The sequence below is a fragment of the Manis pentadactyla genome, chromosome 13 (genome assembly GCF_030020395.1).
Source record: "Manis pentadactyla isolate mManPen7 chromosome 13, mManPen7.hap1, whole genome shotgun sequence".
Taxonomy (NCBI): domain Eukaryota; kingdom Metazoa; phylum Chordata; class Mammalia; order Pholidota; family Manidae; genus Manis; species Manis pentadactyla.
Window position 1 is genome coordinate 9975565 of NC_080031.1, and position 72089 is coordinate 10047653.

Sequence of the window (72089 nt, forward strand, 5' to 3'; positions counted from 1 at the left end):
CCTCATGTTCCTGGAGAGGAGGTCTGGTAGGGGCAGAAGACACGAAAGCATGAATGCGCAGGCTGATCGGTGACAGACGTAATACTATTACATTCATCATTACCAGTCTTTGTTTAAATATAAAGATGGTGTTGAAAGTGAGAATTCTAATTTCTTCCAAGGGCTAGTAAAGCAAATCTCTGCCTTCAGCTCTCGAGATATCATACATCTTTATGAATATGGATACAAAGTAAAAGGAAGCATTGACATGGTTCAAGACTGGATGTGCTAAGGGAACAAAGATCACAATAGTGCGCAGATGGGCATAATGCAGTTTAATGTTCACCACCAACTCTACAACAATAAATGCCCTAAAAAAAGCCAAACTGAAAGTCTGATCCTCTTGATTCCTTTTTCAGAGCATGTCCACAGTGACTCACAGATGTGCTCAAATACCCTAAGCATCCATCAAAAGTCAATTTGGGCACCCTCACCTCTGCTGAGAACAATGGATTGTAATAAAATTCAATGAGCATTAAGATTTGGGTTGTATTGCTATCATTCTAATTGGATATATTCCTTAATTTGAGCATTTTCTTATCTGACAATATTCATTTGACTGAAAAGAAAGCAACAGTGACCAATCTGGATATTATGCTGAGGTTTTAAATTATTTAGAGGTTTGTAGCTAAGGTGCATTATGTAGCTGGTATATTTTAGTGAGATTATATCCTATATAAAAATGTAGATTACTCTTTGCTAACTATTGGAATTTCTGAATCCTGAAGTATTTCAAAAGGAGATAGTCATGATTAGTGGAAAGTTCTGTAGCAAAAACAAAAGGATGTAAAAAGGAACTAGTGTAAAAATTATTAGAATAGGACAAAAAATTATTCACACAACCATACGTCCTAGATTTAGATCATGCATCTTAACTTATGTGATAATTAGAGTCGGAATAGCATTATCACAATATATTGATGCAATTGATAGATTTTGTTATTGTTGTTTTACAGTATCAAGTTTCAATAGAGATTCTGTTATTTTTTATTCAGTTATTTGAGTCTTTGGGTCCTTTGGGGTTTCTTTTGGGGGCAAAGCCAGTTTTCATCACCTTTTTCCCAGACTATTTGCTTCTAGTGAGGGGTCATCTGGTCCTGAAGATAGTTTATAATTGTGCTGAAGTCAAAGAAATCATACATGGCCACTGGGTGGCTCCCAAGCCCTGGATTAAATATCTCTCTGCATAAGCATCTCTCCCGGCTTGTGAACAGGTTCACTTAGGCTCAATGACCAGAGAGGGCTGATAGGCTAACTGCTATAGGGAATGGCGATCATGGCAAAAAACAAGATTTTTGTGCCAGGCATCTTTAGTTATAAATCTAGTTCTTGCTCACTATTTGTGTTCGTGCTCTGCTTCTGTTTACTTATCTGTAAAATAAGGATGGTATTACATTCTAAGAATTGTTGGGTAAGTTTAAGGGGAAATGAAGCATAAGGCAGATAATCTGGTGTCTGCCATTTTGCAGGTACCCAGTAAATGTGATTTACTCCTCTGCTCTGGGCGAGAGTAAAATCACTCTTTCTGTGTACTGACTTAATGTTACTATGAGCATAGCCAGTGCAAATAGCTAACAGTTTTGGGAAGAGTTTATAAAATACCCCTGGGTACTCATGGTGGCCTCCTCTTAATTTTACTGGGGTCCAGAAATAAAACATGGGATGGAGGAGATTGGGAACCACACCTACATATCTTCGTCTTCCTCCTGCACTCTATGAGAAAGCACCCACCTCTCTAAACCATTCAAATCACAGTAAAATATGATTCATGCTAATGCATGACATCAATGATATGCAGGGGGAAACACAAGACATTTCTGTTAGTTCTAGAGCAAAATAAAGATTATCTTCTATAAGATAAAAAATGAAAGCAAAGAAAAACTATGAGAACTATCCTATAACAATAACACCATTTTAGAATGAGATTTCATTACTTTAAACATTCAAACTCGTCAGCATTTATAGACCCACATCCAGAAAGGGTTGTAGGCACCAAAAACACACATGGAACCAAGAATGACAATTCAAATAACAGTTTAGGGTTGCACCTGAATAGAAATGGACACAGCTTTCCTAGAAAATTAAGCTCAAATTCAAACATTTGTCTAGGAAACAGACAACAAGCACACTAAAAAAGAACATCGATTATAGGTCTAACCACCAAAGTTCCAGTTCTGTTTTTGGTGTTGTTGACTATGGACAAGTAACTTAAAATCTTTGAAACCAAGCTTCTCATCTTTCAAGAAGAAAGCATTTCCTATAACAGTAGCCTTAGCCTTAACTAGTCAGTTAAAGTTTTCATTCTGATTAGGACACTTGTGAGAGGAAAGGCGGAATTAATAATTACAGTAGGACAGTAAGGGTAAAATAGAAAAGCTCCCGACACACCACTGAATAACCTCCTTAGTATGTTGCCTCTCATTGTATTTTGAGATATTTCACCAAAATTGTGCTCCTTGAAAATGTGGGATGTTCTTATAATTATTCTGGGCAGATGGTGGATACCCACTAAATATTTCTTTTTGATTAGCTGACATAATATTCACCTTACAGAATTACCATAAAGATCAAAGATGATGATGTTTGTGAAAGATTTTGATAGATAATAGTGCTATATACTCATTCATTATTATATTTGCTACTCAAAGGTTTTGATACATAATATGATGCTATATAATCATTCATTATCATTTTATTTGTTACAGAGAGTCCCATGCTAAAAATTTGAGAAGGTGTTACCTGTATGAAGACGATAGTCAGTTCCTTAAACCTGAATGAGGTCACTAGAAGAGACAGGGCAAAGAATAGGACTGGAGGCCAAAACCTTGAGAAACACTACATTGTAGGAAAAGGGGAAAGAAAGGCAGCCATACATGATGAAATTTATCCATTCTTCAAAGAATTTTGAATGCCTTTTACATGTCTTTGTATTATAAAGATTATTCTTTTTTTCCATGCCAAAGCAATATATTTCTACCATGTCAGGGAATACATCCATCTAATTTCTTAATCCTAAGCAACTATGTGGTTCTTGGAACATGATAGATGCTGAATTAATAATGAATAAAAAAGAATAGCGATGCATTCCTGATGCTGTTGGATAGCATGCACGAAGGAAAGGCCTCTAGTCATTACATAAAATGAGAAGGAAGCCTTTAATTGTGATTTATTCCAACAATCCCTACTCCCTAGGACTTCCAGGTGAGGTAAAAAGCCAAATTTGAGAATAGATGGGGGAATGCTCTGAGCACTTCCATGGACAAAAGAGTCATAATGGCTCAAGTGAGGAAAATAAATAGTTTTCCCTCCTTTATCCTCAGTTTCTTCCATAAGAATTGTGACTTCTCCATCCCAAACCTCTCTCTTCCCTAGCCCCATGGGGCTGGACTTGGGTCCTCTAACTGCAAACTCAAATAGTCTTTTTCACTCAGAGTCCCACAGAGAGAGGATGCTACACATGTGATGGCTGGCCCATGACCACGGTGATTTCCTCAGAGTCAGCAGAAGTAACAAGACCTCCTTTTGTAGAGTTTCAAATGGTCTCATAGTCCCATGGGAGGCCATCCATGACATCACAAGACTCAGGGAGCAGGAACCCTCTGAGCACAGGGGGCAAGGAAGTGCTGGGAATTGAGAGCCTTTGGGGGGTGAAGAGTGTGCAATAAGCAAGACAATCGTTAAAGGAGCTGGGAACTGAAGAGCTTGCGGATCCCTTGGCCACCCCAGTTTTCTCTTCTGGGTAGTCTTCCCATGGGGACCTATTGTTGTCTATAGACAAGGGATTCAGCCTGCTTCTCTGGCATTTTTTCCAGTTTCCATCTGTTCCCTTATCTATTATGGAAGAAATTGTGACATAATGAAAAGAGGACCCACCTTGGACCCAGAAGCCTCTGGTATCAAGGACAAGTCTGTTTCTCATTAGCTGTAAGTCCCCTGGCAAGTCAGTGGTCCTCTCTGAACCTTATATTTGTCATTTACAAAAGTATTTCACAGGGTGATTGTGAGGATTAAATGAGATAATGCTTATACATTTCCTGACACATGCTACTCACTTCTATGATTTTTACTGAATTTGGATGGAACACAGATTTCTCTTCATTGTGAGAATCTTTCTTCTTTTTTTTTTTCTTACTCCTTCTCTGCTCAATTTTAAGGTGAATATTTTTTTTTCTTTGACTGGTTGGTTGGTTTTAGTGTTGTTTGTTTAACTAGCAGTAATTATAGGGAAAGAGATGGTGAGTAACAAAAACAAAACAAAGCAAATTAATATTCTAGAGTTAGAAAAAAATAATGAGAGACTTGGAATCCTTCTAATAATAATAGCTGGTTCTCTATGGAATCCAAATGATATGAGATTTCCAAATTTTTGGGATTCAGATATCAGGCCAAACAAGAAAGAGAAAGTGGAACTAACATTTCAAGAGTGCCTAATTCTGACAAATGTCTTAAAAAATAGTATTTCATTTAGTTCTTACAACATGCATACAGGGTAGGTATTATTAGTCCACTTCACAAATGATGACATGATCATGAGAGAAGGTAAGTAGTTTTCCCAAGATTACATAATCATTAAGTAGAGAAAGTAGAAATTGAGCCCCAGAAACTGAATCTAAAGCTCACTGACCTATGGGAGAACCAAGCTGATGCTAATGCAGTTGACCCTTGAATGTGGGGGTTTGTGAGCACTGACACCCAATATAGCAAATAATTTACATCTAAGTTTTGATTCCCCCAAAACTTGCTTACTAATAGCCTACTTTTGATGCCTTGCTTATGTGTTAACACAGATTTTGTATGTTATATGTATTACATACTTTATTCTTGCAACAAAGGGAAAAGAAAATGTTTTTGTCAAATTGTCACAAATCTCCAAAAAGTTTTCCAACACATTTATTGAAAAAAATCTGCATATGAATGGATCCACACAATTCAAACCCATGTTGTTCAAGGGTCAGCTGTATATCAAAACCTGGTTCCTAGATTCTTTACAAATCTGGACCCTCTGGGTGAGCAAGGGATGCCCCTCAGCAGTCCTCAGAGATTTAGAGCCTTGGGCTTCCTCCTTCTGATTTCCTTTCTCATTTATTTATCTACTTTTGATTTGCCCAAAGTATATTTGCTTGTAGTGGATGGCACTTGGTTACTTCCAAGCAATTATTAGCAACTTCTAAGGAATTTCTGACAAACAACTAAGTGGTTTTTGTGATGAATAATAAGCCATTTTTCTTGTCTGAAATTAAAGCTGTTTGTCTTACCATGTAAAATGCCTATCACTGGTTTCTAATAAGAACTCAATAACAGAGGGTCCCCAATTTATGATGGTTACATTTAAGATGATTGGCTTTACGTTGGTGCAAAAGTGATATTGCATTCACTAGAAACCATACTTCAAATTTTGAACTTTGATCTTACCCTAGGCTAGGAATGCAAGATACAATCTTCTCTCATGATGCGGGGCTGGGCAGTGAGTCACAGTTCACAGTCAGCCACATGATCACTAGGGCAAACAACTGATACAGTTAAAGGCATCTGTGCACATAGAACCATTCTGTTTCTAACTTTCAGTACAGTATTCAAGAAATTACATGAAATGTTCAACACTTTATCATAAAATAGGCTTTGTGTTAGATGATTTCACCCAACTGTAGGCTAATGTAAATGTTCTGAGCACATTTAAAGTAGGCTGCCAAAGCTATGATGTTCAGTAGGTTAGGTGTATTAATGCATTTTCAACTTAGAATAATCCTACTCAATTTACAGTGGGTTTATCAGGGCACAGCATACAGGGAAGAAGATCTGTATATAGAGGAAGATCTATATACATAGTAGGTAGATATGTGTTGTTTTTCCATCTGTCCTTTTTTGTTCGTCCATCCATGGTACATTTCTGGTGAGCTGAGTTTTCATGTGAACTTTCCAAACAAAATTTCTAAGTAACCAGTGATCATGTGAAAATGATAGCTAGTGATTGTAATTGTTTTCACTAACAAGTGAGAATAAATGCTTATAAGACTTGTGTACATTTCTGAGCATTTATTAATTTGATATTTTTGGGATCCCTCTTACACATCTACACTGCATAGCAATCACCAGGCCTAAGGGTATATACAACCACCAGTGTTAATCGTATGCATCTTGGGTATTTCTCTATTGGTTTATAAGTTTTAAGAACACATAAAGGGCTCAAGCATGATAAGGACAATAGGAAATTTTAGATGAATTGCTATGGAGACATCAGAAGACAGAGAACAAACAGAACAGGGACTTAAATGAAAATCCATGCTGATAAAGATAGTGAGAGAGCAGCAGGAAATGAGAAGATGAGAAAAAAACTTATTGAAAGTCTGTTCTGAACCAGTGTTACATATTTCTATGTGGTACACAAATAGCTCTTATTTCAGGAAGGGAAATGACTCTCAGAAGAACTGGATGAAAATTAGCAGTATTCTGTGATCAACATACCCTGGCATAATTTAGGGCATATGTGTTACACTGGTGGGTGGTGAAATGAATTGGATGCTATTTTCATAATGCACAGATCTCTCTTTCCATTTTATGCAAATATGCTTTTATATTCCAAAGAGGATATTTTCCTTAAAAGTTTACTCTTTTCATTGATCATAATTAGTTGTTACGTAGGGTAAGCGTTGTGTGGCAGAGAGCCTAAGTAACTGTAATGAATCATTGAGAAAATTTCTCATGTAAAAGTCTGCTGATACAGTGGTTCTACTCACGAAAGCCTCAGGGACTTGGGGTCCTTCTATGTTGTTGCTTCTCCATTCTTATGGTCATTGCCTTAGACCCCTTGTTCCAAAATGGCTCAGCATATATCTGCATTCCCACCAGAGAGGAGGGAGAGGGCAAGAGGAGGTGGAGGCCACACACTTTCTTTGGAAGGGCAGAATGTGGTGTTGCACACATCATTTCTTGTATCCCATTGGCCAGAACTTAGTCATAAGGTCCACACACCTAGCTTTAAGGGAGGCTGGGAAATGTCCTTATTCTGAAAAGCCGTAGACTTGGCTAAACTTGGGAGGTGATATTGGGGAATACTTAGCAACATTAGGTCGCAAGGACAGATTTTTGGGTGGAGACATTTAACCTGAAGTAGCCTCTCTTCATTCTCTATTATACCATGTATCTTGTTTCCTTTAAGCACTTTCACTACCAGATATTTTCTTGTGTACTGATATGCTTATTTGTTTATTGAGTATTTCTTGACCCTGCAATGTAAGCTTCCGTATTGATATGTCTTGTTATTGCTGTAATGCAATGTCTAGAACACTGGCTCGCATATGGTAGAAGCCAAAGAAATAAATGCTGACTAAAATAAGAATTACATATTTCTTTTTCAAGAGTTTGACCACTGGATTCATTAAATAGTTGAAATGAAGAGTGAAAATATTCATTGTATTTAAACAAAATATGAACAAACAGATAAATGAAATGCTTCCATATTTTTAATAGCTAGAAACGTCTGTTCAATGGTGTATGTTGTGCCAGTCGGTGATTTTTCGTATCGTTGTCCTTCCAATAACCAGCATCATGTGTGTGTGTTTCCTGATACAGTTCCTTCCAACCAAGCTGCTGGGTCTGGTCTGCGGCCGACTCTGCTTCTCACCCGGGCAGTTTGGCTGGGTCAGATGAGGGGCTCAGCCCGCCCTTCCAGCCTCTCCCTGTTGTTGCCCAGGTGCTTCAGCCAGCAGACAGACGGTGCATCCGGGAGAGACAGTGACAGATGTGATTCCTACCAAGAGAAAAGGATCCTTCCCTCTTACGATTGGTTTGGTACAAGTAAAGAACATGGTTCTGGGGCCTAATACTGATGAAATAGAATTTGTGCTTTACTGTGTGTGTGTGTGTGCATGTGCGTACATGAGTGTGTGTATACTTCACATCCATTAAGATACAGTGGATCTTTAAAAAACAATCCAGGGAGGTAGGTATGGCATTACCCCCATGTTACAGATGGCAGAACAAACTCTGAGAGAGTAAACTTGCCACAACGATTACACTGCAGACACCAATATCAAGCTGAGACTTCCATACATATCATACCTTCCTTACCCTATACAGATTCTCAACAGCAAGAGGACTTTTTCTTTAAGCCTTGGATTTAATAGGTTATTTTGAAACGGAAAAGGTAAAGGAAACCGGATCATTTCTGGGGCCCTTTAGCCAGGGAAATGAGCACAGATTCTCTCAGTTTCTTACCCGCCAACACTTGATTTTAGGATCCTGATGAAAAACCCACAAGTGACCCGTGGCTGGGAGACTTGGTCCCTGTCTGGGTTGCTCTGACTCCTCGTCTTCCCCGGCTCAGGGCTGTAGGGAGGGTACAGTCTTGGGACAAATGACTCAAACTAGAGATGAGAGTTCCTGGTATAAGGCCCGTGAAGTTCAGGGCCCAGCGCAGTGTTATTAGTAGGGCCTGATGCACTGTAAGTCCTTGGTAATTAAGTCTATTAAGGAATTATGTCGTTTTTGATATCATTGTGGATGTTGCTCTAAAGGCATTTTCGCTTGAAAAAAGAAAAAATCTCCTCCCTTTGCCTATCCTCTGATTCTTCCTTAGACGATACCAGGCAAAGGAAAACAGCAGATGTTCCAGGGTTGAAGAATTTTCTTTTTTGGTCCAGAGAAAAGCGAAAGTTAGAAAACTTGTTCAAGAATTTGCCATCGATCCCTTAGTCGCGGAGTCGCTACTTTATAACCGATCCCTAGAAGGAGGCGGGTCTTCCTGGAAATTTTGACGGCACTGTTTTCTCTGCGCTGCGACCGTGAGCCCCGGGGACTGCAAGGGCAGGTAGGTGCCCCGGCCGCCGTGCTGGGGCTGCAGGTCACCCCTGGCTCCTGGGGACTAAGAGCCGCCCCTTCTAACTCCCTAGCCCCGGCTCCATATCCGTGGGGCTGGTTTTGACTGCATATTCCCTAGGGGTGGGGATTTCAGTCCCAGCGTGTGATCCCCTGCGGGACGGGGCGGGGTCCCTGCTGCAGGCTTAGCAGTTTAAGGGCATCTGGCGGGGTCTAGGAAGGGGATTTAAGCCATCCTAATAATCTCAAGGTCTTTTTTCCTGCTTTTCTTTTACTTCAGCTCCTTCTCTCCCGCTCATATGGATAGTTGATGGTTTCTCACTTTTTTGTCATTTTATGCTATGGAAATGGCGCTTCGAGGCATCCCACACCCCCAGCCCCCATCTGAATGCAGCCCCTACGCCCTTATAAAAAGATATTCAAGGGACCGACTCTGATCCCTTACATTAATACGACATTAATACGTGGACCATAAAAATCTAGGACTGAAAATTTGAAGATTAAATCAGCCTCCGTTTCTGTCCAAGCCCCACTCCGCACTCAGGTGGGCTCCTAGTCTGGATCCTGGGCTTTACTCTTCCCTCCAACAGGCTACTGGGGTGTGGTCCTGTGCCCCTGCCCCCGCCGCGTGCCCCTTTCCCCCTGCTTGTCGCTAGTCTCCACGGCGCCCGAAATTCCTGAGGGTCCACCTAGCAGGCAGACCCCTAGCTCAGCGAGCCGCCCCCTATTCTCCCAGCTGCCTCAGACTCAGGACTTCGACTTCGACGATCGTCAGCTGCTGTGCCCGTCTTTGCCTACCTGTTGCTCTGTGCATTCCAGAGATGCCATCCTGATGAAGGAGAACTAATTTTGACCCAGCATAGTTTGTACCAGGGTGAAGGAAAGGGTGCAGAATAGCACATTTCCCTCAGTGAGGGATTTGTTCTGGGATTCGAGTCAGGAACTAAGGCTCTCTCTAGGAGACCCCCCTGGGACTCTGTCTCTGCGACTGCAAGTTCCCCTTGGGGAGTAGGCAGAGCCTTTAGGGTGTGGGCTACCTGACACATTTGTCCAGCTGTTGCACTCTGTATTGTAGTGGTTCCTCCCCTGCCATAAACTCCCTGCTGGTGCTATCAGGCATTCTTCCCTCCCCCAGCCCAGCCTGTGCTGCCAGAGCCCTTACCCTAGTCAAGCGTCTGCATGCGAAACCCTTTCCCTGAGCGAGTCTCTCCCCACAGCTGCTCCTGTCCTCTGTGTCTCTATTAAATGTGAGCCATTTTTCCACATTCGGTTTTTATCCAGTTCTTCAAAACACAAACAAACATGGAATGCAAAGCTTGATTTACAGGCCTTCATCTGTGGGGACAGGGCACGTTATGTAGGAAACACCACTGCTATCAGGTGGATGAACACCATGGACATTGCCCTGGACTGGAGTAGGGTATGATGTTTTAAGTGGTGACTGGGATGAGAGGGGAAGGCCCAGAAATAGTCCTGCCAAAAGTTTGAGAATCCCTGAAGGGGATATTGTTCGAGGCAGGAGAATTCCCTTTCTCGAGAGCCCACATGTTTTTCTGGTCTGTAGGTTCGTGAGTGAAGGTTGTGGTTCCCAGTGACTCATCTGCCCCTGGGATTCTAGGTAAGCAAATCAGTTTCACTTTTCTTTCAGCATTCTCTGTGCACCAGGCAATTCTGTTTTAGCTCAAGGTGTATATTCAGTGAAAACTCCCCTGCCTGGTGTTGGAGATTCCGGTTCAGGTCACCCTTTGATAGAACAGAGAGAAGTAAGGTCCCCGGTGAGTCAGTTCAGGTGGTCAAAGGTGGCTTCCAGCCAGTGTTATTAGGGCCAGTGACTTGGGTCAGATCCGCCTGATGATTCATTCTCTGGATAAAAGAATCATATGGAAGTCATAATCTAGGTGCATGAACTTATCTCTTTGTTACCATATCACATGAAATGGTTGTCTAAGATCATAATAAAATTTGGAAGATATTTAGATTGGCCTGATTTAAAATAGAGGCCATGGTGCATATATGATACATATTAGAATCTCTTGAGCAGAGGAAGCAAACAGTGGTTTAAATTATGAAATAAAGTCCAAAATAAAGTCACAAGGTCAGTGATCTCAGTTGCAGGGATCCATTTGAATCAGGCAGCTTCTTACTTGCAGGTCTCTGAATAGCATGATCTAAAGCAACAGCCAAGGCCTCTTTCACAACAGAAACAACAATAAACGGACCAATACTAATGTCTGTCATTGTTGATTACATGCCTTCCATGGGTAGACACTATTCTAGGGACTTTACATACATTAAACCATACATGTGTATGTCATGTATAGGTATTCTGGTGCTCATTTTAGACAGAAGACTGAGGTTCAGAGGGACTAATTCCACTGACTCAATTTACCTAAGGAGGAGTATATTATACTTTGCAAAAAGTGGAGCCAGTTTTTGAACAGCCTCGGTGTGTTTTGAGAGATTTCCTGTTTAGGGGGCACTTAGTGAATCTTACGGCTTCTCTGCCTGGGTCTGGCACTTAGCAGGAGCCTAACTACTGGCACCATTGTCTCTTCCTTTTCTGCTGCCTCTTCCTAGCTCCATCATTCATTCTTTGTATTCTTATGCCAGAGGGAAGCACATAAGTTACTACCATTTGAATAAATGATCCCCAACATGTCACTCTGCTCACGATGTGTCTTTCCCGCAGTGGCCCTGCCTCACCATGGTGCGCTCCAGTGGCCTTCTAACGTGCCAAGAGGAGCCAGGTGAGCCTGATTTGTGACTCCCACTCGCCTCTGTATCATTGGCTCCTAGCGCAGTGTCTGGTCTGCTGGAGGCATTCATTCTATTAAAGTTTGTTGAACTCAAACTCCGGTCTATTTCCAGTACCACTGAAGAGCATCTCTGTGACCGTATCCATTTGGGAATTTGTGGCTGGTGTGTCTGCCACCTTAAACTATGAGAATGAAGAGAGCGTTCCTTTGGAGGCCTTCTTTGTGTTCCCCATGGATGAAGACTCAGCCATCTACAGCTTTGAGGCATTGGTGGATGGGAAGAAAATTGTGGCAGAATTGCAGGACAAAATGAAGGTATAGAGATGAGTGTGTTATCACCTCCTTTCTTATTTCCTTAATGCATACACTTTAGGGTCTCTAGAAAATGCAACTTCACAAAAAATGCTCATGTTGAACGCTCTCTCTTCCATTCCTCTGTAATCATTATTTGTCTAAAGTCATCAGGAGGGTAAAAAATCAATCAGAGGCAGTCAAAGGATAGCTGTGAATTTGGCAGGACCAGCCACAGCTCCTCCCCATCAGCCTTTGTTTGCTGTACCACTTCTCTCTTCATCTAACATGTCACCTTTGACACCACCTTCCTTTCCTCATTCTCCTTAGGCCCATGCCAAGTATGAGGATGCCATCAGCCAGGGCCACCAAGCCTTCCTGCTGGAGGAGGACAAGTGGTCCGGGGATGTCTTCTGTTGCAATGTGGGGAACCTCTTGCCTGGGTCGAAGGTGGCCCTCACCCTGAAGTATGTGCAGGAGCTGCCCCTGGAAGCAGACGGGGCCCTGCGCTACGTGCTCCCAGCAATCCTGAATCCTCGATACCACCTCTCTGGTGAGTCACCTGTCCCTTCAAATTCTAGTGGTGGGTGACTTAATTGGCAAAAGCCCCTCAAGGTTGTAGGGGTGCCAAAAATTGTGGGAAGGGAAAAACAGAATGAAGGAAGCTCTTTGCAGGATCTCCTGAGGACAGTTGCCTTGATATGAAGACTCCTGCAGTCCCTTTGGAGGACCTGCCCTACACACTCAGTCTGGTTGCCACCGTCAGTTCCCAGCACGGCATCGAGAGGATCCAGTCTAACTCTCCCTTGGGGCCTGTTGAGTACCTTGGAGATAATAAGACTGCTGCTCAGGTGATTCACAAGAGCACTAACTATTGTCAGCATCCCTCTTCTTTGGGTCCTGACCTTGTTCCCCACTCAATCTTTCCTAAATGTTCCTTCCTTTGCCCCATCCACCAGAGGGAATTGCACTGTGTTCCTTCTCTATCCCTGTTTAATCTCCAGAGCCTGCTGTGCAGTCTTGCCCCCGCTGCTGACTATGCCCAGTGTGGAAGGAGTCTGTAGTCCTCAGCTCTGACCTTGGCCCCTGGCAGCAAGCAGTGACCATTCTTTTGCTTGTTCCCAACTCAGGTTTCCTTGGCTGGTGGGCACAAATTTGATCGAGATGTGGAACTCCTGATTTACTACAGTGAGGTGCATATGCCCAGTGTAGCTGTGGAGATGGGGAAGCCTAAAACCAAGCCAGGTATTTTCTTTTTCCCTTTGAAAGGGAAACTCCTCGAATTACCCTCACTTTTCTTCCCTTCTATCCAGTAATGGGGAAAGCATTAAAGGAGCTTACATTTTGGCATGCAAAAATGGTTAGGTTCAGTGAATATCACGTGGTTATGTCTTGTGGGCAAAGTTACGTGGGTAAGAAGGTAATTGGACAATGGACATAATGATTCACGAGAGGAAACGCAGCTAGTTCACAAACATGGTAACAATCAGTCTCTACAAATGCAAAATATAAAAAAATAAAAATAATGATGTCACCTTTTCACTTTTCAAAATACCAAAGATTTCCAAATCTGATAATGCCTCATGTGTTACAAGGTGTGGCAGGTTTGGCACTCTGTAGACTGCTTGTAGCAAAATAATTTGGTATCAAACTTTTAAGAAGAAATTGGGCCATATGTGTTAAAATAAGTTTTCATTTTATTAATTCCAATTTTGAGAGTTTTACCTAAGAAAATAAATTTAAATGTAAATAAAAATATGCACTGAAATATCCTCTGCCATTTTGGTAATATCAAGGATTAGTAAACAGTCAAAATGTCTTACAGAAGCTAAATTCACAATACTAGGTATAGTTGATGAGTTGTTACGCAGAACCAAAATCATGCGTATTGATAGATTGAAATAATATGGAAAAAGCCTTTCAAAAAATGTTAAGTGAAAGAAACTAAGTTACACAGACAAATTACCATGAGAAAATAACCTATGCATTAGGAAAACCTTTTAAAAACAAAGGACGTATTTAAGTACTAATTGTTATTAGATTAAAACTAAGTGTGCTTTCTTAATTTCCTTTTTAATCTTATACATGCCTTTGATTGATTGATTCATTTCACATGTAATCTCATCTGGAGTTTTTTTTTTTTGGTTGTGGTAAAATTTATATATATAACATAAATTTTCCTATTACAACTATTTTTAAGCATACAGTTCTGTTGCCCTAAGTCTCATTCACGTTTTTATGTAGCCATCAGCACCATCCATGTCCAGAGCTTTTTCGTCTTGCTCTAGCATCATACTTCTAAGACTTAGTTTAGTTTCTTAATAAGTTTAGCTTCTTAATTTCTCCAGTTTCTTTTATTTTCTAAATTTTCCTTAATACACGTGTACTCTTTCTTGGGATGTAACTGGTTGTAACCCATGTCAGTCTGCTGCTCTCTTGGGGCCTTCCTGGGCGGCCATGCCCCCTGGATTGCATCACTGGAAAGATACAGCCACTCCTGAAGCATTTCCCACGTTGGTGGAGTGGAAGCATCCTTCGGGACAGTCAGAGTAAATGCTGTGCCTTGGGTTAGGCAGTTCTCTGTGGCTGGTCCTCAGGAGGCCATCCTTCCCTTCCATTGTTAACGTTTGGCGACGTAGCTTCAAACTGGAGCTCACACATTGAAACGCCTTAGTTTGCTGTCCTGTTCGGCCGTTTTTCCTCAGTGCAAGGTGTCCATGCTAGCTGTTAGAGGGGCTCCCAGCCTCAGCCAGGTTTGCTCCAGGTCCTCTTCCATGCAGCAACATGCCCTGTCTTTATGCCTTAGTTGTCTGGTTTTGGTGAATCCCCCCTCGGGTGCCCATGAAATATGCCCACAAGCATAGCCTGGTCTTCGGTCAGGATTATTATAATTCACCAGAGAAAGTTTTATAAGGTTGGATTGTAAAAGGTTGAGGAGTGGGATTTCAGTCTCTTTCTTTCCAGGAAGTTTCCCTGGCCAGATGCAGGCCACAGGGAGACATCAGGGGAAGCCTTTAGGAGTCTTGTGAATCCCTTCCAGTGGGGCTGCCAGACCCGCTTTTCCGATCATATATTTGGTGTAGATGACTGGTTATTCCCATTCATACAGAGAAACAAATGACAACTGGCAGGCTGCACTCACTAAAAATGTCAAGAGTTCTGTCAAGGACGCATACCACTACATGATGAAAATACAACATATGTTTTTTAAAAACTTGGAATGCACTTACTCTATTAAGAACATGATTTTTAATAAAAATAGTATAAAAACAAAAATCTTAAGTGATTTCATAAAATTATTGAGAGTTTCATTCAAGCTGAACCCTAGATTGTGTTCCTTAAAAACATTGTATCACTTAACCCTTAAAATCATCTTGAGTAGGTATTTCTACCTGGATTCTTCAGATAAGGAAATTTGAGGCTAAGTAGAGGCGCTACGGCTTTAAATGCCTCTTTTAAAAGTAAGGAAGCAGAGACTCATGGAGGTGAAAATAATTTGAGCCAGGAAAAAAGAATTATGATAGATAATACATAGTGCCTACAACATATCTGGCACTGTTCTAAGCAGTTTAGACATTTAATTTGTTTCATTCTCATGACAACCTTTCCGACTTAACAGTACGAAGCCAGTCCCACTATAATTGTCTCTCAGAATGGAAAGGGATGTACCTCATTTATTAAAAAACAAAACAAAATTTAAAAACCCATACTCTTCTACCTTATATCCAGAGATCTCTGTAGAAGCTATTTTTCAGTCAGTGTTCTATTAAATACTTGCTAAGTCACAGTCATTTTAATTGGAAGCAAGTTTGATTATTGGGGTATCCCATGCATAAGAGATTAAACTTTGTAGGTCGTGTAGTCTTAAAGAATCTCAAGGCTACCAAGAATTTGGACCTATAATCCTGGCATCACTTCATTAAAATAGGATATTGGAATTTAGTTCTATGACCTCTTATAGTCTCTGAACTGTAAAACTAGAGTTAATATAACTCAGCCGTTCTCATTTCATCTCTGTCTCAATACTCACATTTCAATTCCTAAGTCGATTTTACAAGCTTGTCAAAATACAGTCACAGCTATGGCTTTGACAGAATGGTGACATAGGCTAGAATCCTGTGATCTCCTCCACATTATTGTTTGGATGATACTGTTAGGGTCCAGCACATGTCTCTGGGCTTCTTTCTTTGTTCTGGAGAATATCAGTAAGTGCTTTTTACTGATGGATGTTCCAAAGCAGATGGATTTTCCTTCATGCAAGAGACACACTCTGTGCTCTTATAAATTGTCACCATAAGAATTGTCCACAGGAGCATCCTTTTTCCAGAGCTGTAATTAGAGACTTAAACAAGGACCCATGTTACAAATTTCCCATTGATTAGATATGAAGAGAGGGTGTCTCGGCAAATAAACTAGCTTTAAAATTTCTGGCCAACGATGGAACATTTTACCTTCGTGTATTTCACTCATTTGCCTAGCTGCTGGGAAACTAGCACCCAGTTATAAGTATTTCAGTTGTTGCTTGTGCCCGGTAACCTCTGCGTTCTTTCTTCTGTTCTGCTTCTATATCTTTAATGTGTTTATAACTTATCTCGAACCCTTTGCCAGCAGATAGAGATAAGATCAGATTTCGTTAAGACCAAACAGTGTTTTAGACGCGGGTTTTCTCAGTTCCCCGTGTAACTGGCTGTAGTTGATTCTTGGTCTTTAGTATTGTTGATTTCCTTTTCATCTTATCCTTTCTGAGTAGGTTGTTTGATGGGAGATCCATCTGCAATGGTGAGCTTCTACCCGAACATCCCGGAAGCTCAGCCACCAGTTACCTGCGGGGAGTTCGTCTTCCTCATGGACCGCTCAGGAAGCATGCAGTGCCCCATGAGTCAACAGGATAGATCTCAGCTGCGCATAGATGCCGCCAAGGTAAAACCGGCTCCTTCCTTTTCCTGGTCACATGCTCAAGTGAGGATGAACCTCATGCTTAAATTAGGTTCCACTGGGAACTTTGGGTCCGTTCCCCGTCTGAGCTGCGGCTAACATGACCACTCTGAAGCTGGCCCTGCAATATGGGGACCTGGAGGTGGGAAGGGGTGAGGGCCCACATCCTCGAGTTAGACTGGCAGGGTCTGCGTGTGGCAGGGTCTCTCTCACTGTCTCCTTGTGCTCGCTTCCTTCAGGAAACGCTGATTTTACTGCTGAAGAGTTTGCCTGTAGGCTGTTATTTCAATGTCTATGGATTTGGATCTTCTTATGAGGCATTCTTTCCGTAAGTTTCTAGAAAGGCCATAGAGTCCAAAAGGAGAGTTAAAGAATGGACTAGGTTGTTAAAAAGGTTAATGCAGACTTGACTTTGGCACTAGGGATTTTTGGTGAAATTGTTGACAACAAGAGTGTCTCAGTTCAGGGTCTCAGTATGGGACAAAGTCAAGTGGCTATCAGGTCACTGGGTGTGTCTGTTTTTCTCAGCAATAGTGTGCAGTACAGTCAGCATACCATGGAGGAGGCACTGAAGAGAGTTAAGCTTCTGCGGGCTGACCTAGGCGGAACGGAAATCTTGACACCACTCCAGACCATTTATAGGGGTCCTTCCGTCCCAGGCCACCCCCTGCAGGTAAGAGTTGGAACAGATCTAACAGGAGACAGAGAATCAAATCTCCGTTCAAGAATCCATAACCTTGAGCTTCACTGTAGGATTGTTGAAATATGATATATAATTTGCATCTTCTATAATAAAGAGAAAAAGATGACGTGCATTTACTAGAATTCCTCTTCCTTGACTGTGGGCAATGGAAACTTTTTTTGTGGAGTGCCACAGAAGCCTTAGATGAAACTCGTAGGAGGAAGCGATGAACATTTCCAGGTTTCTGAGCAAACCACGTAAGAACATGGTGCAGGTGACGGAATATTAATAAGGATCTCCTGCCTGTCTCAGGAGGCATCCGAGTGGCTGATAATTGGGTTTTTCAAGGGCAGATTCTGGTGTCTTAAAAACAAACTTCACAGAGACTTGATGAATGTCTTTCTTCTTTCTGCAGCTTTTTGTCTTCACAGATGGAGAAGTTACAGACACATTTAGTGTAATTAAAGAAGTTAAGAGCAACGGTCTGAGGCACAGGTAAGAAGAGAATGTGATTTCTGGGTGACTGACCAAGGAGTGCCACATGTAATCCAGTGCCACTTGTAATCCAGGTGATGACATTGTTGATATACCTCTCAGAAGACAGACTAATTCAAGAATTTTGATTTTACCAGCTGACAAATTTTTTCTATGTCATTTTCCCCTCTCTACTAAGATAAAATTAATTTTCTAAATAACAATACAGCAAGATCATTGTCCCTTATACTCTGTAAATCATAATGGAGGCAAAAACTGAATAGTAAGATATTATTATTTTTTTCTATAAAAGTATTTATCAAAGTAAAACACTCGAGAAAATATGCTAATCATAAATATACAGCTGGATGAATTATCAAGGTGAACACACATGTGTAACTGCCACACAGGTCATGGACTAGAGTATTACCAGTACCTCTCCATCTCTACCTTTTCCATCACATCCCGTTTTTAACCACTATCTACCTTTTCCTCACTAAAGGAAAATAGCTTTTCTGACATAGAACACTATGGATTATTTTTTCTTGTTTTTGAATGAAAATAAAGGAGCTATACAGTATGTTTTTGTTTCTGTGTATCTTGCTTCTTTCCCTCAGCAGTATGTTGAGATTCATACATATTTGGCATGGAGCCGTGGTTAATTTTCATTGGTGTGTAGTATTCTATATGATGATTATACTGTAATTTATTGTTTGATTCTACTGCTGGTAGAGTTTAGCTGTTAAAAATAATGCTTCTATTCTTGTACATGTCTTTTTTGCACACACATGTGTGTACATATATGTACATGTATACATATTTATTTTCATACACATATACATTTCTTTGAGTTGCTGTAATTGTGGAATTTACTGGGAATGCCAAACAGTTTTCCAAGTTTTAATTTAATTCACAGCAGTATTGTATGAGGGTTCCAATTGCAAGTTTCCTTATCCAAAATTTGGCATTTGTTGTCTTTTTAAATTTTAGTTAACTTTGTGGGTGTGTGTGGCATCTAATTATGATTTGAATTTGCATTTTCCTGGTGACTAATGAAGTTGAGCATCTTTTCATATTTACTGGCACTTGAATGTCCTCTTCTGTGATAGACCTTCAAGTCTCTCCTATTTTTTTTTTCTATTAGATTTTCTTTTTCTACTGACCTGTAGTTCATTCTGTGGTCCAGATATAAGCACTTTGCTAGTATGTTGTAGGGGTCAGGTTTCATTTCCTTTCCTGTGGATATCGAATTGACCCTGTACCATTTATTGTAAAGTTTTTCCTTTCCTCACTGATGTACAGTGTCATTCTTGTCACAGATAAGCATCTACACATGTGTAGATTGTTTTTGGATCCTGTATTCCATTTCCTTGGTCTCTGTATCTAGACATATGCCAGAACTACCCCATATTTCTGATAAGTCTTAATTTCCAATAGACTAATTTCTCAACTTTGTTGTTTTTCAGGATTGTCTTAGTTATACTTAACTGTGTTTGTATTTTAGAATTAGCTTATCAATTTTACCAAAAAAGGGTAACTCTTGGCATATTGATTAAAAGTACATTGACTTTATAAATCAGTTTTGGGAGAATTTAGCATTTACTATGTTGAGTATTCCAATCTGTTTACATAGCCTATCCTGCCATTCATTTAGGTCTTTCTTGATTTTTCTAGATGTGTATTTCCAGTATTTTAATTAAAAAATTTAAACCTATAGAGAAGTTGCAAAAACAGAATAGACACTCATCTGCCCTTCACCCAGGTCTGCAATTATCAACATTTTACCATGTTTGCTTCACCTGTAATTTTTTTGTCTGGAATATTTGAGACCAGACCACAGATATGACACTTCATATGCAAGTAATTATGCACTCATTTTCTAAGAACAAGGACATTCTGATAAATAACAATAAAACTACTAAATTCTGGATATTTAATGTTGAGTTGACACTGTTATCTAAACACAGGCCATGTTATCCAATTTTCTAATAATGCCCTTTATAGATTTTTGTTTGTTTCTGTTTTTGTTTTAGAGCAAATCCAAAAACAAGTATTTTATTTCATTGTCCTCTCTTTAGTTTCCTTTAATCACAGGTAGTTTCTTAGCTTTTCATTCTTTCATGACACTGAAATGACGTGTAAGAGATGAAAGGGTACTAGCTAGTTATTCTTGTAGAATCTCAATTTATGTTGGACCATTTAAATTCATGTTTAGATGAATATTAAATATTTTTGGAAGCGATTTTCCAAAGTAATGTGCTTGGTGGTAAATTTGACCACTTAGTTAAAGGTGGTGTCTGACAGATAACTTGGAATATTTGTAAACATCTTGTTCTCAACAAACAATTTGCCGGTAGTTTTAACATTCACTGATGGTTATTATCCATATGTTATTACTGTCAGTGGTTACAAAATAGTGATTTTTAAATTCTGTCAACTTTTCTATATTGGCTGGCATCCTACTGTAAAGAACTTTCCCTTCCTCCCTTCCCTCTCTCATTTTGATGTACCAATATACTTTTGGATTCATTCATTATTTTTCAACTTTTTAAGATGCATTATTCTCATTATTCATTTAGATTCTCAAAATTTCCAGATTTGGCCAATGCAAGCCCCTTTTAACTTGCTCCTATGTCTTTTCATGTCTCTTTGGTTTATGAATATTTCCTTTCTTTCTTACAAAAAAAAATGTTTCAGGCTTATCTGTCTTTCCCATCCTTGTAGTTAACCATTTCTACAAGGAGCCTTGTTCTTTTTAGAAAAATGATAAATCAAAGTCAATATTTGAATTGTTTGGTATAACTCTTTGCTACTGGGCTGTTATTAATTCTAGGCATTTCAGCAGACAGAACTCTCAGATGTTTAAAAATACACAAATTTTTCCTGATACCCTGACTTCCAAGAAAGCAACCTAAATCTTTACTCAAATATTTGTCTCTTTTTTCCTTCATGGTGAGAAACCTGGTTTCCCACAAAAATCAGTGAGTTTAATCATTTCCTTAACCTAACAATACACACAAAATGTCTTCATAATGGTTTATAATTCTCTGTGTATTGGTCTTCATGCATTTTTCATTCGATATTTTTCCCTAGGTGTTTGATGGTACTTTAAGTATTATTTTTTAAACATTTTATTTTTTGGATGTTTATTTCTATAGAAATTGATTACAATAGCTTTTTAAATTTACATTAACCTTGTCATCAATGACCTTGCCTGCTTTCGATGAATTCAAATGGTATATTTGTAGATTCTTTTAGATTGTCTATGGGTAATCATGTCTGCAAATAATGTCAGTTTTAATTTTTCCTTTCCAATCCTTATATCTTTATTTGTGTTCCTTCTGTAAAGCCCTGGAAAGGAACTCTAGTATAAACCTGAAAAAAAATGGTCGTGGTTGGCATCCATATCTTATTTTGGACCTCAGAAGGAAGGTGTTCAACATTGTGTCAACAACTGTGATTATTTGCTGTAGGGCTTTTTGTTTTTGTTTTTGTTTTTGTAGATACTCTTTATCAGATTAAGGAAATTTCCTTTGGTTTATGTTTTGAACATTATTTTCTCTTTCTTTTTTTAATAATGAGCGGTTGTTGAATTTCATTAAATACACTTTATGTGTGCGTTGAGTTGCGTCTATAATTTTATCCCTTATTTTTTCAATGTGTGAATTATGACTATTGTTAAATGTTAGACTAACTTTGCATTTCTGAAATAAACCCAAGTTAGTTGTGATCTATTAACCTTTTTCATGTATTTTTGTATTCATCTGGCAAATATTTGTTCAGGATTTTAAAATTTGTTTTCATGACTATTTTCTTTTTTAATATTCTTGTCAGGTTTTGATATCAACACTATGATGACATCATAAAATGTGTTGAGAAGTCCTGTCTGTGTTCTATTATCTGATTTTCTTTCTTAAGATGTTTACTAGACATTACCAGGAGACATTCTCTGGGGGAAGGTTTTTAAATCTCTTTAATTGAAATAGAACTATTCCTATTTTATGTTCTTGCTTTTTATGGGAGTTTGTATGTTTCACACAAATTTTCAAATTTCATTGCATTAGTTTGTCTCTGATGTTGCCTTATGATGTCATTACATTTTGTAGGACTTGCTGATAGTCTTACTTTTTCATTCCTCTTGTTGGTTATTTGGACTTTCTCTATTTTTTCCTGGCCCTAAATGTTTTTCAATTTTAATAATCTTTTCAAAACACCAGCACTTCTGAGTTGTCACCCCTCCCTATCATGTGAGTTGTCACCCCTCCCTATCATGTGATTCTCCATTGATGATGTCTGTGCCTATGCTTATAATTTTCTTTACTTTAAATTCTTTGGATTTCTTTTCTGTTCTTCTAACATCTGGAGGTGGAGGCCCACATGGCTGACCTTTAGACTTCTTTCTTCTTTTCTAATATATGTATTTAGAACTGCTAATGTAGGCATATCAGCAGCTGAATCCTAAATTTGGATATGTCATTTTCCGTTGGTATCCACTTGAGAATATTGTCTAACTATCATTATGTTTTATTTTTCTTTAAAGCCTATGTTATTCAGAGGTATGTTGTATAATATTCTAGTATTTGGGGGCCTCCTGTTTGTCAGTGGTCAGATATTTTATATGAAAAATTATACAAATACTTTGAGCCCATGGATGATGTTATTTTTCCCTCTGTGAGGATTCACTTTTTGCTTCTGGCAGGTTGCTGACCAAAGCAGATAATCTTAGTCCAGTTATAATGAGCATCAGCCGTTTGATGGCTGACTTACTTCTGATTCACCTCTACCTCTAGGGTGTAGTTTTATAACATTGTATTAAAAAACCTAAGGTGTCTACAAGGGCAACTTTTCTTTGGAAAACCCGAAGTGAAACTGCTTGACTTTTCCACGTTTTAGCCATCCATCTGTCCTTGGCACTTGCTCCAAGGGGTAAAGGAATACCCATGGCAGGCTCATCTCTCCTGACTTCTCTTCTGTCCCACTTCTATGCCCATAGATTCGTATCATCTTGGTAACATACTGATGTTTCCAAAGAGATGATTAAAATTTTCTATACCACTTTTCTAGTTCTCTACCAGCTTGAAACAATTTACTCTAGCCTTGCTGTGAGCAGAACCTTCCAGGGTGTTACACTTTCAGTCAGATATCCTGTATTTAGGTTTCACTTCTCCCGCTTGCCAGCTGTTTGGACAAATCAACTAAATTAAATGCTCTAAGCCTCAGTTTCCTCACTTGAAAAGGGAGATAGTAGTATTACTTGTAGGTTTACTGTGAGGGTAAAGCATTAGGAAATGTGCTTGACATAAAAGAAGTGCTGTACAAATTTTTGCCATTATTGTAATTTATTATCCTTATTATTATCTGCATGAAGCTCTTAAGTAGAAACTGGACATATAGTAAGCTATCGATAATATTGTTTAGCTTTAATTTTATACATAAAAACACTTAAACACATTCATTAAAGCCCTTTATAAGCCATGAAGAGCATAAGTTACAGTCTAAAGGTAATGTTGGGAACTTAAAGGTGATAATATCAAGATGCTGGCAGGCTAAGGGCTCCAGGGAGCACTGTCACAGTTAGGTCCCCACAATTAGAGGTCTGATTCCTAGCTTGACAAGTTTAGAGCATTGATTTTGATGCTGATGTCGCTAGGTCTGGGGATAATGACTCGCACTAACCCAGTTCAAAAGAGATAAGCCAGTGTATTAGTTTACAATGGAAACTATCTTTGTTGTGCCTTCTATAAATGCTTGTCTTAGTGTTGCCAACACGTTCTCTGTTTATAGGCAGTTCTGTTGGGGAAGCCAAATTGTGATGAAAAAAACAACTTGGTGCTCATGGACTAGGGCAGGGGGCGATTCTTCAGCCAAAAGAGCAGGAGGGGCTCTTGCCCACCCTAAGACCAGCCTTGCCAGGGCAGTTGTGGTTCCAGAACAATGTTAGCCAAGCACTGCTGATAGTATATTATTTCCTAACTGTCCCACTTTTTGATTAACCAATTCTTTGGCTTGATTATTAAGATAACTGATGAGTATGTAGTATTATTTGGTTTTTTTCTGCTTTTAGAATCAGCATAATATATAATGGTTTGCCAGGGGGATCTTGCAGTCAGGTAAACTAGGGCTCAAATGCCATCTTACCATTTATATATGTGTGATCTTGGACAAGATTTGTTAAATTTTTTGGGCCTCGGTACCTTATCTGCAAAATGAAGCATAAGCTTGCCTCTGAGGAGTCTTTTAATGATTAAGTTGCATCATTAATTTAAGGTGTTTGGCCTCCTGATAAATAGAATATGGTTAATAAATGGTAGTTACTGTGCTTTGAGTTAAGAAGTAGACAATGTGTTTTTACCATTATGCATTAGTTTCATAATTTCACTCTTTAGTGCCTATCTCTAACCTCTTATTCTTGTTCAATCACAGATGTTTTTCATTTGGGATTGGAGAAGGAGCCTCCACCAGCCTAATAAAAGGCATTGCCCGGGTAGCAAGGGGCACTTCAGAATTCATCACAGGCAAGGAGAGGATGCAGTCCAAGGTGAGGGGTGATCCAGAATAAGTGTGGAGCAGGGGGGACGCTGCTGCAAGGGTAGACGCAGCCACAGGCTATCAGGATTCATTTTCTAAAACCCACAGCCTCTGGCTGTAAACTTGGTGGGGCTTGTTTTGGTCTTATGTAAGAGGGGCCCCCCAGTGGTTTCTGGAGAAATCGCACACCCAGTAGTTGGAAGCCCAGAAACAAGATGGTGGAAGAGCTTAGGGCCTTCAAGACTAGAAGCAGAGAAACGAAGAATTTTAACTGCCACGATTGAAATTGTAGGCTGTACTCTTTGGTACTATAGCCTGTCCTCCATGCAAATGATACAAAGGAAATGAGAAAGAGCAATTGTAATGTGTTTGGTAGGTTGGCAGAGGGGGTAAATCGCAACTCCAATTGATTAGCATGCAGGAGGGAAGGCATCCTCCACCTCTGGTTTTATTTCTAAGTCCTTCATCCCCAGTGGTGCCATCTCTGATCTAATTCCTACTTCCCCAGGGTCTCCTTTCCCAGACGTTTCCTTCCTTCACATTCGCTATTAAATCTCTTGGCTTTCTCTTCCTCATGTGTTAAGCAAGAGCAGTAATGCCCATCTCCTGGTCTGCAAAGGAATAGGCATAATATATATTGTTTTGCAGAGCACCTGGTTATTGTTGCCATTATTATTTTTTGTATGTATTCTGTTCTCTTTCCGACAATAGGCTCTTAGGGCCCTGAAACATTCTCTACAGCCTGTGGTAGACGACGTTTCTCTGAGATGGGATTTGCCTCCTGGCTTGTCTGCTACAATGCTTTCCCCAGAACAAACCGTCATCTTTAGGAGCCAGAGATTGATCGTCTATGCCCAGCTGACTGGGGTGATGCCGGTGAGCTCCTGTTGTTTGTACCTCTAGTGCGAGCAGCTCCCTCTCTGAGGTACGTTCCGTTCAGAGCAGAGTTAAAGCTGGTTGAGTCTCCTCAAGAGATCACCCATGCTAGGAGGAGCCCGCCTACCCTCTTCTCCAGCATTTCAAGTCTCTGCTCTCCTGAGCTACCTGGCTCCTAGTTAGAAATTATAATGTGTTGGGTTGGGGAGCTGCCCCCATCCTGACCTTTCTCCGTAACCTCTGCTTTCCATCATTTTTACTTTCCTTTAATTTGTAGTCTGCAGAGGCAACAGGAGAAGTTTGCCTCAAGTACACGCTCCAGGGCAAGAGTTTTGAGAATAAGGTGACATTTCCTCTACAACCTAAGCTTGATGACAAGTAAGAGAATTCAATTTTCCTTTGCTATTTTCTTCCTTCCTTCCTTCCTTCCTCCCTTCCTCCCTTTTTTCCTTACTCTTACCCTTTGCCTTTCCTTTCCTTTTCTCTTCTCTGCCATCCTTGGGGGTTGGTTTTCTTCTCTTAATTTTGGGTTCAGTTATTTCCTGACAATCCCTTTTCCTTTCTCACCCACTCAAGTCCTGTCTGTCCCCTTCTCCAGCATTTTCTTCCCGTTTGCCATCCTACCTTCTGAGGTCCCTGAGTAATTGGTACATGTGTGCTTTTCCCTAAGTCACAGGAGGTTTTCTCTTTTAGCCTTACCATTCACCGCCTTGCTGCCAAATCATTCCTCCAGACCAAGGACATGGGCTTCCAGAAGACTCCAGCAAAGGATAAAAAAGATGTGCTGAATGTCAGCATTGAGTGTGGAGTCATAAGCTCCCACACAGCTTTCATCGCCATCAACAAGGAGCTCAACCAGCCAGTCCAGGGGCCCCTGGCCCATCGGGATATTCCAAGGCCAATTCTGTTCAGCGCTACTGCTATGATGACACAATCCTTTGGAAGTGGTGAGTTTAACCCCATTTAAGCTCAGACAAAGTAAGGTGCCCTGGGTATCTGAACACATAATTTAAAGGAAGAGTTTGTAAAAGGTCTTTGAGTTGCATTTTTTTTCCTTGGATTTCTGGCTGGTATTAAAGTTTTCAGTCCCAGGCAAGTAGACTGTATCCCACTGGCAAGATTTAAAATAGTCCAAGGGGAAAAAAAAAAGGAAAACTAAATGGAAAACACAGAAAACTAAAATGGAAAATGCACATAAACACTGAGGAGTCACACCGTCTCAATCTGAAGCTGATTTATCCTTTGATGGCTAATGATTAGATGGTGAATAATTACACAGATGGCTGATGAACAACCTGGTAGTTTAAGGAATGGGTGCTGATGGCTGGGACTGTCTCAGATGTAAGTCACACAGGCCTATTACAGATATTAGGGGCTTGAGGTTTGCCATCAACAAGGATCTCCAGGAGCCAGTCCAGGGGCCCCTGACTCATCAGGTGGAAAAATTCTCTGGTCGGGATTGTGTAGCTGGAGGGGAATGTATGATGTCAACTCTAGAGGCAGGCTTCAAGGTCCACGTAGATTTTTGTTTGTGCATGTGGGTGGATGATAGTACTCTTTATTTAAATAGAGTAACTAAAGAATAGCAACAAGTTTAGGGGGTAAAAATGTTGAATTATTTTTGAGCATTTCAAACTTGAAATCTTTATGGCACAGCCATATGAAGGTGTCCAGCAGAAAGGGAAATAGACAGCTTTGGTATTCAGAAGTGAGGTCAGGGGTGAAGATACACATTTGGCAATATTCAGCATCTAGGTAATGACTAAAGCCACAAGAATGGGTGAGTTATTCATAGGGCCGGTGTACAGTGAGATGAAAATGATGAGAGGACTCTGACGCATACCTAGTATCTAGGGATGGATAGCAGAGGATTCCCCAAACCTGAATGAAAAGGAGTAAAGCAGGAAGGAAAGAAGTGGATGCATATTTTTTTAAAAAAAGGAAAAGGAAACTATGAGATACAAAGGGAATTAAGAAATATCAGATACTGCAGAGAAGTAAAAATACTGGGAGGGGACTACTGGGTTAACACCAAAGACATCCTTGCTAATGTACCCAAGAACAGTTTCACTGGGTTAGATCAAGAAAGAATCCATATCGCACATAAATTGTTAAAGAGTAAATGAGAGGCAGGAAATGAAGGACAGCAGGTATAGACACTTTTTATAAACGTTAAGCTGAAAATGGGAAAGGATAGAGATGGTGTCTACAGAAGAGATCGTGGAGTAGAGGGTTTTTTTGATGGGTTGTTATCTCTTAAAATTTCAGAAAGGGAGAGATTTGAGGATGTTGTCAGGCTAATAGGAAAGTGCCAGTAGAGAAAGTTGACAATATTGGAGTGAAAAAAGGGTCGTGAACTGAGAAGGGTGAGGATGGAGAGAGGATGAGACCAAGAACAGGAAGAGAGAGACTAGCCTCTGAAAAGGCAAGTATTAGATATTCTCCCACTGTTCCCAGGAAGTGGAGAAAAGGTGATGGGATTCGATTTTAATTCCGTGGCTGAGAAGCAAGGTTTTGGGGTCTCTGTCTGACAGTTTTTCTATAATTTCAATGAGGGAGACAGCAAGATGAGAATGAGTATGAGCCTAGAAGTGGTAAAAGAGAGAATTTGAGGAAGGGTTTGAAGTAGCCATGTGGACAGTTGGAGAGTGAAATGCCCAGGGAGAAATAGAGCATTTGCCAAGGAGTGTTGAGGGTCTGGGGTAGTTTCAATCCCTTGACTTTTTTAGTGGCACCAAACTACAAAAGATAATCACAGTTTGCACGAGTCATTTCTTCCGTACTCAGCAACTTTGGCAGGAGGAAGAGGGGAGTAGAGTGAAGAGTGCTGGCTCAATTTTGAGGTTTTGCCAGCTGGGTGTGCAGGAAAGGGAATTAGGACCATGGAATTGACAATATTGGTAAGAGAGTGATAAAGTGTGGGGCCTTAGATTTAGGTTAGAGAAGAAAGTAAAGAGAAGGAAGTTGATGTATTAGAAGAAAAGCAGAGGAGACAAAAATCCAGATAAGGTCAAAGAGCAAGTGGAATAGAAATCTCTGAGTAAGAAACCTGGAAAAATTAGTTATTGTATTAAAAAAGTAGTTGTCTTTTTTTTTTTTTTTTGGTTTGTTTTGTACAGGTGCAACAGTTCTGCTTGGTAACAAGATCCTGGCTTGGGAGGGAGTGGCTCAAGTAAAATGGAGGCTGTAGGCATTTAACTGGAGGAGGTCAAGAAGCTTTGAATTAGGGTGTTGGATAGGTTATCTACATGGTACTGAAATCTGTCAAGATGATGGCAGGCCTTGTAATGAAGTCTGGAATCGAGCTTTCAGATACTTTAGTGACTAATGGAAGGTGACAAAGCGGTTGGAGGTTGACAGCAGTGAGGATATGAGGTTGGTAAGCCAGGTGAGGGTGGTGGTGTGATGGTCTGAATATGGCAATTGGAATTGAAGAGGCTGCCAATCCCCCTCCCAAATATGGGTGCTTGGGATACGGTACCTTGAGAAACCACCATTTGAGGGTAGAAGGAGAACAGGTTTATGCAAGGAAACATTAGTTTTAAGTTAAGATGAGTAACTGGGAGAAGCCTGCTGCAATGAAATTTAAGATGCAGAAAAGACCATTGTCACGGATCAAAGGTTCCAGAGGACACGGTAGATAAGGGATCAGAGGGTGAGGGTATGTGCAGATGGGCTTGTGGGAGAAGTAAAAATTCACAGTAAAGATGGTGGCTGAGGCTGACATGGATGAGAGGGTATGTGTTCTAAATTGTCAGGGCCCTTTGCCTGCAGCAGAGAGCAGAGGGAAGCTCACTGTCAGTGTCTCTGCTGGTGTTTTTCAGCTCATGCAAAGGCCTCATCCTACTGTCCTGCATCTTGGCCCACAAGGAGCACTCATTGCTTGGACATGTCATACCAACAGAGTTATGATTCTTCTAGATCCGTGATTAACAAGGGCTTATACTCTCTAGATGAGTATCTTTTCAGGTATTTTTCTCTCACCAGTAATTTTTTCTCACCAGTATTTATCTGTCACACATATAGGACTATGCAAACCCCAAGCTCTTGGTCATAGATCAAAGAAGAAATGCATGTCTCCCAAGAAGACCTTTCCTGAGATAGAAAGGGTTTGTTCTCCCACCAACAGGACCAACTTGGAAACTCACCATACAGGTGCGAGGGCCTCAGTTCTCTGATCTATGGGGACTGAACAACTAATCTTCAACCCTCTGTTGTCTTGTGCCTTTCTTTACCCAGGAGGTAATCTCTTTGACAAATGCCAAGCAGAAGGTGGGATTTATCCAGTCCCTATATTTGCCAGGGTCGGGTCAGCTTCATTAGTCTACAGCAGAGGAGCCTGAGATCTATCCCAGGGGAGTTTGGGTTGAGCTCTAGTTAAACAAACCCCCTTTGCACCTCAGCACACACACCTTGCTAGGGGCTGGTCCCTCCTCCTGCAGAGCTCTGCTCCCCCTGTTTGGGCCTCTCTTGCATTGATCAGCCTTTTACAGGTTGGGTTTGAAGAAAGATCCTCCTGATGCTGTCTGATGACTTTCTCTCTGTCACCAAAGGGCATTCTCAGGTCATTGCCCTGTATTCCAAGCAGTGGGCTTTCTCGTGTATGCGACAAATCGGGTCACAATTCATTTCACCATTCAGGGGTGCCTTCTGTACTAAAGTAGGCTAAAGACAACTTCTTTCTAGTCTGTCCAATTTTTGTAGCAAGAGTTTGTGGTGCACAATTGTTTAGTTGTTTAAGCATCTCCTTTGCCACGTACTCTACTTATTCTTTCTCCTCAGGCTGCCAGTTAGAGCAAGGACTTCGAGGTCTACAGTGGACTCAGATATCTGTATACTCCTAAATCCTCTGGGGTTTCGGGCAAATTAATTCACTTCCAGAACCTCAGTTCCCTCAGCTGCACGACTACTGACCTCATAGGGTTGTCATGAGAGCCTTCTGACTGTTGCCCATAGTGCAGGTTCTGTGTGTGCGTCTGTACTGTCCCAGATCCCAGGAATTGAGAATATCTCCACTCGGAGCTTTGCATGAATCCCCTTACCAAAGCAGAAGGAAATTACCCAGCAGTGTTATGCTGCTGGATTTTTTTGAATTGATTAGGAATTACTAACTACTATTAGGGAGTCATTTAGGGGCCTTCTGGGTACTTTACATTCTTTCCCTGCATTAGGCATCGTTGTCTCTGAATTCACAGCGGAGGCTGTAGATTCCCATTGGTTAAATAACTGTTGCATTTTCTGAGTTAGCACAGCTGAGATCAACCTAAGACTAGAAATTCAGAGCCTTAGATTATTTTTCCAATTAGAGTAGCACTGTTTTTCTAGTTACACTTTTTCTTGCCTATTCCTTTCTAAGTTGCTCTAAGCACATCATTCTGTATGATAGGTAACCAGATGGAAGCTACTGTCTATGAGAAGTGTGGTCTTTAAAAAGCGATTTTCCTACCATCAGGATTAGACACTAGTCTTCTCCTTTGAAGTAGACTGCTGACTGCTTTATTTATATCTCCTTCCCTTTGACATTTTTTGATAATTAAAATTCAAGCTTTATTTATCTAGAACTTAATACCTAAAGTTTTGAGGCCCATTTCAAGGACTGGGTCAGAGTTGAAGTAACACTGTCACATGGGTCCCATAGTACCCCATATCTTTCACTTGTTGCTGGATTTTTAAGTGAAGCTAGGGTCAGTATATCACTCAGGGTGGCCTACATTGTCACAGAGAAAATGCAAGTCACCTGGGGGAGGGACTGCAGTGGGGATGTTGGTAGCATCTGCTTGGCCTGCACTCTTGCTATACAGCCTGTCTCTGAATTCAGGCCTGTCTCTCTCAGGTATGCTTAGGGGCCAGGAGCTCCATGATTTCCTATCCTCTCTCTTTTTTTCTTCCCCAAAGTCTTCGGAGATAATCATCTCGTGCAGCTGATTTCCCTCCAAAGGGCAGATGGTTCCTGGGATCTGAACGAAGGTCTGGCTATGGTCCTAGGTATGAGTGTGGAAAACATACTGGCTGCAATCCCTGTTGAGGTGAGATTCAGAGAAGAAAAAGGATTGGGTATGTTTTTTGGGGGTGGCAGTCAGTGCTGGATGCAAATCTAGGACTGTCTATCTTCAGAACTCAACATTATTGCTCCTATCCATACTAAAGGAAGAGGCCAGAAATTAGCAAAATTTCATCAAAGTCAGTTTAGGTGAAGTATTAATAGGGATGAACTAGTTATTTCAAATGTGTTCAAGTAAGCTGATGAGAACAAATGACATTCCAGAATTTCAAGGCAGCTTAAATAAGCCTTCAAATTGAGAAATGATTACATGTGAGACAGATGCCAAAGCCTGAAGGACAGGTGTCATTCTGAAGTTTCAAAATGTGGAAGGTGCTTAAATTAACTTCAGATATCTGATAACTGCACCATCCAATATAATATCCACTAGTCACATATGGTGGTCGAGTACTTGAAATGTGGCTCGTACAAACGAGGAGCTGCTCTTTGAATTGAATTGGGGTATGCTCTAATTGTGAGATGCATACTGATTTTAAAGACAATTTAAATATTTTAAAAGATGTAAAATATTTCATCAATAATTATTTTTATTGGATGACATGCTAATATTTTAGGCTAGACAAATAATTAGTAAAATAATTGTACCTCTTTATTTTTACATTTTAGCATATGGCTACCAGGACGTTGAAACTTACATGTACTTCTTGCATTATATTTCTATCAAAGAACGCTGTTCTAGAACAAAGAATTTAAAAGATGATTTATTTATAAACAATTGAAAGACGATACAAGAATCATGAAGTTCTAAGTTGGTTTCTGAGAATAAGACATGTCAGACTAATATGTCCTCCTCTGACATGGCAGCTGGGCCAATAAAGTCCAGGGAGCCAAGAGCCATGGTGTATCTGAATTTCAGTAAGGAATTTGAATTTTTTTTTTTAATGATCAGTATATACACTGAATACAAACAAGTTGAAAACCCACCACACCAAATAATGAATTTACTCAAACTTGAAAGAGATTTTTAGATCCCCCTGCCTCTGAATTCTCTGGAAGTCCCAATTTTCAATAAAAATTTAGAAAAAGAAGCGTCTGCTTCCCATTTGTATAGGACAGAACTGGGAGTATTAGGCAAGAAAATCAGAAACCCAAAAGACCTTGAGCAATGACTTGCAATTTTCCTGAAAAAACAATAACAACAACTTAGAAATAAAAATACAGTGTTTGATTCTAAAATCTCAAGTACAGAAAACAGATACAAAATGATTTAAGAGCTGTTGTATGTGAAAATCAGAGATTCTTAGATGATTGCAAGCAATATGAATCAGCATATTTGAAACATGATTAGTGGAGGGCAACCGTACTAAGCTGTCTGTATTATGTATTTGGGGGCTGTGGCCATAGAATTTCATAAGTACATTCATCTCCAGATATGACAGTTAAGGAGATTTTTTTAAAAAATCACTGTGGTGTTTATTTCTAGACTAGGAGAATGAGCACATGGCAATTTTTACTGCTTTAACATAAAAAGTTCTCTTGAGAAAGAAGTAAAGCAACTGAGAATTTTGGTCTAAAAAAAGACTACTCAGCACATGATAGCTGTTTCCAAATTTTAAGGTCATGATATAAAAGAGGAATTTCTCTTGATCTGTTGACACTAAAAACTGAAGTTGGGAGTGTGGGTGAAAACTCACAGGAGATTGTTTCCTGTCCTATGGTGGAGACTTCCTATTGAGTGTCATGAGCCCTATGACTCGAATCAGAATGTTGGCCTCCAGTTCCATTTTTATCATTTTCTAGAAGGCTAACTTTGTGCAAATCATTTTACTTTTGTTGGAATCAGTTTTCTCTCTTAAAAATGTGGTTATTGATAATTCCTTATTCTTGTTTGTTTGTTTTCGTAAGGGTTCAAATAAAAAAAAACGTGAAGATACTTTCTAACATATCAAGCAGCTATGCATGTGTTTCTCTTGTCACAGGGATAATCCTTGTTGGGAGTGTTTTAGGAGTTTTAAGCACTGTCCTGGTGGTTACACTGGATTTCAAACCTTTCTACCCTAAGAGTTGATGGATTATTGCCCTGAGGTCCAGGGCCTGGCCCTCTGCCTTGCACTTAGTAGTTGAGGTAAAGAGAGAGCAGGTGGTCCTATTTAGTAGTACTTGGGAGGATTGTAAGTGAGGAGAGAGCAAAGTCTTTGCAGCCCTTGAGGGACTTCATGCCCCAGTCTAGAGGCGTCAGGTGGCTCTTTCCATTGTACAGAGTGTGGGTTCCTCAAGCTGGGCCACGGTCCTGGCGGTGCTCTGGCTGCATGCCAACGGTAAGGACGTGAAGTGTGAGTGGGAGCTTCTGGAAAGGAAGGCTGTGGCCTGGCTTCACAGCCACACAGGTAAGAATGTGATCCCAAGACCCATCTCCCTCCCTCCTTGAGAAGCTAGCCATCTTCCCAAGCACGAAGCCTTCAGGCCTGATAAAGGGTGGCCAAGACAGGGTCCCCGGAGCCCCTTTGCCATCCCTCCTGGTGCAGCCCCTTGCTGGTCTCCCAGCTAGTTCCTTCCTTGGCAGGATGTGGGTGCAGTCTCCCCTCCTTGGGGATGGGGAGAGGAGTAAAGAGGGGAAGGGGGGCATGGGTGGGAAGTGTGAATTGGGAGAGGGATGTGAAGTGGCACCCACCCTCCTCCCCATCTCAGTACCATGCTGAGGGCAAGAGTGGACTTGAGCACTTACCCCTTCGGTGTCGATTATCTCATGGCTGCTGAGTATTTCTGGGGCCAGAGGAGATTAAGGGGAATTTGAGCAGGAGAATGGAAAAGTCAGGGAGTTGAGGGAAGATAAATGCAGGACTCAGGGGAGATGACCAGGGAAGTTTAGGGGAGCCTGGGAGAAGAGCGTTTGCACTCTCCACTGTGTCTCAGCTCCAATTCTGTTTTCTCCCTGTAACAGGCGCCGTCGTACATCTGCTCGTGAAAGCGGCCACTGATTTCCTCAAGTCATCGGTGGACCCTGCTGTCTTCAGCCTTTGAACACACTGTCCACACTCACAAGTGCCTCTCCTTTGCTCCTGTCCTCCCCTTCCCCCTGCCTTCTGCTGCGATGTGTTTCCTGTTTCCACCAATCCCATCAGCTTGTCACAAAAGTAAAGGATGCCCACACCACCGAGCTGCTCTGTTCGGACTCCCTTTGGATGTGATCCTCCTCTCCCATCATGTCCTCCAGCCGGGTGTCAGTGCTCCCAGACCTGCTCCCATTCTTGGAGGATTTCAAAGCATTCACAGGCAGTACTGTTCCTCCCAGGTTTTCCAGAGTTATAAGCAACATGCTAAACAGGTGACAAGGACTTCAGACTAAAGGTTGCAACATTAATGTTAGGGAATATGCCTGAATCAAAGAATCCTCTGCCTTATAACTGCCTGTTCACTTTTTCCTTTTTTGGTATCATTAATCTACAATTATATGAGCAACATTGTGGTTCATCATCAAGTCCCCATCATCTAGTCCCCATATCATCAAGTCCCCACCATATACCCCATTACAGTCACTGTCCATCAGCGTAGTAAGATGCTGTAGACTCACTGCTTCACTTTTGATCTAATATACTTATCAGGACCAGACTGGTGAACTATGCCATTATCTATTCTTAGATAGAATGAAGAGTTGGAGGGGAGGTTGAAAGCCAAAATCGGGATCAATATAACCCCAAGATCACAAAGAGAGATTTGAGGGATCTGCTATGAGAGCTGGCACTGTTGGGGACCTTCTTGACTGGCTCTCTGGGGCTTTACTAGCCAATTCTACAGGTCTCCCCTCTCCTGCCTAAGGCGTCTTGGGTTGACTCATACTTGGGAGAGAGAGAGAGATTTCCCTGTAATCTTTAAACTCTTAGTAAGAGGGCGATAATGATATCTTAGTCCTAGCATAAAACCTTGAGGCCCCTAAGTCAGTTTCTGATCTAGTAAAATAAAGGAAAATGTGGGTTTAAAGGCAACTTTGCCTAAGACCTGAACCTGGGTCACTATCCCATGATGAAGCAACGAGCGCCTGTGATTACATCTGAACCCTTACGTCCCACATACTCTCTCCTACTGGAAATGACCCTATTTGATGTATTGTCTCCTAAAATACTATTGTATCAATGTTAAAGTGACTATCTATACACTGCACTTTCTTGTATCTGATCTATTACAGATTTATTTACTGAACTGGCATTTAAAAAAATTTGTAGTCCTTGTTTTTTCTTCCATCTTTCCTGATGCCTCCACTGTTCATACTGTGTTCTGCCCACACCTCCTGGCATAGGCTGCTTTTTCTGTTCTATATGAGGCAAATAAAGGGCAGTGGTCAGAAAATCCTGACAATCCACTAAAATAGTCATGTGATGATGGACAGACGAAATGAGTTTAGTATCCCCATCTGTAGAACAAGGGACTAAACTAGAACTCACCATCACTTTCATCTTGAATATTCAAAGATTCTGAGCAGGGCCCTCCGCATGCATTCACTCAGGTAGAGGATCTGGACCTGAGCTCTGTTAAACCGCTGAGGATGCTGGCATCTGGAACACTTGCCTGACTTGCGTAGTGGCGACTGAGGTGCCCAAACTGTCTTTCAAGTTTGCTTATGGCTGTGTGCCCTGTAGAGTAGAGCTCTGTTATCACCTGGAAGCTTGTTAGAAATGCAGGGCTTTAGAAAACTCCAAGGACTGCTGTGTCAAAGTCTGCTTTTTAAACATGGTCTCCAGGTAATTCTTATGCACATTGAAATTTGAGAAGTGAGGGCTTAATCTTTTCATGAAATAGGCTTGTATCCAGGTCTGCCACATAGACTGGCCCTCTCAATGTAATGGCAGAAGAGACAGCTTCCTAAGGACCATGAAACTTGTAGAACTGCCCTCTGCCCACAGAAAGATGACCCTTTGCATTTATTATGTGGATCACATTATATTTATTGTTCATCTCCCTTTTTCTCACCCTTCAGCTTCCAGACTATGCTTGGGCATGGGGACTTCTAAAGCAAAAAATAACACAAACAATAACAACAACAATTCTTCCTTTTGTCTCTTAAAATGCAGACCCAACGACAGTTTTAAAGCAGCATGGTTTTGTGTTTCCGTCTGAGCTCATGAAAGAAAATATTGTGCCAACTGTACATCCCTCAAACCTAAACAAGTGTTGGTCTCCATAACCAGCAGCATGTTCCGGCGCATTCACTGAAGCCCGCTTCCACGGCTGGTGCTCCATGTTTTAAAAACATACAAAGCAGCCATCTGTGCTCTCAGGAGCTGATGATGTGGGCAGGGAGCCCGGGAGGGAAGCTGCTTCCATCATCTCCCTCTGGTTGTTTTCACCCTGCAGTCCTGGCTGCTGCAGACTCGGTCACAAGTAGGACGGCAGGTAGCGATGCCTCTCGATTCTCCCACTCAAACAGCCCGGTGCCTCCAGCGCGGTGTACTCTGGGCCACCTAGACTTAGGAATGAAACCTATCGCCTGTTTTCCCCAATTCCAACATAAGCACCCTGGGGATCATTCAGCATGTGCTGCTGTTCTCCCAACTCATTGCTTTCTTAAAAATAGTTCATCTGCTCATATCTGGTCAACCGGCAGAAAACCAAGAAAAACTCCATGCGAAGAGCGAACTCCATGTACTGTATTTCCCCTTTCAGTTCTTTACGTTCTGGCGTTACGTATTTCGATGCTCTCTTGTTAGGTGCGCACACACTTAGGATGATTATATCTTCTTGGAGAACGGACTCTCTTATCATTATGTAATATTTACCTGTATCTCTGATATTTTTCCTGGTTCTGAAATCTGCTTCATCTGAAATGAATATAGCCACTCCAGCTTTCTTTTGATAAGTGTTAGCATGGTATAAATTTCTCCATCTCTTTACTTTTGACCTATTTGAATCTTTATATTTAAAGTGGATTTCTTATAGACAACATATACTTCCTTATCCACTCAGACAATATCTTTTAACTGATGTGCTTATATCATTTAAAGTAATTGTTAATATATTGGATTTATATCTACCATGTTTAACTTTATTATTTTTTAATCTTTCCCTCATTTTGCCTTCTCTGATTTTAATTAAGCATTTTATGTGGTGTTATTTTTTCTCCACTTTTAATATACCAATTGTGTTTCTTAATTTTTGTAATATTAGAATAATTTACTATTTACATTTAAAACTAACCTTAAGTCCATCTTCAAATAACACTATACCACTTTCTTTGTAGTACCAGTACCTTATGACAGTTTTCCTAATTCTATCCTCCCATCCATTGTGGCATTGCTACCATTCATTTCTCTTACCGTATGTTATAATTATCTAATGCTTTGTTATTAATTTGAAAAGTTATCTTTTAGATCAATTAAGAAAGATTATTTCATTTTTACTTATTTCTTCTCCAACACTCTTCCTTTCTTTATGTCAATCTGAGTTTCTGACCTGTATCATTTTCTTTTTCCTAGAGAATTACTTTTAACATTTCTTGGATAACAGGTCTTTAATTTTCATTTGGGAAAGTCTTTATTTCTTCACTTTTGAAGGATAAGTTTACTGGATATAGAATTTTATATCCTATATTTTAGATATTTCAACAGTTTAAATATTCTTGCTTGTATAGTTTTTGGCAAGAAATCTGCTGTAATTCTTATCCTCTTTCCTTTCTGGGTAGAAACAATTAACCAACTCTATTACCTCTGTTAAGTTGCTTAAACTCTTTGAAAATTTCCTACTAGAAATAAGGGAAATAATGCTATCTGCCTGATAGATTTCTAGTGTGAATTGAAAGAGACTAGATATAGGGGACTCAGGAAAATTCCAGTATATAGCAAATGCACAATAAATAATGACTGTTATTAAAACTACAGCTTATTCACTAAGTCATCTCAACAGGATACTCATCTTGTGAGACACTGTCTGAGTACCATTGGGACTCCCACCATTTCCTGCGTTTCTCCTCTTTTAAAACTATTTTCATAACAGTCTTGGCATTACTATAGTTACTTTTATAACCACTATGATCATATTCATATTCATAGTTTCTTTTGTGTAGGGATTAGAGTAGAATTAGATATCATTAAGGCTCCACTTTCATGGTGTTAGGTCAGTATCATTGAAAAGTTTTACCATATAAATAAAATCAAATACTTTCAGAATTAGTAAGAACTTTAGCTCAAGTTATTCATTCAAATTGAGACTATCCTTAATGACACATCTAAAAGATGATTCTCTTTATACCTTCTTGGATATATCCAGTGGCAAGAAGCTAACTACATCGTAAGATTACTTATTTCACCAGTGTACATTTTCTAGTAATTGCACACTTTCTTTCTACATTGAAAATAAATCTATCTTTCTATCACATCACCCCATGGTCCCTGAGCCGCCACGCCTCAAGTCTGTCTACCAGCCCTGCCAGCATTTGAAGACCACCTTATTTCTCTGTTTCTCCCTTCATGCAAAACTCAACTCTCTAGAGTTCACCTCACCTTAGTGCTTGAAAGCCTTGGCTTTGAAATTTAAAGCCTCAACTCAGCCATTTGTTATTTGTGTAATCCTGAAGTTATTTCATCGCTTTTCCAGTTTCTTTGTACGTCAAAGAATACCACCTACTTTAAAGGTTTCTTTTGGAGATTATCATAATGCATTAAAAAATTTAGCATACAATAACTTGTGATAAAATGCTTACTTTGAATTAACTGATTAATTATTCAGTTAATCATTTTCTTTTGAGAAGGTGTACAACCTGTCCCTTTATTTATACTGGTCGTCTGCCTGCGAATGTGCCCAGGTTATGAACCATCTCTCCTTAGGAGAACCGACCTGAAGGACATATAATAATAGGAGCTGCATAATAAATGATTACCAACAGTTAAGGTTTCTGTCTTGAATAGTGCTGTTTATTGGAGATAACTATATAGCCACAGGGATGTATGGATAATTTAAAAAACAATGGATATATGGTATCACAAGCAAAAAGGCTTGAAGGTATATAAGGCAACCAAAAAAAGGGATAGCATTACAGGTTATCTAAAGTTAGAATTGGAACCCATTCTACTGTCAATAATTTTGGAGCAATGCAGATATTTCCACTTTAGAGCATCCTTTTCCGATGCTCTTGTTGCTATTATTTCATAGCTGGGTGATGAACGTCGATGTGCTAAGTGCCCCCTCAGAGCTATCATCTGAGTCCCAGGTGGGGCTTAGGGCATCTGAAAAAGTTTCCAAGAAATTAACCCTGGGAGAGAGAGTGAGTGTGTACAGCTCCTGACTGTACAAACCCTGGGAGACTCCATTCTTTATAAAAGCAGAATCGAAGCTCCTTTGGCTGGAGCACTCTGTGCTCTGCTCAGAAACAGAAGATGTGAGGTATTGTCATGACACTTTGGAAGATGTGGCTGTGTTCTCAGGTGGATTATATGTGTGTTCAAACTGCTACCCATGTGTCACTGTTAGCCTCTTCCGTCACATCCTGATGGATTCACATGCAGGGACCTTCTGGGTCTTTGGGGTTTCCTTCAAAACTCAAGCAGGATTATAGAGTATTATGGTGTCTGATCATGGGCAAGGACCATAGACCTCTGAGAGCCTTTGGTGGCCTAGGGAGGTGGGCGCCAGCTCACAGAAATTGGCATTGCTCAGAGACACAATCCAGGTGTGGCTAGAAGAGCAACAAGGAGCAGGTCTTTGCAGCATTGCTCCCCGAGGGTGTCACTGCTTCTCCCTCTGCCGTCTTCATTGTGCCTGATTCTAAGGTGGTACATGAGTGACTCATTTTGGCTTGGTTATCCCCTTTAGACACTTGCCACAGTCTGTGATGAGAATCCCTATGCTGAATGTGGCTCTATAACTTGACAGCTCTTATACTGGAGTTGATACTAAGAATCAGTGTCAAAAGGATGGAGAAAGCCTGTTGTTTGATCTCTAAAACTCAATGAGACATCAACTAGGTGTTCTCTAAAGTCAAGCCTGGAAATGGCCAGGAAGAAGTAAGGCAAGAAGACTTTTCCCATTTTAGGGTAAAATCAGGATATGAACCCACCCAGAGGGGTGTCATTGCCTCGCAGTGGAACAGACTGTCTCGGAAAGCGGTGGCGAGCCGAGGACATGGACGGAAGAGCAAAACAGGTCTGAGTATTGGCTCTGTCACATTCTGCCTTTGAAATGTTGGGCCACATGTTTCATTTTCTATGTTTGTTTCCTGATCTATAGATGGAAATAGTAATAATAGTTTCTTCTTACAGGCTTATTTTTAAAAAGGAACACCTTTTGAAGGTTTGAGCCCAGTCTTTGGAACACAGTACATATTTGTTAAATGGTATCTATATATACACGTATCTATGTATTAACATTATGATTATTAAAGTAAGTAACGAGAGGAAGAGGTCTTCCAGGCATATACCCTGCTCTTGAACTGTTTAACTTTACTCCTTAGAGCTGCTCTTTGACTTTCTGCCCTATGGGTCACTGTATTTCCCTCTGTCACAGTAACCTGAATTTGATGTTTTCTTTGCAGCTCTTATTTCTCTTGCTTAATATTTCAGAGTCAGAAAAGGTGAAAGGCATGAGAAGACCCAGAGCAGCACCTCCTGATAGACTGGAGATAGGAGACCTCCCATGTCTGGAAGGATGTACTCTGAAGAGGAAATCATCTAAGTGTATTCAAAAACGTCACTTGGTAAAATATTTATTTGCAAATAATTTTGGAAGACCAACATTATATAGGAAGGCACTTTAAAAAGCAAGCTGAAGATGCATCACACAAAGGAACGCTTCTCATTAGGATTTATGTCTTTGCCAGATATAAGCTCACAGGCCCTTCATGAGCTTTACTGTGACACCAGGGTATTTTTTGTTGTTAATATTATTGCTGTTATGTGACTTTCATTTTGTGGACAATGATACTCTATCTATGGAAGATGTCGTATAAGTTGTTTTAACTACTGCAGCTAACAAGTCGCAAAGCCAGGATTCAAATTAAGTGATCTGATATCTAAGATGAGGTTTTTTTTCTCCTCCTGATATTTTTCAGAGGAGAAGGAATAATGGGAGTTTGTTATTCAAAGCTATTGTGAGAGTTCCAAATATAAATATGCCTAATAAAGAGAGTAAATCCATGATTCAAGTAACTGTTGAAAGGTGTTTAACTTAACATGAGACTGTTTTGGATGTATCTCTGAACTTCTGACCTTGTCATGACAGCCATCAGACTCACAAACATACCCTCCAGCGGCCGGATGGAGAATGGCTCTGCCATAGGCATTTCTTTGTACCAGACATTATTATATAAATTCACAAGAAGGCTAGCTGTTACCTGTTAAAAACATAGCCAAAGCACTCACCAGCCAAAAACTTGATTATTTGATTTTGGTGTTTGCACATTGGTCTCTGGGGTCCCTTTTTGAAGTCTGACTTTCCCAACAGGTATGAGGAATCGCTCAGTCGTGACTGAATTTATCCTGCTGGGCATCCCGCACACAGAGGGTCTGCAGACCACGCTCTTCGTCCTGTTTCTGTCCTTGTACATCTTCACTCTCGCGGGGAACCTGCTCATCCTACTGGCAATCGTCTCCTCCACCCGGCTTCACACTCCCATGTACTTCTTCCTGTGCAAACTGTCTGTGTGTGACATGTTTTTCCCTTCCGTGAGTTCCCCCGAGATGCTCTTGTGCCTCGCAGGGAACAGCCGAGCCATCTCCTATGCAGGCTGCGCGTCCCAGCTCTTCTTCTACCACTTCCTGGGCTGCACCGAGTGTTTCCTGCACACGGTGATGGCCTCTGACCGCTTTGTTGCCATCTGTCACCCTCTACGCTACACGATGATCATGAGCCGCAGGGTGTGTGCCATCCTGGCCGTGGGAACCTCCTTTTTTGGTTGTATTCAGGCCACCTTTCTAACCACCCTCACCTTCCAGTTGCCTTACTGTGGCCCCAATGAGGTGGACTATTTCTTCTGTGACATCCCGGTGATGCTGAAGCTGGCGTGTGCAGATACCTCAGCCCTGGAGATGGTGGGGCTCATCAGTGTGGGCCTCATGCCCCTCAGCTGCTTCCTTCTCATCCTCACCTCTTACAGCCGCATCGTCTACTCCATCCTGCAGATCCGCTCTGCAGAGGGCCGACGCCGTGCCTTCTCCACCTGTAGTGCGCACCTCACCGCCATCTTGCTTTTTTATATGCCAGTGGTCCTCATCTACCTAAGGCCAACCCCAAGCCCCTGGCTGGATGCAACTGTTCAGATCCTGAACAACCTTGTCACTCCCATGCTGAACCCCTTGATCTACAGCCTCAGGAATAAGGAGGTAAAATCATCTCTGAGGAAGGTCCTGCATCAGGTGGGCTTCCTCCCTGAGCAGCTGTGGAGAAAGGACAGTAGCTAACATTTCACCCTCCCTGCATAGCTTATAAAACATTTCTGTGTGGTTTGCACAGATATTTTTTAATTGGAAAGTGCAGGTATTATGATTATCTCCATTTTACAATGTGGGGACTTATATTTGAAGCATTAATGTGACTTGTTGAAGGACATGTAAGGACTGAATGGCAGAGTGAAAACTCTAGGGCTGGTTTTCTGAATCTGGGACCCGTGCTTCCTTGAGGATATTGAACTGCTGCTGAGAGAAGGAGGTAGGTCTCCCCAGTAGGTACAATCCGGACTTTCTGCCTTCCGATATTTATTTTCTTCATCCTCCTATGTCTCCTCTTCTACTTCTCCCCCTCTCCCTGGTACTTCTTCACCTTACCTGCAGTGATTTTCCCTCAAATGCCTGCTTTGGATAAGCCCTCATTTTATTGGTCTAGGAGTTATTAGGAAAAAAAAAACAGGAGAGGTGCATTCCCAAGACTTCAAGTAGCACCCTAAGATACATAAAGAAGTTGTGTAACAAGAAGGACTTCTGGCTGAGACCTGAAGCAGATCTCTATGAGTGAAGCTGAGGTACTGGTGTGCCATCCCACCTATGAAGGCCTGTTGGGCTTGGACCTGGAAGCAGGTTATAGAATGCGGCAGTGGTTTGAGAACATGGGAAAGGCAAATGGGGGAATACACAGAGAGGTGACCGCACTGCAGGTAGAAACTACAGACTTGGCTTTCTATTGCTCAGTACAACCAGGCAGGCGATGCTGGTCCCCAGCTGTCACTGCTGCGTGTGTCTTTGGCTTCTCTGTTTACGGAAACGGTTTGGCTTTGGTTCCCATTCTTAAATTTCTTTATTTTTTGGCTGAAATGTGTTAAGAATGAAAGATGTCCTCTTAACTATTGTTTTCATGACTGAATTCTTTGAGAACACTAGGACCCATAGTTGCTATGAGGTTTATTCTAGCAGTGATGGAGAGAGTGAAGGACCCTGAACAATGGAGAGAAGGCGATGGAAGAGGAGGGGGCAGAGGCAGAGACCAGTTTTTTTCTCCTGTCTGTACCTCTCAGAAACAGCATCCGAGGAGCCGGCCAGGCCAGACCAGCACGGGAGCTCCCAGGGTCTGCACCCCCGGCCACGGGTGAGCCAGCCAGGCTCCTGGTGCAGAGGCAAACACTGCCCTCTTCACCCCGCTGGAGCCCCTACAAACTCTCAGTACTGTTTTCCCCTTGTTTCTCAGTCAACAAGAGCCTAAAGAGCAAGGTAGAAATATATCTCAAATCATTTCAAATTTCATATATCCCAAGCCCTCCCCAAGCCTCTGTGAGTCCATTTAAAGAGCTCTTCCTATTCGTCAATTTTGCCTGGTTGTTGCTGTTCAGATGGTAAAAACAGAACAATTTGTAAGGATAAAAGATGGGATCCAATTCCCTTTCATTTTCATTCATTGGGATGTCATCTGAGGAATCTCTATTTCAGAGCAGGGAATGCCAAGGGGAACAGACATGAACCCCCTGAATTAAATCATAGTCTGCTGGAGAAAATAAACAGATATAGAGCTGACTAGGATAGCCTGTGATAAAGACTGTGATCAAGATTTGAAATAAAGCAGGAAAATTTCTCTGGAGTATATTTTTCTGGGCTTGGTGAGGGACCTCACAGAAGAGGTGCTGAAGTTTGGAAGCGATTTTTGTTTCTTTGTATCCCCCCACCCCAAATAAAGAAACCACATGAAACATGTTTTGCACTCTTGTTTTGTGTTTAGGGGATTGGTTGTGAGAGACAATTCCCTGGGTGGGTACCTCGTAATCTTTGCCTTCTATGAGCAAATGCTCTTGCAGGAAAAACAAAAATTATTTGAACTGTTTTCAGGTTCTCCCTCCAACTCAGCTCCTGGGAGCATTCCTGGATTGGAGGAATGCTTTGCACAAACGAAGTCTATATCTCTATCTCCTTAAATAAATGGACCTCAATCCTGAAATTGATATTTAAATAACTGATCCCCTGTCCCAGGGGTTCTGAGAGATGCTGGCAGGTCTCATGTCTCCAGGTAGTGTCTAAGCTCTTTTTTGATCTCAGCAGGAATCTGGAATGTGAAGCCTAGCCTCCAGTGTGGAGGCCCAGGTTGGGTTTGATGGTGGAATAAAACTTTTCTGGGTTCTGTAACTAAAGGGACATGTAAGAAGAATTTGAAAAAAAATGTCAATCAGAGAAATTCCAGACCAGGTAGATCATGTAGCAGGATATTTACTCTGCAGTGGTTGAGCAAAGACAGAGAATCAAGGCTCAAGACCAAGGAGGCCAGAGAAGAACAAAAATATTGAAGCAGAGGTTCAGAGTGTGTTTTGAGCAGAGCGGGCTACGGCAACAGCATTTCCTGGAACACAGGGTTCAGGCATGGTCTAGGCATGGCACCCAAGACCTGACTCCAGGTGGATTCTAGTTCCCGTGAAGGAGTCTCTGTTCATCCCAACACTTTTGTAACATCCATTGTCATCTCCAGGCACTGATCCTTACTGCTCCTCCCTAAATGTGTTACATAACCAACACCGGTTCTGAATTTTACCCAAGTATTTTGTTTTACCTACAGCTGCCCAAGAGAGAAAATATGATGTGGGTATCTAATGTGGAAAACTCTGACATAGACGTTAACAGTAGAGCTGAAATAATGGCTACTCACATGGGGAGGACTGTGAAGGGAGTATTCCCAGGAATACACGCCTGTTCTGGGCATTCCTTTCTCTCCCTGGCCCCCTGCTGATTTGTTCTAAATCAAATTGATTGAAATGAATGAATAACTAGTCAGAAATTAATGTTTGCAACATTTGATTTGCACTTTTTTGGGCTCAAGAATACTGACTTCACCTTTAAAAAATAACTACTCAAGCTAAGGGAATGGCATTATTTACATTTTGCTAGTTCACTTAGGGTAAGAGGTACAATAATTCCTGTGATTACTGGAATGGTAAACTGTTGAGAAATAATCTACTGTACTATTTATCATCCCTTTATTTTATATTCTGTTGTTTAAAAATATAATTTTAATGCTTGTTTCAATAATACTCTACAATGACAACATCAGCAAGGCATTCTTCAAAGTCCTGATGTGTGTTTTTTATTAAGTAGTAAGTGATTAGAAAATTATATTAATAAAAAATATGTAAAGTATAAAGAACTGTGATACAATGACCACCTGGGTCCACCTTGTTTAAGGAAGAGAGCAATGTCAGTGTGCTGGATGGTCCGAGTAGACCCCAGCACAATTCCATACCCTCCACTCTCTGTAGATATCATCACTCTCTTGGATTTGGGGTTATTATTCCCTTGTTTTTCTCTAAGTTTGACTTCACATTTGTGTCACTAAACACTATATGGCAAGTTTTCGGACTTTATATCAATTTAATTCTACTGAAATTTTCTTTTTTTCAGTTAAATGCCCTTCTTTTTTACATTTATTTCATTGAATGTGTCTGAAATTAATTCATTACCACCAAATCATAGTATCCCACAGTGTGAATATATGAGCACTTATTTTCTGTTCTTATTTTATTGATAAATAAATATGAATTTCCAGAATGTAAGGACTCTTTTCTTTTAAATAGCCCCAATGTCTCCATGGATTCTTCATACTTATAAACATGCGTAGATATGATACAGAGATACCATCACCAGCCTTTAACTAGGGAAAAAAGAAAATGGAAATTCTTGTTTAGTTTGGATTTGTCCCAAAGGAAAAACTGAGATGAGGTTTTGGGTAAAAGCAATGTATTTAGAAGATGATCCCAGGAAGTAGGATAAAGGAGTGGGAAAGTGAGACAGGGAAACGGCAGTCACTTAAGCAAGTGATGATTTACCATCACGCGGACCTAGTGCTCATTTGCACCAGGGATCCTCTGAAAAATGGTGTTTAACAACCCCACGTTGTCCCACTTGGCTACAAAAGAAATGTATTTTTATGCCAACTCCTGTCCCACACTGGTTGGTGGATGTTCATGACAGCATTAATTATCAAACATTTCTGGCATGTCCCACATATGTAGACTGACAAAACTTCCCTGGTCAGAGACTACTCCCAGGCAAACAACATGCAGAGCCCTCAGGACATAAGGACCATCTCCGAAGATGACCTCTGGAGTGGGCTCAGGGGATGCAGACAGAAGTCCTAAGAAATACTATGGTCATAATTCATTCACTTCTTGAACTAGTATCTTTCCAAAATGTGAACTACATGATACAACTCTGCTTCTTTAGGATCTTCAATGATTGTTGCTTATTGGCTGAATTTAAATAACTTAATAACTTACCATAGTATCGGTGGAATTAACAATCAGACCCAAACTACCTCTTTCATCTTCTCAAAGCCATGTGTTGACCCAGCAACACATGCATCTCTCTCACACTCTGCTGTACAGCTAACTGTGTTACCATTCCCTAAAGGTGCCTCTTTGCATTTTTTTATTCACTTGTTGCCTTGTTATTTTAATAAACATATTTACTGAGTAATTGCTATACTAGGCACTGGAGTTGCGAATATCTATGAGTCCAATTCTTAAGAAGCTTATAGTTAAGCATGGGAGGCAGATGTACACATGACTAAAATAAAATGTAATAAAAATTTAACGAAAATATGTAAAATGGACTAGTAAAATGAAAACCAGTTATTAATCCTGCAGAGGTTGAAGATGATTTCAAAAAATATTACATTTACATCATATTCATTCATAGTTTTGTACTTTTATAAATTTTATTGTTTCCTCTTGGTGTGCCCTTCCCTGACTCCTTTGGTAGAAAACTTCTCCTCATCCTTCAAAACCCAAGCTGAACAATTATTTTCATTGTGAATTTCCTTACCTCAAACACATTAAGTTCTTACTCTCTTGTGTTTCTATCTTATATCATGACATAAAGCATCAATTCATCATGTGAAAATAGAATTGGCAAAGAGACTCTCAAGAGTAACAGTTAAACAGGTGCAGAGAAGTAGAGAAAGGGAGACAGTTAGGTACTTAAATTTCAGCATTGTCCAACCCTTTGTTTGTTGAATGAATAAATGAAAGTGTGACTTCTAATGACATTTTGTTGATGGTGAGGACATCAGTCTATAGTTGTTAAATATGATAAAGCATTTGCTAGGGAGAGATCCATGTTCTACTTTGGGGATAATGGTAATAGTTTATGCTGAGAGAAGTAAGAAAATCAGACAGATATATGGTTTGAATTTGACCTTCACATGTATGCACTTTATGACTTTTAACGAATTACTTAACGATCTTAAATTACTATATTTTAATTGTCAAAATGGAGATATTTAAACCTACTTAACTGAATTGTAAAGATTGACTTAGGTGTTTCTTGAAAGCACCTAACACTGTATCTTGAACATAATAGAGATTTGATAAGCATGTTACCTTCTCCTCTTCTCTGTATCCTAAGAAATATACATCTTTGAGTCAAAGAAAATGCAATAGAAAAGCAACGTTCAGTTTAAAGATTTCTCTTTGGAAACAGTTCTTCAAGAATATTGAAGAGACAGAGAACAGTGTTCAAGAGTGTGCTAGGCTTTGCAGCCAGACGGATCAGAGTTTAGATTCCTCCTTGGCTGCTTGTCATTCATGTGGTGGTGGGCACACTCTCTGAGTCCACTCTCTTCAAAGGCATTATGCAAAGGACACAAGTACCCAACTCAGAGGGTCCCTGTGAAGATTAAATGACATTATCCATGTAAAGGGCTTAGTGCAGGGCTAAGCACTGAATTTATAATAATAAATACATTTATAGAATAAACACCTGGTAAATGTTAGTGTTGTGCAAAAAAACACATTTTAATTTAATATAAAATACTCATTCTATACATTAATTTATACTTATGTAATATTTTGGATTTAGACAAAAATTGGATGAGGCTTTGTTTCCTGGGCCAGTTTCCTCCCAGGAAGAAAATTAATTTTCCTTTGTATGAAGTCACCAAAGTGCTGAATCCTTGACTATATGGTCCCTCAAAGGTAATGGGTAAGGGAATCAATACTGGAATTACAAAATTTATCTCACCCGAACACATATTTGGGCTTCAGCCATAGCTACCAAGATGTAAGCAGGTATAAGCAAAGATTATAAAGGAAAAGAAAAAGAAAAAAAAATTTTTAAATACCCTATCCTTAGTTTGCCCAAAAAAAGTAAACAAGAGAGGCGGAGCCAACATGGCGGCGTGAGTAGGACAGTGGGAATCTCCTCCCAAAAACATATATACTTTTGAAAATACAACAAACACAACTAGCCCCTAAAAGAGAGACCAGAAGACGCAAGACAGTGGCCAGACTGCAGCTACACCAGCGAGAACCCAGCGACTGGTGAAGGGGGTGAGATACAAGCCCCGGCCCGGCGGGACCCGAGCGCCCCTCCCCCAGCTCCCGGCGGGAGAACAATAGGCAGAGAGGGAGGGAGACGGAGCCCAGGACTGCCGAACACCCAGCCCCAGCCATCCGGGCCAGAGCGCAGACACAGTATATGCCCAGGGGGCCCTGGATACTGGGAGAACAGGGGGTAGACCTCTGAGCGGGTGCTGAAGCTGATGCCCCTGTGACAAAGAAAAGCGGGGGCTTTTTTGAAAGTCTTAAAGGGACAGGGACTTAACAGCTTGACGGAAACAACCCAGGTCACAGTACAGCAGCTGGAAATTACAGGGAAAACCGGGTGCACTAACCCCCTGGGCAACAGCTCTGAGACCCCTCACGGAGGCAAACAGTCAAGCAGCCCCCCCATCCATCACCCCACCGGGCGCTGCGAAAGCAGAGAAGCAGCCTGAGACAAATTCCGCCCACAGAAAGGGAAATTTCTCCCTTCCGGCCAGGCAAGACACAAAGACCCACTCTACACGCAATTACCCAACACAAGCCACTAGGGGTCGCAGTTGCCCCAGTAAAGAAAGGCCAGTAGTAAGTGAAAATTTTGGCCCTCCCAGCTGACAGTCAATAGCACCTGTCAACATGAAAAGGCAAAAAAATATGATTCAGACAAGACTAACCCAGACAGCTTCGGCATCTGCTACATCTTCCCCTGAGAAGGAATCTGGGGAGATAGATTTAGCCAGTCTACCTGAAAAAGAATTCAAAACAAAAGTCATAACCATGCTGATGGACTTGCAGAGAAATATGCAAGAACTAAGGAAGGAGAATTCAGAAATAAAACAAGCTCTGGAAGGACTTCAAAACAGAATGGACGAGATGCAAGAGACCATTAATGGACTAGAAAACAGAGAACAGGAACGCAGAGAAGCTGATGCAGAGAGAGATAAAAGGATCTCCAGGAATGAAAGAATTTTAAGAGAGCTGAGTGATCAATATAAAAGAAATAATTTAAGAATCATAGGCATTCCAGAAGAAGTAGAGAGAGAAAAGGGGATAGAAAATGTCTTTGAAGAAATAATTGCTGAAAATTTCCCCAAACTAGGGGAAGAAATGGCCTCTCAGACCACAGAGGTACACAGAACTCCCATGACAAGGGATCCAAGGAGGGCAACACCAAGACACATAATAATTAAAATGGCAAAGATCAAAGACAAGGACAAAGTATTACAAGCAGCCAGAGAGAAAAAAAAGGTTACCTACAAAGGAAAACCCATCAGGCTATCATCAGACTTCTCAACAGAAACCCTACAGGCCAGAAGAGAATGGCATGATATACTTAATGCAATGAAACAGAAGGGCCTCGAACCAAGACTACTGTATCCAGCACGAATATCATTTAAATATGAAGGAGGGATTAAACAATTCCCAGACAAGCAAAAGTTGAGGGAATTTGCCTCCCACAAACCACCTCTACAGGGCATCCTACAGGGACTGCTCTAGATGGGAGCACTCCTAAAAAGAGCACACAACAAAACACCCAACATATGAAGAAGGGAGGAGGAGGAATAAGAAGGGAGAGAAATAAAGAATCATCAGATTGTGTTTATAATAGCTCAACAAGCGAGTTAAGTTAGACAGTAAGACAGTAAAGAAGCTAACCCTAAACCTTTGGTAACCACAAACTTAAAGCCTGCAATGGCAATAAATTCATACCTTTCAATAATCACCCTAAATGTAAATGGACTGAATGCACCAATCAAAAGACACAGAGTAATAGAATGGATAAAAAAGCAAGATCCATCCATATGCTGCTTACAAGAGACTCACCTCAAACCCAAAGACGCGCACAGACTTAAAGTCAAGGGATGGAAAAAGATATTTCAAGCAAACAACAGAGAGAAGAAAGCAGGTGTTGCAATTCTGGTATCAGACAAAACAGACTTCAAAATAAAGAAAGTAAAAAAAGACAAAGAAGGACATTACATAATGATAAAGGGCTCAGTCCATCAAGAGGATATAACCATTATAAATATATATGCACCCAATACAGGAGCACCAACATACCTGAAACAAATATTAACAGAACTAAAGGAGGAAATAGAATGCAATGCATTCATTCTAGGAGACTTCAACACACCACTCACTCCAAAGGACAGATCCACCAGACAGAAAATAAGTAAGGACACAGAGGCACTGAACAACACACTAGAACAGATGGACCTAATAGACATCTACAGAACTCTACATCCAAAAGCAACAGGATACACGTTCTTCTCAAGTGCACATGGAACATTCTCCAGAATAGACCACATACTAGGACACAAAAAGAGCCTCAGTAAATTCCAAAAGATTGAAATCCTACCAACCAACTTTTCAGACCACAAAGGCATTAAACTAGAAATAAACTGTTCAAAGAAAGCAAAAAGGCTCACAAACACATGGAGGCTAAACAACACGCTCCTAAATAATCAATGGATCAATGACCAAATCAAAATGGAGATCCAGCAATATATGGAAACAAATGACAACAACAACACTAAGCCCCAACTTCTGTGGGACGCAGCAAAAGCAGTCTTAAGAGGAAAGTATATAGCACTCCAAGCATATTTAAAAAAGGAAGAGCAATCCCAAATGAACGGTCTAATGTCACAACTATCAAAATTGGAAAAAGAAGAACAAATGAGGCCTAAGGTCAGCAGAAGGAGGGACATAATAAAGATCAGAGAAGAAATAAATAAAATTGAGAAGAATAAAACAATAGCAAAAATCAATGAAACCAAGAGCTGGTTCTTCGAGAAAATAAACAAAATAGATAAGCCTCTAGCCAGACTTATTAAGAGGAAAAGAGAGTCAACACAAATCAACAGTATCAGAAATGAGAAAGGAAAAATCACAACAGATCCCGCAGAAATACAAAGAATTATTAGAGACTACTATGAAAACCTATATGCTAACAAGCTGGGAAACCTAGGAGAAATGGACAACTTCCTAGAAAAATACAACCTTCCAAGACTGACCCAAAAAGAAACAGAAAATCTAAACAGACCAATTACCAGCAACGAAATTGAAGCGGTAATCAAAAAACTACCAAAGAACAAAACCCCCGGGCCAGATGGATTTACCTCGGAATTTTATCAGACATACAGGGAAGACATAATACCCATTCTCCTTAAAGTTTTCCAAGAAATAGAAGAGGAGGGGATACTCCCAAACTCATTCTATGAAGCTAACATCACCCTAATACCAAAACCAGGCAAAGACACCACCAAAAAAGAAAACTATAGACCAATATCCCTGATGAACGTAGACGCAAAAATACTCAACAAAATTTTAGCAAACCGAATTCAAAAATACATCAAAACCATCGTACACCATGACCAAGTGGGATTCATCCCAGGGATGCAAGGATGGCACAACATTCGAAAGTCCATCAATATCATCCACCACATCAACAAAAAGAAAGACAAAAACCACATGATCATCTCCATAGATGCTGAAAAAGCATTTGACAAAGTTCAACATCCATTCATGATAAAAACTCTCAGCAAAATGGGAATAGAGGGCAAGCACCTCAACATAATAAAGGCCATCTATGAAAAACCCACAGCCAACATTATATTGAATAGCGAGAAGCTGAAAGCATTTCCGCTGAGATCGGGAACTAGACAGGGATGCCCACTCTCCCCACTGTTATTTAACATTGTACTAGAGGTCCTAGCCACGGCAATCAGACAAAACAAAAAAATACAAGGAATCCAGATTGGCAAAGAAGAAGTCAAACTGTCACTATTTGCAGATGACATGATACTGTACATAAAAAACCCTAAAGACTCCACCCCAGAACTACTAGAACTGATATCGGAATACAGCAAAGTTGCAGGATACAAAATCAACACACAGAAATCTGTGGCTTTCCTATATACCAACAATGAACCAACAGAAAGAGAAATCAGGAAAACAACTCCATTCACAATTGCATCAAAAAAAATAAAATACCTAGGAATAAACCTAACCAAAGAAGTGAAAGACTTATATTCTGAAAACTACAAGTCACTCTTAAAAGAAATTAAAGGGGACACTAACAGATGGAAACGCATCCCATGCTCATGGCTAGGAAGAATTAATATCGTCAAAATGGCCATCCTGCCCAAAGCAATATACAGATTTGATGCAATCCCGATGAAACTACCAGCAACATTCTTCAATGAACTGGATCAAATAATTCAAAAATTCATATGGAACCACCAAAGACCCCGAATAGCCAAAGCAATCCTGAGAAAGAAGAATAAAGTAGGGGGGATCTCACTCCCCAACTTCAAGCTCTATTATAAAGCCATAGTAATCAAGACAATTTGGTACTGGCACAAGAACAGAGCCACAGACCAATGGAACAGACTAGAGAATCCAGACATTAACTCAGACATATATGGTCAATTAATATTTGATAAAGGAGCCATGGACATACAATGGCGAAATGACAGTCTCTTCAACAGTTGGTGCTGGCAAAACTGGACAGCTACATGTAGGAGAATGAAACTGGACCATCGTCTAACCCCATATACAAAAGTAAACTCAAAATGGATCAAAGACCTGAATGTAAGTCATGAAACCATTAAACTCTTGGAAGAAAACATAGGCACAAACCTCTTAGACATAAACATGAGTGACCTCTTCTTGAACATATCTCCCCGGGCAAGGAAAACAACAGCAAAAATGAACAAGTGGGACTATATTAAGCTGAAAAGCTTCTGTACAGCAAAAGACACCATCAATAGAACAAAAAGAAACCCTACAGTATGGGAGAATATCTTTGAAAATGACACATCCGATAAAGGCTTGACGTCCAGAATATATAAAGAGCTCACACGCCTCAACAAACAAAAAACAAATAACCCAATTAAAAAATGGGCAAAGGAACTGAACAGACGGTTCTCCAAAAAAGAAATACAGATGGCCAACAGACACATGAAAAGATGCTCCACATCGCTAATTATCAGAGAAATGCAAATTAAAACTACAATGAGGTATCACCTCACACCAGTAAGGATGGCTGCCATCCAAAAGACAAACAACAACAAATGTTGGCGAGGCTGTGGAGAAAGGGGAACCCTCCTACACTGCTGGTGGGAATTTAAACTTGTTCAACCATTGTGGAAAGCAGTATGGAGGTACATCAAAATGCTCAAAACAGACTTACCATTTGACCCAGGAATTGCACTCCTAGGAATTTACCCTAAGAATGCAGCAATCAAGTATGAGAAAGATCAGTGCACCCCTATGTTTATTGCAGCACTATTTACAATAGCCAAGAATTGGAAGCAACCTAAATGTCCATCGATAGATGAATGGATAAAGAAGATGTGGTACATATACACAATGGAATACTACTCAGCCATAAGAAAAGGGCAAATCCAACCATTTGCAGCAACATGGATGGAGCTGGAGGGTATTTTGCTCAGTGAAACAAGCCAAGCAGAGAAAGAGAAATACCAAATGATTTCACTCATCTGTGGAATATAAGAACAAAGGAAAAACTGAAGGAACAAAACAGCAGCAGAATCACAGAACTCAAGAATGGACTAACAGGTACCAAAGGGAAAGGGACTGGGGAGGATGGGTGGGTAGGGAGGGATAAGGGGGGGAGAAGTAGGGGGGTATTAAGATTAGCATGCATGGGGGGGTGGGAGAAAGGGGAGGGCTGTACAACACAGAGAAGACAAGTAGTGATTCTACAACAGGTTGCTACGCTGATGGACAGTGACTGTAAAGGAGTATATAGGGGGGACCTGGTATAGGGGAGAGCCTAGTAAACAAAGTATTCGTAAGTATTCGTCATGTAAGTGTAGATTAATGATTAAAAAAAAAAAAAATGCAGTTCCTATGTGGTGACCTCTAATGAGTTCTACACAATAATATAAAGGACATATAAAAGTGTAGGCAAAGGGTCTGTTTGTGTTTATACAGAGGATCAAAGCCTAATTTGGCTACCCCGAAAATGAACTAAGAAACGATATGAAAGAGAACTTCCAACATCAGCACTCTCGGGAAGACTCATGCCAGAAGATGATCATCAAAAAACCCCAACAAAGATCCACGCACTGCTACAGCTGTAGATGCACTCATCCCACCAGCTCCTGGACTTGCCATGGGAATGAAGGAGATATCTAAGCTGGCCTGTGCATACAGTAAAACAACAAATTTGACTGGATCTATACTGTTGGAACTCAACCAAGAATTAGGAGAAGTGCAAATTGTAGCGCTCCAAAATCTTACAACTACAGACTATTTACTGTTAAAAGAACATATGGGATGTGAACAGTGCCCAGGAATGGGTTGTTTTAATTTGTCTGATCTTTCTCAAACTATTCAAATTCAGTTAGATAATAACCATCATATCATTGATAAGTTTTCACAAACGCCTAGGGTGCCTAACTGGTTTTCTTGGTTTAACTGGAGATGGCTGGTAATTACAGGTATGCTTTGGTTATGTAACTATACTCCTATTATGTTAATGTGTGTGCGCAATTTAAGTAGTAGCTTAAAATATATACATGCTGAAGTTACTCTACAAGAAGATATGTCAAAGAAATAATCAATCTTCCCATGTTTTCTCCCGCCTGCTACTTCTATAGCTTTTCTTCTTCCTTCCTAATTACAACGAATTCTTAAATAGAATTCGTGCCTCATATCAAATTTACCGAGTATCATAACTCCTCCAAGTGGTAAAGATACCTCAAGACAAATGCTGGGCATAGAAGCCACAGGGCATAAATATGCAAAGAAATAAAAAGCTAACCATTTCAAACAATAAGGCTTCTCTCTCACTTACCAACTTAACATTTCCCTGTGTGGCCCCGGAAGATGACTGGTTAGCCAGAGACGGGTAAGATTCCTCAAGGGAGGAACAACCTAAGACAGGCACAGTCGCTGGGGGGTCATCAGGTGAGAAATTGGGGATCAACAGAGGTGAGGCTTAGAACCTCACCCCCCCTGTACTGAGAGAAATCTTCTGCATATGTGGATGTTTTATTGCCCTTGTCTAGCTTGGATTAACACATAGTCTACAGGCACACACCTGATCATCTACATTTGCTCTCTTACAACACTAAACTATGTTTTCTACCTTTATGTTGTATCTACCTACCACTTCAGCATCTTATTAAAAATAATAAAGAGAGAAATGTGGTATCCACATATAAATCAAGTATAAAAATCAAATGTGTATTCATATTTGAACTGACTGTTTATAGTTCATAATGCATGAGCAAAACCAAAAGTTTCTGTGATGACTGCCCTTGTACTGTTCACCATGTAACTTATTCACTATGTAAGAATTTGTTCTCCATGTAAGAACTTGTTCGTTATGCTTCAGAAGATTGGAGACTGATGAAAATTAGGCTTGGGGTGGATTAATGATTGTGCATTGAGCATTGACTCCCCTATACAGAATTTTATTGTTGTTAACAACCATTTGATCAATAAAAATGAGAGATGCCCTAACAACAACAACCAAGAAAAAGTACACACTTCCAATTGTAAAATAAATAAGCAACCGGGATGTAATGTATAGCATAAGGAATATAGTCAAAATATTGTAACAACTTGGTATGGTGATAGCTGGTACTTAGAATTATCATGTATATAAATGTTGAATCACTGTGATGTACACCTGAAACTAATGTAATGTAATACTGTGTGTCAACTACCCTTCAATAAAAAATAATTATCTAAAAAAAAAAAAAAAAAAAAAAAAAAAAAAAAAGTAAACAAGATACAAAGTTCTCAGGAAATATCAGAAAATCTGCTGTTGCTGCTTTTAACTACTAATGGAAATTAAGAATTCATCAAAGCAATTTAAAAGAAGCAAAAGTATAAGATTAAGGCTTATGTTAGATTGAATATGACTTAGATTAAAGAATCAAACAGAAAGACTTATGAAGTTATCTCTGCAGATGGAAAGAATAAACTGAAGCTACACGCAGGAAGTGTTTGGTACCATGAAAATGTAAAGTTTTGTCATGGTCAGCAGAGATTTACAGTTTCACATGCTTAGCACTGTGCTGGGTCCGTTGCATTCCTACCTTGTTTTATTCTCACAGAAACACTAGGAGGTAAATGCTTGTTATTACCCCTCATAGGGGAAATGGAGACACTATTGCCAGGATGCTCACCTGACCCACTGCACACACACTATGCTGTCTCATGCCTGTACCCACTACTCAGGTGCAACGCTGTCTCATGCTTATATAATACTTGGCCTATTGTGCAGGTACATGCTTGCAAACATGCTGACAATGAGCCAGTATTGTCTGTGCTGTAATAAAGGGTGACCGCTGGGCACTTGTGAGCAGATCCACAGATGTGGATGTGATTTCAGTACTCAACCTGCTGCTGCAAGAATAAAGTTTGGTATGAACCCTCTTTCCAATGCTCCATTGTCATTTCTCAGTCTTGCTGAATCTACTGTGAGCCTGCCAGGAGCTGGGCTCCTGCATTACAGCTGGTGTAGCTGGCAGGATTCACCCCAGACTGAAAACCTGTAGCAGGTTGCCCCTGTGGATGGGGGAATACTGTAGGCTTCCCTATGGGTGGGGGGGATATTCAGATATCCCCCAGTGGGCATGTGGTCGAAGGTGGCAATCCTCCTAGAGGTGTTGGCCCTTTCCCAGGACTGGGGGAAAGTGGAGGGCATGCCTAAGGCAGTTAAGGAGGTCCTGCACAAAATTAGGGAATTCTTGAAGAAATGGAGTGACTGTATGGTGGTGGGAATCGTGGGTCAGCTATTCCTCATAGTATTGAGGAAGGCTATAGTGAGAAGGATGCACTCCTGCAAGAAGCACAAAAAGAGTTAGCATGAGGATGCGAAACACAAGACACTGGGGAGAGGGTAAGGGGGTATTGGAGGCCAAGGTGGTGGCACTCTGCATAGCCGCAAGAGAGCTGCTGTCAGCCCCGGAAGCTGCGGACAGTTCATTGGTGGAGGAGGACAAGGATAGTTATGTGGTGGTGTTTACAGACCTGGTTTGTCAGTCAAATTCTTGGGAGTTGTTTGGTTTGGTAAGACTAAAGTTATACCAGAAGCAGTCATAGATAAAATCCAGGCCTTTCCTAGCCCTATGACTGTAACACTACTGCAAGAGTTTTTGGGTCTTTAAGACTACTGGAGAGTGTTTATCCCATAGTTGGCCCAAATTCTAAAGTCCCTATACTATTTGGTGCAAAAAGGCATCAGGTGGGACTAGGATGTGACATGTGCATCTGCTTTTACTGCTGCAAAATGGGCAGTCAAGGCTGTGCAGGCCTTGAGTGTGGTAAATCCATCAAGGTCCTGTGAGCTGGATGTCCATGTGACCAAAGATGGTTATGGCAGCAGCCTCTGGCTGTGGCTTGAATGAACCTGCCGACCTATTGGATTCTGGTCACAACTTTGGAAAGGAGCAGAGTTACAGGACACCATAATAGAGAAACAATTAGCGGCCGTGTACTATGACTTGATGGCTTTATGGAGCCCATTACCAGCGTGGCTCCAATAAATGTGACAAACAACTATCCCATTACAGGGAGGGTATTACTTGGACCCGACAACTGTAGAGTGGCATGGCACAGACACCTACACTGGCCAAGTGGGACACACACACCGACAGCAGTGTAGCACCTTATCCACTAGCCCCTTGAGCAGAGAACGCCAACACTTTCTGGAGCCAATGACATACACCAAGTGACAGGCAGGAGGAACCTGCCTTAAAACCACTAGTAGCAGAGAGCCCTTACTGGGAGGGAAGAACCCCTATCCCCGAAGATGCATGGTTTACAGATGGCTTCAGCCATGCACAGCTCCTGAGATAGAGGGCTGTGGCTTTCTGTCCTCAGACTGAAACAATATGGATGGAAGACAGTGAGGGGAAGAGCAGTCAATGGGCAGAGTCATGGGCAGTGTGGCTCATGATCACTGAGGAGTCCTCCCTACTAGTTGTTTGCACTAACAGCTGGACCGTCTGTTTGGGCTTGACTCTGTGGTTACTGACATGGTAATATGCCAACTGGTTGGTCGGGCACTGACCCCTTTGGCGGCAAGAGTTGTGACAAGACTTATGGGCCTCTGGCCAGACTAAAACAGTATATCATGTGACAGGCCATTTGTCACTGGCATCGCCGGGGAGTGATGAAGCAGATAAATTGGCCCAGGTACACTGGTTAGAAGGGAAGCCTGCCTCTGGTGTGCCCCAGTGGTTACACTGACACTTGCTGCATGCAGGACAAAGGACAATGTGGGCCCTGATGGTTGTGCCTGCCTTTAACCTTTGAAGAAGTCAGCAAAGCCTGGCAGGAGTGTGTTGTGTGCTCTGAAAGGGATTTACACTGAGTCTCCCAGCAACCTGGGACAATAGCTAAAGGGCTGATACCCCTTGTCAGGTGGCAGATAGGCTGTATCAGACCTCTGCCCATATCAGAAGAGTACTGATATGCCATGACTTGTGTGGACATAGCTGCTGGACTTCTAGACCAAAAGAGGCCTAGTCGTCTCTTTGCATCCTACGGCCAACCTCAGGTAACTGAGAGTGATCGAGACACCCATTTTCAAGAATGGGTGCAGCAATTAGGGATAAAGTGGAAGTTTCATGTGTCATATAACCTTACCTGGATGGGCATGATAGAGGCACAAAGGTTTGTTAAAATCTGGCCTGAAATCAGACCCTGATAGTTGAGATGGTCTGTCTGATTATGGACGGTGTTAGGACGTTTCATCTGTCCCTTGTCCCCTCAATGGAAACCAGTCATTTGACACCTTGATCTTAGACTTTTAGCTTCTGGAACTGTGAGGAAATAAGTTTTTGTTGTTTAAGTCACATAGTTTGTGATATTTTGTTAGGCTAGCCTTAGTAAACTAAAACACTTTCAAGCCCAGCAATCCCCAATGCTTATCATATAAAATGTATGATTTACGCTACTGAGAATAGCATGTTCTTTCTATGCTCATTCCTATCAACATTACTGAAATTCAGACTTTTTTTTTCAAAGTAGGTCATGGAAAACTTCAGATAAGAAACACATTTACAAAACTTCTCTTACCACTTCATCAAACAATAAGATTTCTCTAAAGTAGTTATTGAGAAGAAAACTTCTCAGTTAATTAATCTCAAAGGTATTCATCCTATGAGATATTTCTTATGCTCATTATGACATTGGCTTTTTTGCCCTCAAATTCTTGGTTCCCACTTGTGAGTTGTGTAATGGGGCAAAGTGGATTAATAAGATTGGGAATTGGTTTATGAAGCGCAAGAAGGCTTGTTAAAGTGTTTATGGTCTGGATTTCTCTCTGTGATTATTAGTCCAGAGAAAAACTAAGTGTGAATGTAACACACCTGTGTGTGTGTATGCAGATACACACACATATTAACACACAGCCCCTTTTCCACACATATGTTCATGCACAATTTCATTCACATCAGTTTTTCTAGCATTTCCAAGATGGGGCCAATTCTTCCTATAACATTGAATTGAAGAAGAGAGAGAAGTCCCATGATATTACCTTTCCAGTAAAAGTTTGTAATAAAGATGCTACCTGCCAGTTATAGTGCAATTAAATAGCCTTAAGAGACTGGTGAAAACATGGAGCTTTTAATGTCAAGGTTTCAAATGACTACATACTCTGAGTGTGGGATCTTCTCACTCCCAAAGATTTGGCAGTGGAACATGTCAATCATATTTCAGTGCTCAGAGCTGGCTTTGCCCAGCACGTGGTGAAAAGCATAACTAAAACAAGGCAGTTAGACTGAGTAGCAGGGCCAGGGTTAGCAATTTGAGATTCAGAATGAATTTGCAAAGGGAATGCAGAAGGCTCAATTTATCAACCATGATGGTTCTCATGGCTTAAATTAACCAGATACTTGCTGATTCTTTCCAGAGTTGCATGCAGTGAAGATTTATCATATTTCATATTCCCCCGCCCTCAATTTTGAAATCTAAAATTTCCAAATACTTCACATTCTTATTTTGAGGAATATTTAATTACCTTAACTACACACAAAGAAACGCACACACACTGTAATGAGTGGGGATGACCATACTGAAAAAATGAATTCTGTTGTTTTTAATTAAATACCATAAAAATCCTGTAGGATCCCCAATAAACAAACCTTCTGTATCAAAACAAAGAGATAAATTCTTATGTCCTTTTAGATGGACGAGACCTTAAATAGCATATAAAGCACTGATCTCACTTTGTATATGAGGAAACAACAGGCCTCAGAGAGGCCAAACAGCATACATAAAATAACACGGGACAAGTAAGAACCAAGTGAGCTACTCTGCGATCCAGTGTTACTTCACTTAAAGCAATGGATTGGTATCTACTTTGGGATTTAAATCTTCTACTGATCTGGTCTGCTTTTGAAGAAGTTTTTGCTATTCACTTTGTACTTGTCCATCTCACAGACTTCAAAGTCCCTGAGAACAGGCACTGTATGACGTATATCTTGTACTGTTAACCCCATCTTTATTTTCCCTGCTGTGGTTCAGAACAGGCCTTAGCATAGTTGGAAGTCCATCACTATTTATAATACTGAACTGGATAGCCTCTTGTAAGTGATACCCTTATGTAGCCAGACCCTCAGTGTTCTGCTGGTTTCATTACTTACAGAGCTCAGGCCATCTACTTGGAAGCCAATGGTGAACAAAACTAGTGGAAAAGATGTAGATGAGGCCCATAAAACATCCCAGTCTACATGTACCATAATTATACATTATTTTTATATCGTGATTATTAAATAGAACCTTTGATCTGGCAGGTACCTCACATATCCTTTACATAAACAACTCTCTTAAAAAATAAGGAAAGAGGCCTATGTTACTAAATGAATGCATGGAAATGAGATACCACATTAGCAGTTCTGTTCTCCATCAAGGGATTGGAAGCTGAACTCGTTTTCCTCCTATTTTAATTCATCGACATATTAATTTAGCAAACATTTATTGAGGCGACTAAGTCAGCTAGGGGCTATGGGGAATGAAAATTAGTCAGACAGAGGTCTTTACATAATTAACTATGAAACAAATTATGTATTACCTGTCAAAAAATATATAGTTAGTACATGAAGTGCATTCAAATGAGAGAGGTTAGTTTGATCTGGGAATATCAGGGTGAGCCTGTAGGAGGAAAGAACATGTGAACTGAGCCTTTTTGTCTCACAGGATTTGAAAATTTGGGAATGGGGATGGTCATTAGAGGAAAATAGGGGAAGCTAAGGCACAGAAATGTCAAGAAAATTAGAAAAATGCCATTAAAAAATCAGCAATTTATAAATGAAATATTGTATATTTATATATGTTATTAATAGCATATTATTATATATAATGTATTATATATAATACATATGTATGCATGTGTATGTATATATAATATGCATATAAAATAATATGCATTTTTTATTTTATACTATTAACAGTATTTTTGTACTATTTAAAATGTTTATAGCATAACATCATATAACATACCTTTATATTCATTTGGCATAAGCCATATTAAAAGCATTGGCTCTTTTGTCAGAATCTAAGGAAAAAGAAACACAAGGCTTAAAATTGGTAGGCTGTCTCTGGGCTCTACTTTCTGTCTGCATTTGGTTTCCATGGAGACCTTCAAGACAGGCCCCAGTGAGTCAACCACAGGCCAAAGCTGGTTTCTGAGTCCTATGAAAAATGAGGTATAAACTTTAGCTCAGTGGAAAAGTTGCAGGTAAAATAATATACTGGTCTAATAATTTTCAAAGTCCATTAAATGCAATCAGGTCTATTATCTTCCAACCATAATTCTACTCCCAGCCCTCATACCTTCAGGCTCTTCATTCACACCTTGATAAATATGTGTAACTGATGTCACTGTGTATTTCATGAGGAGCCTCAATTTATGGTGATTTAAAACACACTCAGAATATGTAGTGGATAAATTATTGTTCATTTGCTACAAACTCTGACATGCAAGATGTAACTTCCTTTTCACCCCTATAACTTAGCTTATTTTTATCTTGAGCTTCCATTATACCAAATGATAGGAAACAGTTTTCTACTTAAATTCAGGTCAATGAGATTCAAGTTACATTTGTCATGTTCAAGTCACAAAGTTGTTACATTCAAGTAGGAAACCCACTCAATTTTGAACTTTCTGCCCTCATTTTTCATTTCTGCAGAGCTGATTCTAAACTCTGGGATTTACACAACACTACGGCATTGGTGAAAAGGAATGTCCACTTTGACACACCTTCCCTTGGCCTCCTGACGTATGCAATGGCCTGTGATGGCATTTGGTCATCTGTGTCTATCTCAGCATCTGCTGGGATTAACCTGCTCCACTGTGGCCCCCACACTGACGTTCAAGACCATTTGCCCTTGGAGAATTCCCTGCCACAAACTGGAGTCCACTTTGAAGTGATGACTCGCCTTCAAAATTTAAATGTTATGATTCCTTTAAAATGTAATTAATTTACCGGTAAAAATAATATATTGTAAGGTCAAAAGGTCATTTTTTTAAAAAGTAAGATGACATCAAGGAAAAAAGGATAATTCAAATGAAAGCTGAATATATCTTGAATTATAGAATCAAACTGAAATACACATGACTCACAAATATAAATGTATTTCTTTGATTAAATTCAGTATCAGTTATTTGGTTTCAGAAAAACAGCATAAACCATTTGATCACATTAATGCTATTAGAATGTTATTGGTTCTGTAGGAATCTTTCTGTAGTTAGTTTGTTTTTGTTTTATTACTGCAGAAGGGTTGTAATCAAGAGCTCATAACTAGTTTTATTTTTGAGATAACATAACACATAGGAAAACGTAGAAGTCAGTATGAATTTTTTTCCCTTTTGAGTATAACTCAAGTTGAAATACCAATAGACTCGATTCAGCATTTCACCGCAGGGTATATATCCAGATTAACTGGAAAATTATACATAAATTTTCATAGTAGTATTATTAATAGTAGAAGCCCAAAGTAGAAACAACCCATTTCTCCATAAACTAGTGAATAGATAAACAAAATGTCATATATCTATACAGTGGAATATTATTTGATCATAAAGGAATGAAGTAATACTGATAGATGCCATGACATGGACGAACCTTGAAAACATTGTAGCATTGAAATTATTAATGAAAAAAGCCAGACACAAAAGGCTATATAGTAAATTATTTTACTTGCATGAACTGTCTGGAAAAGACAAATCTGCAAGGACTGACAAGTAGATTAGTGGAATCCTGCAGCTGTGGATGGGAACAATCAATGACTACAAATGGGGATGAAGGACTTTCTGAAGTGATGGAAAAGTTCTAAAACTGAATTGTGGTATCCATCATGAAACTGTTAATCTCCCTAAAAAACACTGAATTGCATCTCAATAAATGTGTTAGTAAAAAAGGTCGACAGTCTGTCATCAAGTTATTATACCAGCCATAGTACTTAAGGTTTTTAATAGTACTTACTAAATAAAAATAATCAAAGTTGTGTTAATACTTCATATTTACAGATATTTACATTGTTAAAACTGCTTTGCACACATAGTATCTCATTTAAAATTCATTAAAATGTAATGTTAGAGGTATTATCATTTCAGTTTTATGGATAGGTTAATTTGGTGAGCATCAGACAATTTAAGTAACTGACTCATTCTTAAATCCTGCATGGTCAGGATTTGAAACCATATATTATGATTTAAAATCTTACTCTCTGGCTCTCATGTAACAATCACAAACTGTAATTGGTTTGGGCAGGAATCAGCCATTGAGAGTTTTATTAATGTCAGGAATGAAACCTTTTTAAGTAGCACTGTCTCTTTGCTTTTTAGAGATAATAAGTTGAATGTTGTCCAAGGATCTGGTAGCTCTTCAGAATAGTCTTTGGCAATAGTTTCATCATCCTATGTACAAGAATCAATTGGTTATATCCATTTCTTAAAAAAACCCTACTAGTTTCTCCAAACTAATTAGTGAGAAAATGGCATTCACTTAGGGACTCAAAGTAAACTTCAGGGAATCTGGTCCTTTTGTGATGCCAACTACTTAAGCCTCTGATACATACTCTGGAGGGAGGCTTTAGAGCCTGCAGAAAGGAGCAGATAATGATGGGGTCTATGCTGGGAGCTGATTTGCACAGACTTTGACTAGCTCAAGGGCAGAAACATAAAAATGCCACAAGTCTAAAGGCCCCAAGACCAAGCCAGGCTGCAGAATCCATTCTTAATCAAGTGACGCAGAAAAACCTCCATAGTGGTGCCAGAAGAACAGAAGTGAATAAGCCTGCATTTGACTTGGACCAGGACACTGTTCACATGACGGTGTTAAGTCTACACTTTATTACATATTTTGTTTTCTCCCTCTTTTCCTTTATCTTCTCCGATCTCTCTCCTCTCTGCTCCCTCTGCTGCATCTCTTCCATACTCGTTTTTTCTTTCACCATTTGCTCTAAGTGGACTAATTACAAACTTTCACTATTTTTTATAGCAAATAAACAGAAATTTGTTTACCTTAGTGTTAACTTGCTCAGTCATAGGTATCATGTATTGCTTTACTAGTTTACTCTGTTGAGTAGTTATCTTTCTCCATTTCAATAGTTGTGAACTTTTTTAAGAACTCAAGAATACTATCAGACCTTTTCCCAGAAAAATGTGTGTGTGTATGTATGTCTGTATGTGTTTCTCCCACTCCACAAATGATAAAAGTGATGTCAAGGGATTAGGTAGAACGGATTCAGAATTACTTCAGCATACCTTGGACCTAAGTTCTGATCCTGCATCTGTGATATGGGGCAAGTTTCCTCTCTCTTGACTTTCATCTCCTCCTACAATAGTTGAAGCACAAACTGAGATCATCTTTTTTGGTTCCTTCCAGATTTAATCATCTAAGAGTTATTCTGCATTAGCTCCAATATGTAAGTCTGTTTTTCTGGCCCTCCTTTGTCTAATAATGGTAAAGACGCGTCTGTAGTTAAGGAGTTGTGCCATAGGACTACCCACTGGAACGTTACGATTTGGGCTCCTGGACCGTTCCGTATCCCATGGCATACTTGTTTTCATGGATTTGGGTACTTGCTTAAAGAAGACATTTAAAGTCACCATCTTGACACATTTATAGTGTTCGTGTCCCTCAATAGTCATTCACATGACTAGCATTGTTCAAGGTGTCATTTTCTGGGATTCTCTTCAATACTATCATACCTGAAGTAAATACTCATCCTGATAGTCTTTTTCATGTCAAGTTTAGTGTTTGATTCATCCTATAAAACTGCAGCCACAGCACTGTATGAGGCTCTCCTTGACTCTAACATGGAATAGGGACTGAGATTCTAAAAAACTGAATTGTGTCTCAAAATAGACTAATTGTAATCCTGTGACACACACTTAGCCCAAGACCTCACAAGTTCTCTGTTTAGCTCCAGAAATACTATTGGGAATAATAATAATATCCACTACAGATGGTACTTAAGAGGACTAAATATATTAATGCACACAGAGGGCTTAGGATAGTGTCTTTCTAGCTCAGAGTGAGTCTGAATAAGTATTAGTTACTTTTATTTATTTAAATCTGGTAATTTTAACAATGCATCTCAGTGCATTCTAGGGAATGGTGGGGAAAAGGTGGGAAGGAGAGACTCCTAACTTCCCAGACTTTGCAAATGCTCCCAGTTCTTTCCTTGTGTTTTGTTTTCAGAATTTTTCTTTCTTCATAAACTCAAGGAGTAATCTTCCATCTTTTTAAGTTACGTGTCTAGCCTCGAAGTTTTTTGCAATTGAGAGTCATGCATCCAACTACTTTTTGGCATTACCAGTGGTTTGTCCATTGGCTTTTCAAAGTCAACAATTACAAACGCAGTCCTATTACTTACCTTGAAAAAACTAAATGTTCATTCTATAATTCACTTAATTATTTATCTTGTTTAATAGCACTACTATCCACCTTGTCTTTTTATTATTTACTAAGATATTTCTACTTCACATAAATTCATCATTTATTCCTCCATTACCTGGGGGGTTGTTTTAGATTCTTATCTCTCTCTCTAGCCCTGGACTACACATTAAAACCCAGTAAAACCCTACAGATTGCTAGCAAAATAATTTATCTCAAATACGAAGCTCATAATTTTGCACCACTGATTACAATCCAAAAATTTATTCCTGCCTATAGAACATTTTACAGTGCAGACCCTGGAACTTCCTCTTTTGTGAAGACTTCTCTCAAAAGCCCAATAGGAAACATTAATCGTTTTATAACTATACCATATGTATACCTCTAATGCTATAATTAGAACACTATATATTATATATATTTAATTTGCATTAATTATTTGTTCTTTTACTTTTTTCCGTCAGTTTGAATTATTTCCAATGACATCTTTGCTGACATTTTTTCTGTTTAATGTAATCTGTCACGAACTCCTTCCCATATATTTTGCAGTTCAGTTATAATGTTCTTCAGCTTTATGATTTCTGTTTGGTATTTTTTTCGTATTTTCTATCTCTGTTGAAATTCTCATTTCGTTTATACATTTTGTTCTTGGCCTTGGTAAGTCGCTCCATGACAGTTACTTTGAATTCTACATTAGGTAAATCATATAACTCTATTGTCTTTGTTTCAGTTTCTCCATAATTATCCTGTTTCTTTGTTTGGAATATCTCTGGTCGATTCTTCATTTTCCTTGATTCTCTGTGTTAGTATCTGCCTATTAGAGACACATGAGACTGAAGCCAGTTCATTGGGTAGTCCCCAGAAAAGTTGGGTTATTGAAAGCTCTTTCCAACTGTTTCTTTCCACTGAGAGAAGCTGTGAGCTGTGGAAATTTTCCCATAGTAAAAGGAGAGTGAGGCTCTTGGCAACTGCCAGCCCGTGTATCTGTTTTTGTTCTCACTTGTTCCCAGGTGCTTAGATAATGTCACGTACCATCAGCACTACCATAAACAAGTCAGAAGCCAGGTCTTAGGCAGCATCCAGAAATACTGTTGCATTAGACATCTTGGACACATATCCAGAAAAAAGTTGCTAATGTGGACGTTCAAGAGTTTACTGCCTATGTTTTCTTCTAGGAGCTTTACAGTTTTATGTCTTATATTTAGGTCTCTAATCCATTTTGAGTTTATTTTTGGATATGGTGTAAGACAGTGACCCAGTTTAGTTCTTTTTGCATGTAGCTGCCCAGTTTTCCCAACACATCCACTGAAGAGACCGTCTTTTCCCCATTGTGTATCCTTGCCTTCTTGGCCATATATTAGTTGGCCACACAGGTGTGAGCTTCTTTCTGGGCTCTCTGTTCCGTCCCATTGGTTTATGAGTTTGTTCCTGTGTGGGTACCATACCATTTTGATTATGATAGCTTTGTAGTATAGTTTGAAATTAGGGAGCATGATACCTTCAGCTTTGTTCTTCTTTTTCAAGATTGCTGGATTATTTGTTTTTGGGGGGGGGTTCCATGCAAATTTTAGGATTATTTGCTCTAGTTCAGTGAAAGATGCCTTTGGTATTTTGATGAGGATTGCATTGAATTTGTAGACTGCCTTGGACAGTATGGTCAAGACCCCCTAGCTTCCAACCTCTCCAATTAAGAGAGCATCCTTTTGGTTTTACATATGAAATATTTCCATGTCAGATCACAGCATTCTCAGTGTTTTCTAAAAGTCTATGAAATGCTAGAGGACATTGGCAAAATAGAGGAATGAGTGTGATAGAAATATTGCTCATTGTATAACTGGTTGGAGGGTTTAACAGTAAAGACAAAAAGGCTGGAATTAGTACAAGAATTATTAGAGAGGAACCCAAGACAACTTGGCAAGGATGTTTATGAAGAAATCCAAATTTAAAAACAAACATCTCTCTCTCTCAAAATATCTTATGTACTGTACCCAAATTCTTCTTCTGATAATGGGGGATGACAAAATGCTTATGTGGTGAGATGAAGTAGGTGAATGAAGTGGGTATTGTGACTTAGTGTTAGGCTGCTGTTCAACTCTGAAAATATATCAGGAGGATCTTAGGCTTCTGGACTGTGGCTGACCAAGAGTAACTGAACCTGAAAGAGAAACTGAAGATAAGAGGGGATTGCTGTGTCTATCATATAGGATCCCATTAAGGCTTACCTAGAAAATGTCTATGAAAATTCTATGCAAACTATAAATGTGCCTAATCTCTCTCTTTCCTATTCTTTATTCATTGTCCTCTCAGGGACTTTTCCCTCCTTTCCCAGACCTCAACACTCTACTCTCTTTGTAATTTGCGCTTCTCTATGAGATAATGGTAAAGTAATGGTAAAGTACTATCTGTGCATATACCAGTCAAGATGCCTGAACTCAGTCTTCACCCCAGAGACTGCATCTTCCTCTGGGGTGCATGCTGCCCCTACAGTCTGAGCCACAATAAACACTGTGCTTTCGCTGGTGCAGTGCATGATTTTCTTAGTTTTTGTCAATATATTGGTGGCAAGCAATGGAATTTCGTGTCTTGATTAATTAACTTGCTCTCATTTTTCCTCCTTTCCAGGATACAATCTAACTTCCATGGCAATAAAGAACCAGACTTTGGTTACAGAGTTCATCCTGTTGGGCATCCCCCACACAGAGGGATGGGAAACTGTGCTCTTTGCTGTGTTCTTGATCTTCTACCTCTGCACTCTACTAGGAAACCTGCTCATCCTTGTCGCTGTGGTGTCTGATTCTCACCTCCACACTCCTATGTATTTCTTTCTTGGTAACCTCTCTGTGCTGGACATCAGTTTCTCTTCTGTGAGCATCCCAAAGATGTTGGCTAACCTGCTGGTGAGGAACCAAGTCATCTCCATGGGTGGTTGCATGTGTCAGGTCTTTTTCTACCACTTCCTAGGCAGCACTGAGTGCTTGCTCTACACGGTGATGGCATATGACCGATTTGCTGCCATTTGCCACCCACTGCGTTACACCATCATCATGAACCACCGGGTGTGTGCCCTGCTGGCTGCTGGCACCTGGTTTACCAGCTCTTTTCATGCCACAATTCTAACTACACTGACTTTCCAACTGCCATACTGTGGGTCTAACAAAGTAGACTATTTCTTTTGTGACATCTTCCCTGTGGTCAAACTGGCCTGCGGGAATACCGTCATCATTGAGACAGTGAGCTTCACCAACATTGGCGTTATACCCATGACATGTTTCCTGCTCATTCTTGTTTCCTATGTCCGTATTGTCCTTGCAGTCATAAAGATGCAGTCTGCAGAAGGGAGGCGCAAGGCAGCCTCTACCTGTGCCTCCCACCTCTCAGTGGTCACACTGTTCTTTGTGCCCTGTGCCCTCATCTATACCCAGCCCTCTTTGAGTGAAGTGCTGGTAACACCACTACAAATCTTTGGCTATGTCATCACTCCCACACTGAACCCCACCATCTACACTCTGAGAAACAAAGATGTCAAGGGAGCCCTGAAGAAACTGGTTGGAAGATAGATTGTTTCAGAAGGTCACTGGTCTTCTTGGGAGTAAAGTTGATTTTTTTACCTCCTCATTTGTGTATTAAATTAATTTTTAAGAAACATATCCATCACAGTTATAATGGTCTTTCTGACACAAAGGCAGCTGAGAAGCAATTCTGTTAGAAATCTGTGACATCTTCTCATCTAATAAAAGAACAGGGATCAGCAAACATTTTCATTAAAGGTCAAGACAGTGAATCTTTTAGGTTTTGAGGGCCATAAAATCTCTGTTGCAAATGCTAAACTCTTCTATGGTAGTATGAAAACAGCCACAGAAAAATATGGAAGTAAATGGGTGAGGCTTGGTCCAACACAACTTAATTTATATAAAAGCAGGCTGCAGTCAGTGTAGTCCCCTAAGTTTGCTAAATGCTGTCATAGAGTTTAGCTGAATTCAAAAACACTTTTTTCAAGGCTATGTTGATAATGGTTTAAGAGTGGATTCCAAAGTAGGCTAGGTCACACCAGTGCACACACTGAATTATTGATCAAATGTAGGCAGTGACGGGCTGGTTGTTATGGACACAGTGAGCACAATGTAAGGATAACTCTGCAGCTCAAGTACACCTGGAGACCACTGCTCATTGCAGGAGGCCCATCTGGATCTGATCCATGCCAGTGCCTAGAAACGTGCTGTTTCTTCTGTTTCTTGTAGCAGAGATGCCTTTGTAGCCAATTTTCTTGGGCATGAAGGTCAGTGGTCATTATTCCTGCTCCATGAAAACAATCTCCACTCACCTCAAAAGTTTCTGAGCTTCCCTGTCAGTATTGATCTCTCCATTGGCTTTCCACCCATAAAGCTCCCAGGACACTTGGGTAGGCACCTTGGAATATTCTTTTGACATCAGTATAGAACTCAACCACAAGACATGATTATTTAATCAGTTTAGCAGTGTACTAGACAGAAATCTCCTCCTGCTGCCTTTAGTCTGACTGCTCAGTAGTAAAGGACAGAATGTGTGGTGTGTGTATGTGTATGTGTGTGAGTTATTAAAGCTCATTCACAGGTGGAAACAGGCCTCTGAGAAGGCTGAGAGGTCAAAAGGTTAATTCTGTTAGCCATGGAGTTTTTGACTCCCCTTAGCTTCACAGAAAAGCAAACCCTGACAGCGAGTGGTGATAGTTCTCCATGCACCCTGCATATTTTAGTCATACTCCATCTTTTCTGGGAACCATCTAGTCCTTATTAACTAACTGGGCTAATGGGCTATTAGGGTGAGGTTGGCTGCTCGAGTTGATCTTGGTCTGACAAGGTGGAAAGATGAGAGATAGAGGTATAGCTATAGATATATTAATATATAGCCTTCTTCCTATGTGCATTGAGCTAGCTTCTCTCCTATTTACCCATAAAATCAGACCCAAGAAAACACCTTGATATCAAGGGTCCAGAATATTGGAGCTGCTCATTCACCATTCCAAATTCTCTGGAAGAATATAACATACAGTTATTCCAAAGGACAGAAGCCAAAAGTTACAGAACACTCTGGCATAATCACATGTGACTGATTTAGA

General features: G+C 40.3%; 4 protein-coding genes across 6 annotated transcripts in view; 3 read left to right on the forward strand and 1 right to left on the reverse strand.

Annotated features, from left to right (window-relative positions):
- The window catches only part of LOC118934569 (olfactory receptor 148-like), a 933-nt gene extending 927 nt beyond the window's left edge, over positions 1-6 (reverse strand). Inside the window, exon 1 of the mRNA XM_036930175.2 lies at positions 1-6. This exon is cut by the window's left edge and continues 927 nt beyond it. Within this exon, the coding sequence (XP_036786070.2) occupies positions 1-6 (6 nt within the window).
- An 8637-nt stretch (positions 7-8643) lies between these two features.
- VWA5A (von Willebrand factor A domain containing 5A) lies at positions 8644-34553 on the forward strand. Of its 3 annotated transcripts, none has more exons than XM_057490297.1 (19): positions 8644-8845; positions 10418-10471; positions 11543-11600; positions 11722-11924; positions 12231-12453; positions 12576-12751; positions 13031-13145; positions 16651-16820; positions 17075-17163; positions 17364-17508; positions 17933-18012; positions 24415-24529; positions 25231-25395; positions 25673-25773; positions 26089-26342; positions 29422-29550; positions 31291-31421; positions 33657-33783; positions 34338-34553. In XM_057490297.1, the coding sequence occupies exons 3-19, from the start codon at positions 11558-11560 to the stop codon at positions 34415-34417; spliced, it is 2346 nt and encodes a 781-aa protein (XP_057346280.1). In that variant the 5' UTR covers positions 8644-8845; positions 10418-10471; positions 11543-11557; the 3' UTR covers positions 34418-34553. The 3 variants fall into 3 exon arrangements, 2 of the variants coding, with proteins under 2 accessions (XP_057346280.1, XP_057346279.1); XM_057490296.1 differs by lacking the exon at positions 8644-8845 and adding an exon at positions 9521-9739 and having other exon boundaries at positions 11464-11600; XR_008993184.1 differs by lacking the exons at positions 8644-8845; positions 33657-33783; positions 34338-34553 and adding an exon at positions 9520-9739 and having other exon boundaries at positions 11464-11600; positions 29220-29550.
- Positions 34554-35798: 1245 nt separating this feature from the next.
- On the forward strand, positions 35799-44456 carry LOC118934670 (olfactory receptor 149-like). Its single transcript, XM_057490298.1, has one exon. The coding sequence runs from the start codon at positions 41824-41826 to the stop codon at positions 42775-42777; it is 954 nt and encodes a 317-aa protein (XP_057346281.1). The 5' UTR covers positions 35799-41823; the 3' UTR covers positions 42778-44456.
- Positions 44457-69633: 25177 nt separating this feature from the next.
- On the forward strand, positions 69634-70551 carry LOC118934671 (olfactory receptor 958-like). The gene has a single exon (XM_036930329.2). The coding sequence runs from the start codon at positions 69634-69636 to the stop codon at positions 70549-70551; it is 918 nt and encodes a 305-aa protein (XP_036786224.2).
- Positions 70552-72089: the final 1538 nt, after the last annotated feature.

Coding starts and splice junctions, on each gene's coding strand:
- LOC118934671 (XM_036930329.2), top strand. CDS start 69,634: ATGGCAATAAAGAACCAGACTTTGGTTACAGAGTTCATCCTGTTGGGC.
- LOC118934670 (XM_057490298.1), top strand. CDS start 41,824: ATGAGGAATCGCTCAGTCGTGACTGAATTTATCCTGCTGGGCATCCCG.
- VWA5A (XM_057490297.1), top strand. CDS start 11,558: ATGGTGCGCTCCAGTGGCCTTCTAACGTGCCAAGAGGAGCCAG. Junction 11,925..12,230: donor AATTGCAGGACAAAATGAAG/GTATAGAGATGA, acceptor CATTCTCCTTAG/GCCCATGCCAAGTATGAGGA. Junction 12,752..13,030: donor ATAATAAGACTGCTGCTCAG/GTGATTCACAAG, acceptor TTCCCAACTCAG/GTTTCCTTGGCTGGTGGGCA.